Consider the following 67,500-nt stretch of genomic DNA (forward strand, 5'->3'; position numbering starts at 1 on the left):
TCTCTCTCTCCTGCAGGCCATGAGGCAGGCGGCGGAGGTGTTGGGGGGGGTTTCAGCACGCTATCAGTTCATGCTTGTGATGGGACGCACTGGGACAGCCTCAGACCATTGGTGGGAGCAAGACAAGGCTGTGGCAATTCTGCGGTGGTTTGCCACTCAGACCTGTTGCCATGTTACTATTATTGCACATCCTAAGAAGGTTGGTGTAACAACTTCACCGCTCAATGCATTCCACTTTTCCACCGTTCTATGAGGAAAACTATTTTCCAATATCCTTGACACACTGCCTCATCCTGATCTTGTTTACATGTCCTCTTGTCCTTCCATCTTCTGTCAGTCACCAGCACCAGGTCTTCCTTGTCTATTTTGTTCAATGCCATTGACTATCTTGTACATTGTTATTAGGTCCCCTCATTCTCTTCTATCTTGTAAGGTTGGCAGTCACATTTCCTTCAGCCATTCTTTGTATATTAGGTCCTTTAGTTCTGGCACCATCTTTTTAGCAATCTTCTGTATCCGTTCTAATCTTCTCATATCCTTTTCAGAACTCGTGGAGACCACACCACAGCTGCATATTCCAGCCTTGGGCGTATCATGCTTGTGATGATTTTTTTCATCATATCTTTGTCCATGAATTGAAGTGTCATTCATATATTTGTCAACATTTTACATGATAATCCAAATATCTTGCCTATGTGTTTTTTGGGTTCAGATTTCCCTGTATAATCACTCCCAGATCTTTTTCCTCTTTAGTCTTCATTATTTGTTCCTTATCCATGAGGTAGTTCCATACCGGTCTTCTCTTACTCTTTCTTAGTTCCATTACGTGACATTTCTTGGCATTAAACTCCAATTTCCACTTCCAGCTCCATTCCTAGATCTTGTATTATTACCATTCTTTATCATCAATTATTTATATTTTCTGTTATTCTCTCATTTATTTATTTATTTTCATTTATTTATTTGTTTTAGTACTTTAAGATTCGCTGTCTGTCTGTATGTCTGTCTGTCTGTCTGTCTGTATGTCTTCTTATGGCTTTCAATACAGAGATATATTTTTCAGTACATATTTGAGACTATTTATTTATTCCTGTGTGTGTCTCGGGGGGGACACAGTCTCTCTCTCTCTCTCTCTCTCTCTCTCTCTCTCTCTCTCTCTCTCTCTCTCTCTCTCTCTCTCTCATTGCTAAATTTAGGCCACAAGGTCAGCATGACTTGTACAGCCTCATTGACCATCTCCTAGACCCTACCACCCTCAGGAACACTCAAATATCCTCAGTTTGCTCCCCTATTTATTACTTATGGCGTTACCAGACAACAATGAGCAGCTCGCCACTATTACACCTCGTTCCCCACTCAAGGGATAATACTCGCTTCGGTGAGGGGCCCTGATGAGTGAGACAAAAGGTGATCTGCGGGGGGAACTTTCGAGATGGATAGAGGATAGAGGTTTGAAGATTAGTAGAAGCAAGACCGAGTACCTACCCTTTAATGCGGTAGATGGTGGAGATGATATGAGTATAGATGGGAAGCCATTAAGAGAGTTACTGCCTTCCGATATCTTCGATCGCATGTAACTATGGACGGTGAACTAGATGTAGAAATAAACCATCGGATTCAGTGTGGATGGAATTCCTGGCGAAAAATGTCTATGTGACAGAAAATTAAGTGCAAGACTGAAAGGTAAAGTTTACAAAGCAGCAGTAAGGCCTGCAATGATGTATGGAAGTGAAACTTGGGCTATGAAGAAGGTACATGAAAAGAAGGTTGATGTAGCAGATATGAGAATGTTAAGATGGATGTGCGGTGTAACAAGAAAAGATAAGATCCAGAACGAGTTGATAAGAGACACAGTGAAAGTTGCAGAGATAAGTTCAAAGATGCAAGAAAGAAGGTTAAATTGGTATGGGTATGTAATGAGAACAGATGAAAACTATGTAGGAAGAAGAGGAATGACTATGGAGGTGGAGGGAAGAAGAGGTACACCGAAGCTGAGATGGAAGGACAAGCTGAGAGAAGATATGAGTGAAAAAGGACTGCTACAAAATCAGGTGGCTGAAAAGAATATCTGGAAGAGACTAGCGAGGAACAGCGACCCCATATGAAGATGGGATATAAGCTGAGGAAGAAGAAATGTCGTGATTTGTAATGTCGATATTTTGTCACTCATCTCCCACTGTTTATCATGTTTTTTTTTTTATATAATTATGTGTTATTTTTGTTGTTTCGTATTCTTTTTTTTTTGTATTTATTTGTATATTTTTATTAGGTTTATATATATTGTGTTGTTAATGTTGAGTTTGGTAATGTCGACATTTTGAAGCTCCTCCCCACGGCTACTTGTATCTTCAAATAAATTAAAACCATAATAACACTGAATATTCCACACATAATTCCGTGATAATTTTCAAACACTGAGAATTTAACACATACAAGGACATAGTATTGGAATTTATAGCGGGCATGGAGAAGAGAGTGAATTCCTTTAGAGCCACAGCTGATGGCGTCGGTACCTCCCGCCAAGACACACGGTTGACCTCACTGGAGTGCCGTTATATTTCCAGCCTGTATAGAGGTGACAGTGCCGTGACAGAGGTGGTGGAGGTTATTAATGCACCAAGGAACAGGTGTGTAAGGTGTGGCAGTGGTGTTGATAAGGGATTAGTGTGTAAGGAAGGAAAGAAGTGTGGTGGGTCGAGTGCACGTCTGCTCATGTCAACAAATAGTGGTGATGGCCGTGTGGTGTTGCTTATACATCCCATGAACACCCCGCAACACATCCACAACATGCCCATATACACCCAAACACACAAAGTGAAGTGATGACATTCCTGACAGCACCAGCGGCGAGACAAGAGAGCAATAACTCTTCACCACGACTCTCCACAACGCCTCACCATCATTTATTTCAGGTATTTCTAAGGCCACTCTCTTATTTGTAGGTTTTCTTTGCATCTGAGAGTGAAAACAGTGCCCAAATGTTGAAAAGGTGATGGGTCTAACGAGCAGTTGTCGGTATTACCAGCTATTATTTGCTTCTTTGACTCACCGTAAGCCAAACATGTGTCAGAATGGAACCACTACGCTACCATTGCATGTTTCCTGGCCAAGTTTGCCCGATAAGGCTTAATTTGGTTGTGGTGAGATAATAAATGCAACATAAGGATTATGGAGCCCGCGCTGCAGTGTTCCCGGATGTTACCTCCTGCCCGGGCCCCGCCCCGCCACCCAACCACCACCCCTGTCCCCCCCGTGGCAACCTGCGGGTTCCAATACTTTTTTTTATATATTCTCTAAAAATAATATTACGCTTTCATGATGTGTTTTTATGGTTTCTCTAAATATTTCGTTGTGTTTGAAGTGTGTTCCGCGCCTGTGTTCGGTAAATATGTGGCGTTTAGTGGTGTTTTATAGCTTGAATATGAGCTGCCAAAACCGTCCAAATTTTCCAACTCCCGATTTCAATATTTTTATTTTGAGGTGTACTGGGCCTTTATTTGATCAAAGACTCGTCTGTACTTTTTTAAGCGTGAAATCAATCCATTGAGTGAAATATGTGGACTTTGAAGTGGTGTTTTGTCCCGTTTAACGTAATTTTTATTTTTTCGATTTTATTTGTTTACGTTTCTGTTTGACGGTCAAACTCGTTGTAGAATGCCTTAAAAGAAAGCTCAGACTCTGTAGAATGTGTTAGAATACTTGCCAAGTGAAAATAGGTGGACTTCACAAGAGTTTTTAATGAGTTTAGAGTTTAATGGTTTTGTTTTACATAAATGCTCTTTCACTCGTTCACTTCTGGTTCTAGGTCAGTGTTGGACGCCTGAGAAGAGAGTTTATATTGTCTAATATTTTTCGAAAGAAATATAAAGTCGAAATGGCTTGACGTTTTGGCAGCGTTATAAGCGGAAATGTTTATATACATTTTATATACCTAATCTAGACAGTTTTTTAAAACTAGTTAAGCAGGAGATGTTTTGATGTTTTGGATATTAATTAAAGTATCTATCAAGTCATAAAAAAGTAAGCATTCGGCCTTGGCTTCGTTTTTTCTTGAAGTCATTTTTAAAATTATTTACGTAAATCAGACGAGTCACCACTGTTCCCGCGCTCTTGATGACGTCACAGCCCAGGCCCAGGCCCGGGTCCCTCCCTCCCTACCGCCCAGTTCGTCGATATTTTGCCTAATATCTAGTGATTTCTACGTGTTTTCATGTGTTTCTTGGCTCAGGTGTGTAGATATTAGTAGCAGAAGGAAGAAGCAAGGATAAATAAAGGAGGGTGAGGAGGAAGGAAGGAGAAAGGGTGGAATAAGTGGAGGAGCAGGCAAGCCACAATAGGTACTCTCCCTCCACTTCCTCAATATTTTGCCTAATATCTCGTGTTTTCTAAGTGTTTTGATGTGTTTCTAGGCTCAGGCGTGTAGATGGGAGCAGTAGAAGAAAGAAAAAGAAAGAGGACGAAGAAGAAAGGAAAAATGGAAGTGGAAGAAGAGGAGGAGCCAAGCCACAATATTTAGGTAAGTCCCCTTTTTAATGTTACCGTTCTTTATAACGCATTTTGGTGTTTTGGGGTTAAATCTGAAGTATTTTGAGTGTGTTTGGTAGTGTTGCAGGGCGTTTTGGGTGTATTTTGTGTGTTTTCAGTGTGTGTTAGATGTTTTTAGGTATATTTTACATATCTTGAGTGTGGTGTAGAGGGGTGTTTGAATATATGGGTGTGTTCTGAGTGCGGTTAGGGTAATTTTGAGGTGTTGCATGGTGTAATGAGTGTGTTTTAGGTTAGTTTTAAGGGTTTTAAGTGGTCTGTGCGTGTGTGGGGATGATTTTGGTGTGTGCTGAGTGTTTTAAGTGGTCTGTACGTGTGTGTGGGTATGATTTTGGTGTGTGCTGAGTGTTTTAAGTGGTCTGTGCGTGTGTGTGGGTATGATTTTGGTGTGTGCTGAGTGTTTTAAGTGGTCTGTGCGTGTGTGTGGAGTGTGTGGGTATGATTTTGGTGTGTGCTGGGTGTTTGAAGTGATCTGTGCGTGTGTGTGGAGTGTGTGGGATGATTTTGGTGTGTGCTGGGTGTTTTAAGTGGTTTGTGCGTGTGTGTGGAGTGTGTGGGGATGATTTTGGTGTGTGCTGAGTTTTGTTTTAAGTGGTGTGTGAGTGTGTGTGGATATGATTTTGTTTTGTGCTGGGTGTTTGAAGTGGTCTGTGCGTGTGTGTGGAGTGTGTGGGGCTGATTTTGGTGTGTGCTGGGTGTTTTAACGGTTCTGTGCATGTGTGTGTGGGTGATTTTGGTGTGTGCTAAGTGTTTCTAGTTTAGTTATGTGTTTATTTATTAATATTTTGAAGTGTTGCGTAGTGTTTTGAGTGTGTTTTGGGTTAATGTCCTCACTTACTTTTGTTACTCTTGTATAATTTCATGGTATGATGGACGCAGCTGAGGTGGGCCTCCGGTGTGGCCAGGCAGTTCAGCCTTGCCGTCAACCCTCCATGTGATGAGTGAGTTTGGGGTGTTTAGGGATGTTTTTTGGGGGGTTTTGAGTGTGCTTTGGATGTGTTTGGGTGATGTTTTGATGTGTGCCTCATCCACATGTTCAAACTCTAGCAGCTGGTGTGACTTGATTTTTTTCTTTTTTTTCATTACTTTTCAACAATCTCAGCCTTTTTCCCAATCTAACCTAATGTAGCACCCCATAACCACTCCCTCTCTCTCCCTGGCTGCTGAAAAATTAATTTCAAAACAAAGTTATAGATTTTATGGCTTGAAATTTTGAGGATTTTGTAAGCTATTGGTTGTCTTTGAAGTATTTACCTTGTTGTATTGATATGATAATCCAAATACCTTACTTATGTGTTTTTAAGGGTTCAGATTTTCCTGTATAATAACCCCCAGATCTTTTTCCTTTTTAGTCTTCATTATTTTTTTCCTCTTCCATCAAATAGTTCCATACCGGTCTTCTCTTATTCTTTCCTAGTTCAATTACATGACATTAAACTCCAATTTCCACTTGTTGCTCCACTCATAGATCTTGTTTATATCTTTCTGTAACAGCAAACAGTCCTCTCTGGTTTTGATAACTCTTAGCAGCTTTGCATCATCACCAAACATATTAATATAATTGATTACCCTAATGTGAATGTCGTTTACATAATGGGGGCTAACATTGACCCTTGTGGCACTCTGCTGGTTACTTAACCCCAAGATGAGTATGTATCTCTGATCACAGTTCTCATTTCCCTGTCCTTCAAATAATCTCTTGTCCATTGGAGCAAGGTTCCTCACAGTCTTCCTATGTTCTCTAGTTTCTAAAGTAATCTTTCATGAGGGACTTTATCAAAAGCCTTTTTCATGTCCAGGTATACTGTGTCCACCATCCGTCTGTCTCTGCTTTCCAGTCCTTCTGTAACTCTGGAGTAGAAGCTTAATAAGTTTGATACACATGACTTCTGTGTCCTGAACACAAATTGTCTTTTCAATATGACTTGTTCTTCTTCCAGATGTTTAACCCATTTTTCTTTGATAATGATTTTACACAACTTCCCCAAAACACTTCTAAGTGACACTGGTCTGTAGGTTAGTGATTCAGTTGTCTTTCCTCTTTTAAATATCAGTATTACATTAGCTCTCTTCCATTCTAGTGAAACTTTCCTTTCATTTAGTGAACATGTAATTATTTCCCAAATTGGTGTGTGTGTGTGTGTGTGTGTGTGTGTGTGTGTGTTGTGTGTGTATTTAGGTAGTTGTAGTTTTCCAGGGCCTGGGCTTTACGCTGGTGTGGCCCCGTCTCCATATCTACACTTATCCAATTTTTCTTTCAAACTCTGCACACTCGTTGCTGACACCATTTCTTCACCCAAACTGTTCCACGTCTCAACACATCTTTGCGGGAAACTCTATTTTTTAACATCTCTCAGACATCGTCCCTTCCTGAGCTTTTTACTATGCGATCTTGTTGTTTGTATGTCATATTCTTCTCTCAGTCTAACCTAACCTTGTCATTTTATTTATTTATTGATTAATTTTTAACTAACCTAATCTAACCTAACCAAACATTTGCAGGTCCGCAGAAAACGACACGCCGATTTATTTGAAGTCAAGGACGGAGATTAAAACGGCCTTTGAAAACACCACACCCGTTTTGTCCACCGCCATCACCACCTTCTCCCAGATCAAGGACAAAGTGTATTACAGACTCACACATAAGGAAGAGGTGCATGTGAGTGTGTTTGGGTGTGTTTGGATGCATTTGGGTGTGTTTTGGGTCTGTTTGGGTGTGTTTTGAATGTGTTTGGTGTGTTTTGGGGTTCTTGGCTGCATTTGGGGTGTGTTTTGAGGTGTTTTGGATGTGTTTTGAGTGTGTTTAGATGTGTTTTGGTATGTTTGGGTATATTCAGATGTGTTTGAGTGTGTTTGGGTGTGTTTTGAGTGTGTGTTTCATGTGTTTTTGATGCATTTGAATGTGTTTTTGGATATTACAAGTGTTTGGATGCAGTTTTGGGTGTGTTTGTTTGTGTGTTTCAGCGTGTGTTATGATGCTAATGTATTTTAAGCTAACCTACCACCCAAGAGTCTTGCCTGGAGGTGTTTGTATCATTTGTGTGTCACTTGCCCTACTCCTCTCAGTGGTGGCTGGTTTTCATGAAGTGCTGTGCTGGGAGAAGTAACCTAAAATAGAGGGATGGGCTAGTCTGTATGGTAGAATAATGGGAAATGTTTGCTGCATCTCATTAAACTTAACAGATACAATACTGCTGGCTACATTTCAGTAAGTCTTCCTGTATCTCATGACATCTACATGGATTGTTAGATGAACCAAAAGAGATTCAATATTAGAAGATAACAAAAACAGTAAGAATATCACTGACCAGAGATATAATATTAAAATGGAAAATGGAAAACAGTCAGATTAAGAGAGCTAGTGAGGGTGTGTGGTGGCCAGAGACAGCCTTCACTAGCAAACTTAATGATATAACTCAATATTTCATGGTCCTAACTCGTCTCTAACTTGACAGCTCTAATCTCCAGGACGGAACATAAGTGAATTGATGCCTGCAGTTCTTAAGAGATGCTGAAGTGCAAGTTTTCTGTAAGTAAACCAAGGGATGGACAGAGGTGGTGGCCATGCCTCAGCCATTATGTGATTTATTTGTTAATTATAAGCCAGATATGTCACAGAATGGAGGCACATGCCTGGTCTTTCATGTCATCTGTTACAATACCTCCGCTTTCCCAGCTTTGTGTGTCAGGAAGGCCAAGTAAGGTGAAATAGCTGGCGGTGGCTGACTCTCCTGGGCAGCCATCTTGATGATGTCATCAGCAGGTTCAGCCTGCATCAGCCCTGCCAGTTCCAACCATACCTTCTCTCAACCAAACTAACCTTACTTTCCTTTAAACCCTCCTGCCTGACCTCCACCCAGATATAATAGCAGAACAGACCTCAATGTGCTGGGAAATCATTGGATCTCAACAGCCAGCAAAGAGCAAGGCAGGCAGGATGCAGCCAGGGGAAGTGTTCCATCTCTACTCCTCTGAGGTGCACCAAGCCATGAGTGCCTTCCCTGTCCCTGAGATCATGAGAATTCCACTGGAGCATGTTATTCTTCACTGCAAGGTGAGGTGAGGTGAGAGGCAGAAGAAGAAACATTTTACTATCCCATATATATATATATATATATATATATATATATATATATATATATATATATATATATATATATATATATATATATATATATATATCCCCATCATACCAGGCACACTGTAGTGATGAAAGCGTTTGTGGTGATTTAGTCAAGGGAATGAGTGTGCTGTCCTGCTGTCTGATCACTGCTGCTATGGCCAACCTGGAGAGGCTGGGGATGATACCACCACCACAGCAACACAGAGCACATCACAGCAATGGGCAGGAGGGTGATGCACTTCTCAACACTACTGCACTTCTGAACACCCCTGTACTTCTTTAAGGCTGGTGTTGGAGTCTGGGTTTTGGAGTGTTGAAGTATTGTGTGGTGTTGAGGCAGGAGAGTGGAGAAGATTGGTATTGTGAGAGCAGAGAACAGGGAACACAGAGGGAGAGAAGGTAGGCTATGCTGGGAAGAGAAAGGAGGGGAATGGTAGTGAATATATTAATCTTTTCTCCATGAATATTGATAAAGCTCATAATTTTTCCTCTATCAACACTTAACATTCATAAAACTAATACCTTCCCTACTAATTATTAATAAAAACTAGTAATTTTTCCCTCATAAACCTTCACAGAGCTTCAACAACACTGAACATACTGACTCTCTTCTGTTTTTCCTCCAGCAACACTAAACATTTCAATTCTTTTCTATTTTCCTCTAAGATTTAACATACAAAATTTTTCCACTTTTCCAGGTGTGTTGACCCAGTTCTGTCCATCTCGGCATCCCGGCAGCATAGACCTCTGCTCCAAGACACGAGAAGTCAAGGCAAAGGCTGACCCGACTTGTGACCTCTAGGTAATGTACAGTCTGCAGAAAGAATGGTGTTTGCATGACAATTACAGCAATAAACTTAACTTCTGCAATAATAATAATCTCAATTAGATATATGTCATGTTTAGTGAAGGTAAGTTATAAGGTAATGGATATTCTTTATACTTTTCAAGCATGTACTGTACAACTGGCTCCCTACTTGATTAGGCAGCCTTCCTATCTCTATTATCATTATTGTTATTTATTAATGTTATTCTTTATTTTGATCATCATTATTTTTATTATTATTATTATTATTATTATTTTTATTATTATTATTATTATTATTATTATTATTATTATTATCATCATCATTTTTATTATTGCTATTGTCATTATTATTATTGCTATAGTCATCATGATGTATTTGGATCAGATTTGGCATTACACAGTACTCAATTTTCCCTTTTTCTTTATTATTACAGAAAGTGAGGCAAAATTGACTGTTTGGAGAGAGAGAGAGAGAGAGAGAGAGAGAGAGAGAGAGAGAGAGAGAGATTAGAAGGCTCAAATATTTCTAACTTATAGGTGAAATATCATTGAACAAGATTAGTGTCAGAGTAGTATCATGTAGTAGTAGCATTAGTAGTAATAATAATAGTAAGAATGATAGTAAATTGTTGTCTTTAATTATTTATTTATCACATATATGAAGCCACGTTATTGGTCAGAGAGAGAGAGAGAGAGAGAGAGAGAGAGAGAGAGAGAGAGAGAGAGAGAGGTAATAAAATGGAGGAGTTGGGATTAAAACAGGAGATAGAAAGAAAAGAATGAATAATAAATAACAGGATAGACAGGAATAACAAAGGAATAACATAAAAGATAGAAAGAAAAATTGAATAATAATTAGTGGAATACGATGAAATGGGAATTAAAATATGATCATGAATTAAGAAATAGGAGGAAATGATAATAAAACAGTGGATAGAAAGGAAATGGTAATGAGGATGAAAACGAATAAGGGAATAGGAGGAAATGGTAATGAGAATATCAAGTAGGTTAGATTGCGGAAGTTGGCACGTGCCTATCCTGCTGTACTAAATAAGTGAAGCCAGTGGGTGAAGCTTATGGGACTGTGGGCAGAGCTTATGATTGCAACTTACACCCAAAACATTGTCCTCCTGTGTGAAGCAATGGGATATTGTCACTTTAATTTTCATCATTAGAGGAAAACTAAGAAAGAGCTAATAGTTTGACTTATTTAAACTACATTATAGTTTTCTAAATATGTCATGTAGACCTGTTATTAATGAGGTTAATACGAAATAGCTACAATATTGAAAGAAATACAGCAGACCGTTTCCAGGAGAAATTATGGCAAAAAGATTGCTTTTTCTTATTTATTACATGGCAAGAAGAAAAAAAAAAACTAAAGCAAGATTTCAGTGATTGGTGGTTTTTCAATGCCCAGTGATGTGAAATCACACATGATTCTAAATATGAGAGAGAGAGAGAGAGAGAGAGAGAGAGAGAGAGAGAGAGAGAGAGAGAGAGAGAGAGAGCATTTGAAATGCCTTAAATAATTGCTATACCCAGAAAAATAATCTTCAGGCCAACTTTCACCTGATATACAATTTATTTATCCTTGCTTGATGGTTGTTCCCAACATTAAGGAACCAGCCTGGTTCACCTTACCTACTTTATACCTACTTATAAATTAAATCATTACTATTACTAAGAATAGGTAGACAGATCAGAGAGAAGAAGAGGGCATATAGAGAGTTGCAGGAAAGTGGGGAAGATGTAGATTTGATTAGGTACAGACAGGTTGGATGATTTGAGTAAGGTTATAAAATAAAGTAAAAGGCAGTTAGAGATAAAACTAGCTAGAGCTGGGAGTAAAAATCCCAAAAAATTATATAGTTATTACAAGGTCAGTGATAAAAGAAATAAGGATAGGATTGGACCTCTCAGAAAAGATGGTGTAGTACTGTGGATCAAAATGAAGACATGTAGAATTATTGAATGAACAATTTTCTTCAGTATTTACTAGGGAAAGAATAGGAAATCCTGTTACAAACAGTGCGACGAGTAGTTTAAGAGCTTTAGAAAATATTGATATAAAACCGGGAATTATTAGGAAATTTATTCTTGAACTAGACAATAGGAAAGCTAGTGGTCCTGATGAGCTACATGCCAGAGTACTTAGGGAGGGTGTAGACAGTATTTCTGAAGCACTTAAGTTAATCTTTGAAAGATCACTTAGGTTTGCTGAGATAGCTCAGGACAGGAAGTTAGCTAATGTTACACCAATATTTAAAAAAAGGTAGGAAGGATGATGCGAATAATTATAGACAGATCAGTTTAACTAGTATAGTATGTAAGATACTAGAGGAAATCATTAAGGGTAGTATTTGGGAGCATTTAAATGAGAATAGATTAATTAGAGATACCCAACATGGCTTTAGATCAGGGATGTCCTGTCTTACAAATTTGCTCAATATGTTAGAATATATTACCAAGGAGTTAGATGATGGAAATAGCATAGATGTTATATATCTAGATTTTAGCAAGGCGTTTGATAAGGTACCGCATAGGAGGCTAGTGTACAAATTGAGACTACATGGGATAGGGGGTATGTTAGTTGATTGGATTAGTGAATTGGCTTTCTGATAGGAAACAGAGTAGTATTAAGTGGGGCAATGTCCGAGTGGAAGGAAGTGGTTAGTGGGGTACCCCAAGGATCAGTGCTAGGACCTCTTCTTTTCTTGGTTTACATTAACGATTTAGATATAGGAATTAGTAGCAAAGTATCAAAGTTTGCAGATGATACTAAGATAGCATGTGCATTACAGGGTGAAAAGGACAATTACAGAATACGAGACCTGGACAGGCTGATAGCATGGGCAAACAGGTGGCAGATGGAGTTTAATTTTAAAAAGTGTTAGGTTATGCAATTAGGTAAAGACAACACAAACTTTAGCTATGAGATGGAGGGATGTTGGCTAGAGGCAGTAGAGGAGGGAAAGGATTTAGGAGTAGTGATAGACAGGACTATGAAATTTTCAAAGCAATATTTAGAAGCAAGAAATAGGGCAAATAGGATCCTGGGTTTTATAAATAGAAATGTTAGTTATAAAAGTAAGGAAGTGGTACGTAGCTTATATAGTTCCCATGTTAGGCCCCATTTAGAGTATTGCATACAGGCCTAGTCACCCCATTATAGGCAGGATATCAACATGTTAGAAGCAGTTCAGAGAAGAGCAACTAGGATGATACCAGCATTAAAGCGCCTGGAGTATAGAGATAGATTAAAGGAATTAAACATGTTTTCATTTGAGAGGAGATGTATAAGAGGGGATATGATAGTTATTTAAAATGTTCTCAGATACAAACTACATAGATGCGAGATCTTTCTTTACCTTAGAGGAGGGAAGTAGGACTAGAAATCATGGCAGGAAGATTAGAAAGCAAGGCTGCAGGTTAGATATAAGAAAATATTTCTTTAGTCATAGGGTGGTAGACTTCTGGAATGCATTGCCAGAGAGGGTTGTAAATAGCACTAGTTTGACAATGTTTAAAAACAGATTAGATAAGCACTTAAATTTATTAGATTTATAATTATGTATAGTGCTGCATGATAGTTTTTATAAGAAATATACTATAGTTAAACAAGACATGATCCCCATGTATGGGGATTACATATTGTAGAGGAATTCGCTGCAGGACTTAGCCTTGTTAATGGGCCAAATATTTAGAATTAGTATATAATGTATTGTGTACTTGTAAGTGTATCTTTGTGCGACTGATACAGGATAACCTAGATGGGCCCTGGTGGCCCTTTGTTATCTTATTATTTATGTTATGTTATGTTTTATGTTAATATATGTACAGGATAAGTTGTACCTAATACCTATCTATGTAGTAGTATAAATATCATTCTGGTAGCAAACTTTCAAATAATAAGCTAGTTAATATGGTAATTGACTACGCTCATCCGGGCAACAGCGCAACCCTCGGCACTCAGCCACCCACCCTCCCTCCAGATCATTTCATTCAGTCCTTAATTCTTTCGTGACGGCAGCAGGTGGTCGGGTTAGTTGCTACTGCCACATTTAATTAAAAGCCTCTTACTTACATACCTACAGTATTAGTATTGATTGTGGCAAGTGGCAACTCTTAACTTGGTGGAACACACCCAGCATGCTCGCCTCGTAGTGGCAGCCCCGCCCCGCCCCGCCACCCACCTCTGACCAATCCCACTGTCCCACTCACAGTTTTTTTGTTATTATAGTATATATGTGTGCGGCGCCGCGATGACAGGACATGAAGCGCGGGGAGGGAAAATAGAATAGTGAAAGTAACAAAAAGAATGGCTTGTTAGTAGCCTCTCAGTAAGCAAAGATTAACTATTCATACACGGTTGAAGGCACTTAAATTAAGGCGGTGTGTGTGCTGACAAGGCGATAGCAGGTCCATCTTGCCGGGGACAGTGTCCATCTGGAAACGTAAGTAATATATTTGATGTATAACTCATCATATACATTTCACAGTGGTGTCATGTCTTAGGATAACTTTGGTAGCCCCCAGGACGAAACACCAACGAATGTACCATCACAGATCAGTAAACAAGGCAAATAGTATGTTACCAAGTATAGACCCTCACATACTCAATACTTGACTGTCACAATCATCCCCCACCCACTCCAGTCCTGCCTTGCCAACCTCCAGAACATCATATCACTGAACTAACACCTGCTGGGAATGTAGAAATCCCCCTATCCCCCACAAAAAAAAAAAAAAGTAAACAAACAAACCAGTGACCCGGTGCTTTTCTCTCGGCCATTATCTCTCATCTTTCACTTCTTATATGTCAGGCACGTCACAAAGTGGTGCCGCTGGCCTAATCTTTCATGTTGGTTGTTGAAATATATCCTTTATTGCCTAATTTGCGTGTGGTGAAGGCCTAGAGATGATAAGTGGGGACTGGGGAGCAGCGGCCACTGCGTGACGTCATCAGCCATTTTCCCGCGTGACGTCATCAGCCGGCGCCATCTTGCTTTTGCTCTCCCAGTCTTGAATTCCGGTATTATTTTATATTGGTCTCAGTTCATTTATTTTGGTTCATAAGTCACTTTTTATTGTTGCCAGACATATTTAGTCGTGTTTCAAGTGTTTTCCATGCTTCTGTTCGGTGAAATACGTAGATTTTGAAGCTTATTATGGCGTAAGTAAGTGCCAGATATCCTCTCCAAATTTTCCATCTCTGTATACTCATTTTTTTATTACAGCTTGTAATGAAGTGTGAATGGTTTCAAAAGATGGTTTATCATTGGTAAAGTGTGTTTCGCTCCTGGTGAGTGAGATGTGTCGACATTAAGAGTGATTTATAGTGTCGTTAAAAAGTGTAAAGTAACATAATTTAGAATATTTATTTTAATATTTCAGCGTGTTGCCAAGTTTTGATGTGTTCCGGAAGTGGTTAATATTTTTAAAAAGTGTTATCGATCGTGTTGAATGAGATTGGTGGGCTTTAGAGTTGTTTGTATGCATGTCGATGTTATAACACTTTAATTTACGGTATTTTTGAAATATTTCTATTATTGCTTATCTCGGCAATAATTTTATATTTTAGAAATAAGTTTTGATTGGTGACATATCGGAATTTATATAGCATTCGTGTCCAGCTGCCTTTATAAGAATCGTCATTTTCAAAATGGTTTACTTAACGTAAATATGCCATCCTTGGGGGGAGGCGGGGGGGCAACCAACTGGACCCAAACCCAGACCAAGACTTGGCCCCCCTCCCTCCCGCTTTGTGCGTGTGTGTGTGTGTGTGTGTGTGTGTGTGTGTGTGTGTGTGTGTGTGTGTTTTTTTTTTGCTGTCTTACGCGTTGTAAAGGTGGTGGTGTGTGTGTGTGTGTGTGTGTGTGTGTGTGTGTGTGTGTGTGTGTGTGTTGCTGTCTTACGCGTTTTAAAGGTGGTGGTGGTGTTGGTGGTGTGTGTGTGTGTGTGTGTGTGTGTGTGTGTGTGTGTGTGTGTGTGTGTGTGTGCTGTCTTACGCGTTGTAAAGGTGTTGTGTGTGTGTGTGTGTGTGTGTGTGTGTGTGTGTGTGTGTGTGTGTGTGTGTGTGTGTGTGTTGTCTTACGCGTTGTAAAGGTGGTGTGTGTGTGTGTGTGTGTGTGTGTGTGTGTGTGTGTGTGTGTGTGTGTGTGTGTGTGTGTGTGTGTGTGTGTGTGTGTATTTACCTAATTGTATTTACCTAATTGTAACATACGGGAAAAGAGCTATGCTCGTGTTGTCCCGTCTCCATATCTATTAATGTCCAGCTTTTTCTTAAAATCATGAATATTCCTTGCGTTGACCACTTCCACGTCTAAACTATTCCATGCTTCCACCCTTCTATGAGGTGTGTGTGTGTGTGTGTGTGTGTGTGTGTGTGTGTGTGTGTGTGTGTGTGTGTGTGTGTGTGTGTGTTGCTGTCTTATGCGTTTTAAAGTTGGTGTGTGTGTGTGTGTGTGTGTGTGTGTGTGTGTGTGTGTGTGTGTGTGTGTGCTGTCTTACGCGTTGTAAAGGTGGTATGTGTGTGTGTGTGTGTGTGTGTGTGTGTGCGTGCGTGCGTGCGTGCGTGCATGCGTGCGTGCGTGCGTGTGTGTGCGCGTGCGCGTGTGAGTGTGCGTGCGCTCAACTTGAATAATTTATATCCTGTTCAAGGTGAGAGGACTTATCAGCCTGGCAATTGCACACTGGTTGATTGATATATAGAGAGACAGGTAGATGATATCTCCATATAGGATATAATGATGAGCGAATAAGAAGAGTGAACAGTGATGGATGTGATAGGTAAATGTCCTCGTTATTGTCACAGGAAAGTGAAGGAGTGAGACAGAAAGGGTTTAATATAATACACAAAATTTATTCATGTGAGGAATTGTGTTACTGTGATATGTTAATATATTTACGTTATAATTTATGTGTATATACAGCATATAATTCTACTGTTAGTTATGATGTATGTGTGTTTGTTTGTCCTGTTTTGTGTGTGTTTCTCGTGCATAGAATAATATCAATTTTGTTAGAGGAAGGTATAGTGCATGTTGTAGTGTCTTGCTGTCCAGAGGAATGACTGTAAATACCTGTAAATATTTGTATACTTGCTAGTGTATCAATTGTTTTATAATGAAGGTTTACTCTGACAAGCTTCTGTTATTTACCGGATGAGAGAGCTGTGTCTATCCATGTTTGAAGCCAAAAATGGGACTTCAGTTATTATGTACAGGTCTCTCTCTCTCTCTCTCTCTCTCTCTCTCTCTCTCTCTCTCTCTCTCTCTCTCTCTCTCTCTCCTATGTCTTCTTTTACCCATCTTATCCTGTCTTTCATTTATACTACTACTAGGCCTACTACTACTACTACTGCTGCTGCTGCTGCTGCTGCTGCTACTACAGTTCACACTATGACAATATTGATTAGCAAACAACGAAATAGCTAACTAGCCAACCAGGTAACTAATTAAACTAGACTATAGTAAAGCAAATGACTAAATTAATATATAAACGAATTGAGTCAGTGATACTCGCGAGGCAGCGCAGCGCCTCCTGTGAGTGAGGCGTGTTCCGTATCGGCGCCACACAATAACAATGGGCGGCTCTGGGGGGAGGTGACGGACTGACGGCTGCCTGGTTCAGGTTCACGTGTGCTGCACCTGTGGCTCTCAGTAAGCAGTGAAATAGGCTGACCTGGAGTAGTGGAGTTGTTGGTAGTGTGGAGGGTGCGGTGGTGCCCGGTGAGGGACGCAGGCTGTGTTATGAGACCAGTTGAGTAGAGGTGAGTCTTGTGTTGGAGGGGAAACAAGAAACACTGAGGTGAGTGTAGGTATTTGGCTAACCGTAGTGATGGGGGTCTTTATGTATAATAAAGTGTTTATAGTTCAGAGGACAAGATTGAGAGAAAGAATAAAACACACTGGCAGTTAAATGCAAAAATTTTCTTGTCTTCTGATCACTTTCATTCCACCAAACAATAGCAGTAGAGAGATGAGCAACAACTGACATGGTGGTACAAGTCTGCCCCTTGTGGACATGTTCGTATGTGACTGGTAATGTGGCGTCCTTTGCAGACCGCCAGACATGTATCCGGCCAGTCCCAGACTAGGCCTGGCGCACCTCGGGGCCTCCACCTTCTTTGCCTCGGCTCATCCCAGTGAGTCGTGCGGTAGCAACGGCCTGCCACTCACGCCCAACTCCATCAGGATCTATGGGCAGGCCAGGGCGCTGCAGCTCATCAACCACCCACACTTGTGCTCCTATGTGGACATCCACCGCGGCAAGCATGGTGGGCACTTCACATGTTTTACTTTCCTGCTCTTCTTTCTCTGTGTGTGTTGCTGAAACGTTTGTCACACAAAACACCAAACCACATAATAAGATGAGGTGTGTGTTCCCTGGACAGAGAGGATCATGGTGATCCAGGAGTACTACTTACTGAACCTTCGGGCAGCTGCCCACAAGTACCCACAGATAAGGAGTCCCCAGGGCCTGGCCAAGCTGGCACACCAGGTGAGAGACTGTGTGTGGGTGTGTGAAGAAAGGAATGGGGAGTAAACAGAGTAGGAAAGTTAATAAAAATGCTTTTAATTTTGTTTTAAGTTAACTTCAAGTGATGTTTTTAGTATGGCAATCCCTTCTTGGTGTTTTCCTGTATCAGAGAATAATGATAATCACAGTAATACATCAATAATGAGAAAGTAAACCCTTGATAGAAAAATGCCACAGAAATTATAGTAGTACATAGTAAAAAAGATGATTAACAGGCTTGGAATGAAAGACAGAAATGATCACCATTACCATTCTAATTTCATTTAACCTTATTTTTTCTTACACTTCTAGATGTTTTATGATTCTCCTTGTTTTTGCATTTATGGTTAATCTCTTCTCTGATCTTCATTATTCCCATTTCCTCCAGATTGTATTGGTTAATAAGAGAACTGCATGTACCAAGCATCACAGCAGTTTCAATTTTTAGTCTTTTGTTTTAATATTTTTTTCTATGCAAGAGGGATTTTGAGCTAAAGCAACAAAAGGGAAGCATAAAGAAAGAAGGCATACTGAGGTGCCACTTCCCTTAAGAACCGCTGAATTTATATGGAGATGGAGAGTAACAGCCAGGTGTGTGTCCACAGGTGGTGCAAGGCCTGGTGTACCTTAACAATTTTGGCACTGTGGCGTGCACCCTCAGCCCGGAGAATATCCTGATAGACCCCCGTGGCCAGGCCAAGCTGTACAACTATGGCCTCTACTACATGACGGAAGCTGGCACATCTGTCTCCTTCCCCCTCGGGTCTGTGTTGCTCTTACTGTGTTGTTTGCTGGTGTTGGTATTTTTATTTAATATTCTTTATGTAAGAAAGTAGAGGGAAAAAAATTTAAGAAAAAGGGTTACTGAGGCACCAGTCTCCATATAGAGCAGCAGTATCTTAGCCTTATTTAATGTTGTGTTCCTCACTGTGTTGCTTCATCATTTGTACATTGTTAGGTTCATGCATATGAGGCAGAGATGGCTATATAGACAAAATTCCAAGCTTCAACTCCACTACAATGCCAGTGAATAGAGGATTAGATAAATAGTCAGATAGATAGATAGCACTCTAGACTAATTCTACCACGTAGGAAGTAAATATATTAGATAGACAGACAGTAGTAGATACAACTCCAAAGGCTAACTCTGCAACATAGAAAATAAAAAGAATACTAGCTTGATAGATGGAGAGATAGAACTGCAGACATGATCACCACTAGCACGGCTTTACACTTGTGTCACTCAACAGAACAGTGCAGTACACTGCCCCGGAGGTGTTGCTGATGCTGGCAGGGAGTCAGGAGGGTGGTGGTGGAGTGAGCGGCGCCACAGTGACGGGCAACCCTGTGTGGGACGTGTGGTCGCTGGGCATGGTGCTGGCTGAGATCCTGCTGGGCTGCACCTTCTTCTCTGGGTGAGTTTGTCTGAATGTGATAAGTTTGTGTTTTGGTGATTTTGTCTTGTGTATGAAGTGTGTCAAGAGTCTAACCTGATGATATCCTGCTTAGTTTAGTGTTGCATGTATTAAAGGATGCCTTATATTTCTTAGTTCTATACTTGCATGATTTCATTCCTTTATCTATGTCTACTGAGGTCACCTGATTGATAACTGCCACATAGATTTTCTTTTATATTCATTTTGCTTCCCTTATCTCTACTACACAATGTCTTTAAAAAAAAATAAAAGGAGTCCTGTTTTGCATGTAACTGGTCAGTTTTTCATGTTTTTTTTTGTGGGTGGAGGGATGATAAAAGATTTTGAGTAATGTGAGGCTGCCCATCTCTATATATCTAAGACCCCCACTGACTTACTCAACTTCACTCAACCTTCTTGTGTAGGGTGGATAGGGAAGGTAAGGAGTGTGTGGCAGGACATGGATGTGAGAGTAACGAATGTTTCCTTCCACAGGTGTAAGGACATGGAGGAGCTGGTGGGTGAGGTGCTGAGTCTTGCCCTTTCTCCAAATCCTCTGCAGTACCTGGCACAGTCCCACAATGCCTGCCACAGTCTTGAGGTGAGTGGTGCTCCTGCTCTGTGTGTGCTCTTCATTGTTGCTCATTAATACTCAGTGGTGTATCTTTTTTATTGCTGGTAAGACTTGTATGTTGTCTATGAGTATTGTATCTATTTATATGCTAGGCTGGAATACCATACACTCATGCAAACATAAGTCACAATTGTAGCCTGTGGGTGCCAGATAGACAAGGAAAGTCTCATTGGCTGCCCTACCACACCCCAGGAGGTTAGGCATGGCACAGCAAAACCCAATACCACACCACTGTACACCTGCCCCATCTTAATGAAACTATTCCCTGCCCCACACCTCCAGATCTGAGGCCACAGTTGATGCAGGATACCTTCTACAGACTGTCAAAGCAAGACACTAAAGAAACATATAATTTGGTGATTTATCTTAGGTTTTCTTTGAATATGTGTTATATTTCTGTAAGATGGGAGAAGATTTAACAATTTATACTTCTCATTGTCAGGTATACTAGCATTACTAGCAGATCTATTAATGTTTTGTCTTTAATATCACCAAGTTTTGTTATCTCTCTTCATTCTGCCACATCTCTTAGCTTGCTTTCTTGATTGGCTCCACACTCTCCTTCATTTACTCAGCCTTTACTCATGCACTCACTCTTCTCCTTCAGGGTCTGCCGGGGGAGCTGAAGGACTTTGTGAGCCTGTGTCTGACAGTTGGGCCGAGTGAGAGGCCCATTCCCCGCAGCCTGCTCTCCCACCGCCTCCTCCAGCCCTTTGCCCTCTCTGCTTCCCTTGTCCCTGTTCATCCTCACTTCCCTGTGGTGGACCCATCGCTGTGTCTCACTGATTTTGCCCACTTTAAGGTTGGTGTTCTCGTCCATACTTGAGATACTGGGTAAAGCATGAGTTTTTTTGAAGCTGTTTCTATTTCTGTTTTTAAGGTTAATGTTCTGTACCATGCTTGTAATGATGAGTAATGGATATCTTTCCTCTATCTGTTGCTCTGTGTCTATTTATCTATTTGTCAACCTATCTTTCTATATTTAAGTCTGCCATTCATCTCTAACGTGAATGTTAATTGAGTTGAGGCTTCACTTTCTCTTTGTAGTAATGAAAATACAAAGGAAGGCATCTCTAGTCCCTAATACTTCACCATAGAGAGATGAATCTTACTTAATTCTAATGTGTCCAGATGATTTACACCTAGCATTGGTGGTTCTAGGTAAAGTTTGGCATGATGGAGAACTCTGGGCCAACCTTGACTGACTACCCACTCCACACTGAGACTGAGGCATCCCTGGAACTCCCCAAGGATAGTACAAAGCCACGGTAAAGCCACACACACACACACACACACACACACACACACACACACACACACACACACACACACACACACACACACACACACACACACACACACACACACACACACACACCGCCACTTACCGGGACTCGAACCCGGGCCTCACGCTCGACTCACATTCGAGAGGCCCGTGTTCGAGTCCCGTTAAGCGGCGAGGCAAATGGGCAAGCCTCTTAATGTGTGGCCCCTGTTCACCTAGCAGTAAATAGGTACGGGATGTAACTCGAGGGGTTGTGGCCTCACTTTCCTGGTGTGTGTTGTGTGTTAATGTGGTCTCAGTCCTACCCAAAGATCGGTCAATGAGCTCTGAGCTCGCTTCGTAATGGGAAAGACTGGCTGGGTGACCAGCAGGCGACCAAGGTGAATTACACACACACACACACACACACACACACACACACACACACACACACACACACACACACACACACACACACACACACACACACACACACACACACACGGCCCGGTAGCTCAGTGGTCAGAGGACCAGGGTTCGATTCCCTGGCCAGGTGGAGATATTTGGGTGTGTCTCCTTTCACGTGTAGCCCCTGTTCACCTAGCAGTGAGTAGGTACGGGATGTAAATCGAGGAGTTGTGACCTTGTTGTCCTGGTGTGTGGTGTGTGCCTGGTCTCAGGCCTATCCGAAGATTGGAAATAATGAGCTCTGAGCTCGTTCTATAGGGTAACGTCTGGCTGTCTCGTCTGTCTCGTCAGAGACTGCAGCAGATCAAACAGTGAATTACACACACACACACACACACACACACACACACACACACACACACACACACACACACACACACACACACACACACACACACACACACACACACACACACACTAGTAGTTATTGTTGCTGTTGACTTATTGACCCCTAATGCTCTTGTTTCTACAGAATAATGAGGAGGAAGATAGTGATTAGGTAATGCAGTTGTCAAGTAAGGCATGCAAGGAGAGACTGCAAGGACAGGAATGAATGGAGACTAATCCTGATCTTCAAAGAGTTGCAGCAGTTGTGTGTGTCAGGTAGAGATAGATAGTTGTAATGAAACTAAGAGATGCCTTACCTTGGTTTGGTCAGGCTGAAGAGGGACCAGCTGAGTGAGAGGAGCATGAGGGAAGTGTACCACCTGTGGCAGTTGGCAGGTGGCAATGTGGAGCAGGAACTCAAGAAACAGAAGCTCATAAAGATCAAGCCATCCATCCTCACTCTGCCAAGGTGAAGGAAAGGGAAGCAATGATGTTACTGAAGAATGAAATGTGTTAGCTTAAGAACATAAGGGAAGCTACAAGAAGCCATCATACTTAAACGTGGCAGTCTGTATGAAACATATCTACCTATTTCCTCCTATCATCCTCACCCATAAATTTGTGTAATCTTTTAAAATTCTCGGGCACTAATATGATTTCTGATTCCTCGCCATTCATCTACCACTTTGAGAAAATTCCTTCCTATCTCTAAAATCTACCAGCCACTTGTAAATAATGTGATGCAATGACAATACTTCTATATGTAGCATGATGGTGGTGGAAGGAGAGGTGTTTGGTGGAGACATCAGCCGTAGCCAGCAGCTGGAGGCCACCACCATAGTCCTGCCACTGCACACCCTCCGCAGCAGACTGGCACACATCCCGCCGGAGAAGTACTACCCTCTCATAACACAAGGGTGAGGAGCAGTTTGTCATCACTTTGATCTTGAGTGGTGTTTGTCTTTGTGGCTGTCACTGGTGCTCTGACTTTTATGTGTACCTGTTGTAGTGTAGTGGAACTGATAGGAGTAACTTGGACTGAGAGTGTGAGTGATGTGTGAGTGTGTGGTGGTTTTTCTTGAACACCCATGCTGGATTGCTGGCCTGATATGTAGATAGATAGATATTTAATAGATGGAGAGAGAAATATTCATCATTATTTTGTCTCATTGTTTGTGAACAGACAAAATATGCAAAGAGATTCAGTTAATTTCTCATGTTGCAGAGAAAGTGGCATAGATGAACCTGAGACGAGGAAGCTGCCTCTTGTGATCCGGGAGCGAGATGTAGAGTACCAGTTGTACCGCCTGCTGTCCTTCCAGAGGCTGCTGCAGGTGATAGGGGCTTATTGTTGTGCATGAAAAACAAATTTCTATTGGGACTTTGGTATTGATACTGACCTTTCTTCCAACAACAATTTCCATTTAGACTTTTACCATAATACATGTAAAGAAGCTATTGTTGCTACATATACTAATTACCCATATGTAATTACATTTGCCTATATGCCATAATTCCCACACTTAGCACAGAAAACCAACCAGCACCTCTATATAGAGATTGTGCCTGTAACAGTATCACGTCACCTCCGCGTGCATGCGCGCCAGGAACCACCAGTCCAGCTGGCAAACCAACCTCAGATCCTTTCTGTGCTTAGCACGGTGTTCACGTGTGTCTCTTCTCGCTTCTTCCTGCCATTTTTTTTGTGCCCGCTTCTTTGCTGCTTCCATTTCTACTTCTCCCTGAGTTGCCATGGCCGCTTGGAGTTGTGTTGGATGCAAGAGGTGGTTGCCGGGCGAGACTTTAGACCCACATTCCTGCTGTGTGCCTTGTTGGCCCGCCATGTGTGCCACCGAAGACAGGTGTAGTGAATGTTCCTACCTCTCCCTTCTCCAGTTCCAAGCACATGTGAAGGATGCTGAGAAGCGTTCTGCTAAGGCAGTGGTTCCCAACCTAGGGGTAAATTACCCCAGTGGGGTAATGACCCCATATTTTTGGGGTAATGGATGTTTGGCATGGGATGAGGCAATCAGTTTACATTTTCATATAATTTCAATGAAGATTTCTATTAATTTTTTCTGCTTTCTATGTATGAACTAAAATTACTTCTTTTCGTATTATAGATTTGCATTATTGTGTTGCATAGTTTCTATTTTGTCTGCTTTTGAAGTATGAAATACAGTTACTTTTTTTCCTATATTACGAGTATTTGTTCATTGGGGTAATGGATAATTGTGAAATTGTATTTTTGGGTAATCGCTGCGAAAAGGTTGGGAAACACTGTGCTAAGGAGAAGAAGCGGGCCAAGTCATCTGGCGGTTCCAGTGAGAAGCGTTCTTGCCAGCAGGAGCCGGCTTCTGAGGCCCCTTGGGCCAGCAGGTTTGTCGCTGTAGAGTCTGATCTGGCTGTTATGAAGACCAGTTGTCAGCGGTCTTGTTGCCCCTTGCCTCTGGTTCCGTGTTTTCAGGGTTTGCGGACGGCAGAGAGAGTGTGTGCCTGCCCCCCATGTTGATGCCGGGTGTAAGGGGCCCCAGTCTCCCTTCGGCTCAGGCCCTTCGGTGGTGGCTGCTGGTAGTAATGGAGCAAGTCTCAGTGTCTCCTCTCTCCCTGGTTTGGCTCTGGGAGTGAATGGGGGGCAGACTCCCTCTCTTCCAAGCGCTGCCCTGGAGTTGGTGGTTGGGGGAGTGAGATTGCGTGCAGCCCCGTGCTCTGCCCCGCCGCTGGTAACGAGTGGCGTGCCTTCTCCCGCTGCTCCTGGCCCTTCCACGGAGTTTTCGGGGCTCGGTGGAGTTAGCACGTGTGTGGCCCCTTTCCCTAGTCTGGCTCTGGGAGTGAGGGTGTCCAATCTGGTACTTCTTTGGCTGCATGCCTCGACAGTGCCCAGTCTCTTGTGCTTCTGTGTTCTTGACGGTTAATGCTAGGTGGGCTCCTGCAGATGCGAGCTCTGCAGTGGTGCCTAAAGAGGCATTGGCGAGCTACTTCTGACCCAGATTGGTGGCGGGTGGCTCCAAATCGTCAGTGCTTGCAAAGACCTTGCTTGGTTCAGGATCAACTTCTGAAAGGCGTCCCATTCGTGGTGGTGCCCCTGGAACAAACTCTATTCTCAGATACTTCCCAGCTCGGGTGGGGAGCTCATCTGGGAGATTCTCTGGCTTCAGGAGTGTGGATTGTGGAGGAGCAGGAGTTCCACATAAATCATCAGGAGCTTTTGGCAGTCTTTCGGGCTCTCCAGTGTTTTCAGGAGGCCTTGTCAGGGTCGGTGGTGTCTGTGATATCCGACAACTCGACAGTGGTTGCCTATCTCAGGAAGTCTGGGGGCACTTGTTCCGAACCTCTGTTGGCCTTAGCAGGGACGGTTCTCCGATGCTGCGAGAGCCATTCCGTCTCTCTATGCCCTGTTTTCGTTCGAGGACGCTGCAATTTAATTACAGATGTGCTCAGTCGGGAGTGTGTTGTTTCAGAGTGGACCCTACATCCCGAAATTTGCAGGAAAGTCTTCCAGGTGTGGGGGTGTCCTCTGGTAGATCTGTTTGCCACGGCACTGACCCGTCGTCTGCCCCTGTATGTATCTCCTCTTCCAGATCAGGGATCCTCGTGACAGGATGCATTCTCTTTTCCATGGGACGGTCTGGATCTGTATGCCTCTCCACCGTTCACTCTGATCCACCATGTTCTGGTGAGGGTTCGCGAGTTGCAGGCTGTACGTATGACGCTAGTTGCTGCTCTTTGGCCTCAGGCAGACTGGTTTCCCGGGGACTATCCTCGTGGATAGTCCGCGGGTTCTTCCCATCTGGCGGTCTTTCCTTCGACAACCTCACCGTCCCTTCTTCCTCCGGAGAAGGTCTATCTTCACGTGGTGACTCTCCAGCATCTCTTCCGAGCACAAGGTTTTTCGCTCAGGGCTGCTAAGTTCATGTCTTGTCCAATCAGGCAGTCCTCTGCCTCAGTTTGCCAGGTGAAGTGGAGAGTCTTTTGTGGTTAGTGTGAGTCGAGGGGTTTGGATCCGTGCTCTGCCTCTGTAGTGCAGCTGGCAGACATTTTCTTTTTCCCTTTTGACGCTAAGTGCCTGTCAGTGTCAGCGATTAGGGGTTATCCTTGTGCCTTACCTCCTGTTCTGTGTCAGTCAGGCATAGACCTTTCCACTGATTCAGACCTTTCTTCTCTGTTCCACTCCTTTGTGGTCTCTTGTCCACCTCGTTCATCTCGGGTACCTGCCTGGGACATTTCTCTGGTCCTTCGGTCCTTGTTACGTCCTCCTTATGAGCCCTTGCGGACAGCCTCATTGAGAGATGTCTCGCTTAAGACCATGTTTCTTCTGGCGCTCGCTTCAGCTCATCGGGTTAGTGGGCTTCACTGCCTGTCAGCTGAGGTGCGTCACTCCAAGGGTTGGACATGTATGACCTTTCCCTTCTCCCCCGATTTCCTGGATAAGACTCAGTGTCCGGACCAGCATTCCTTCGACGAGTTCACTTTCCTGCTCTTCTTGATTTTGCCTGGGAGGACGAGGTAGACCGCCTTCTTTGTCCAGTGAGTATCTTCGCAGGACTAGGGATTGTTGGCTGGCCTTGCTTTAGGTCAGTTTCAGACCCCAGACGAGCTGTCCACCCTCATACCTTGTCTAAGTGGATTTGTCAGGTGATTCGGAGGGCCTGTGCGAGTGTCTCGGAGGAGGAGTCACGCCTTCTGAAAGTGAATGCCCATGAGATTTGGGCTACTGCAACCAGTGTTCTCTTTAGAAAACTTAAGAGTCTGGACTTGGTCCTGAAGGCTGGTACATGGAAGAGTATGACCACCTTTGCTTCCTTAGGGATGTTACTCATAGGTATTTAGATACTTTTTCCCTTGGGCCGATAGTTTCAGCGCTGAGGGTTGTTCATTGATGTTGGTTTAGTTTCATTCTGGTTTTTCCTTGTTGTCAGCAACAAGATTTCCAGGTACGTTATTTTTCTGTTTTCGGATTTTTGACAATTTTTGGAGATGGTGTCTTCCATCTTTGGGTTTCTGTTACACCCTCCCACCTATACTTGGGAATCTGGCATATGTAATACATATGGGTAATTAGTATATGTAGCAACAAAATAGTTTTTTAAAGTAAAAACTTGTTTTTGTGAATATACTTACCCATATAGAATTACATAGTAAGAGGTTCCCTTCCTCTCTCCCCTCTGTATTTCTGTCAATTTTGGCAGAAAGGATCTGAGGTTGGTTTGCCAGCTGGGCTGGTGGTTCCCGGCGCGCATGCATGCGCACGTGACGTGTTACTGTTATATGCACAATTTCTATATAGAGGTGCTGGTTGATTTTCTATGCTGAGTGTGGGAATTATGGCATAAAGGCATATGTAATTACATACGAGTAAGTATATTCACAAAAAAATTCTTTACTTTAAAAAACTATTGTTTTGTCCATTATTTTATTTCCATTGCTGTAGTTCTTTATTACTCAGGCTATGAGTGAGTGTGGCTGTGAATTGCCTTGGTCATTTGTCTTTACACAGGATTCTGATCTGGCATATTCCACCCACTACTGCTGTCAATTGTTAAACTTTACAGAATCATCTACCACTTGTCACAGTAAATTACATACACACATAATTTCACATGGGTTTGAATCCTGGCCACAGTCTGAAAGTAGGAAGGGCTTCTTGTGGTAATGGTTTTCAAACAGGCTGGGTTTCAGATAGGAGGGTACCCAAAAATACCTCTTTCAGCCCATAAATTTCTGTGAAATGGCCATATTGTACAAAAAAATGCATTCAGATCCTGTATAAATATTTGAGATGAAACTTATCATGTGTTACTGAAAGGATGTAGACTAGCAGACTGCTGGCTGGTGCTAACACTCCTTCCCATGACAGGCTTACCCATACAAAGCTGACAGCATTCTGAAGGAGGCGAGGAAGGACACACCGCCTTTTTACCGAGCCCTGGTGTGGGCAGCCTTGCTTAACGTGGATGGCGCTGTGGCTCACACCTACCAGCAGATAGACAAGGAGACGCCAACACCGACTGATAGACAGGTGGGCTGCGTGTGTGTCAGGTAATTGAAGAACTTAAGAGAATGAGAAAAATGGAACACTGAGACCTTTGTTTTCATCAGAGGCCAAAGAGCTAAGAGTATGTGGTGTTAGGGCTTTGTGTGGCATTGTTGGCCTAGTATATAGATAGATAGGTATAATAAAAAGAAATTGCAAAAGCTCTGTTGATGTACAGAAGGCAGCTCAACACAAAACTTATAGCACATCAACATTATTAGTAAATTTTGACTCATTTGTGTTATGTAACTTCTCCCATTCACTGTTACTGAGTTTTTCACAGTTATTAGTGTTTGTATTCTCACTGCATGACACAACAGAGCCCAAACATTACCCAGATTGAGATACTTTATGAGTACTTGATAAAACGAAACTCATATCTTCGTAGCAGAGACAAAACATCTCCCAGCTTGAGATGTACACTTTCATAACCAAGTTCAAACATTCCCCAGAGTGAGGTAAACACTTCACTAGACGTAACAAAGCTGTGACTACCTACAGATTGAGGTGGACATCCCGCGGTGCCACCAGTATGACGAGCTGCTGTCGTCACCACGGGGCCACGCCAAGTTTACCCGGGTGCTGAAGGCTTGGGTGGTGTCTCATCCCCACCTGGTGTACTGGCAGGGTCTTGACTCCCTCTGTGCTCCTTTCCTCTACCTCAACTTCAATAATGAGGGTAAAAATGCCTGTCACACTCTGTTGGTGCTACTTTACTTTGTTGTGGTATGTTTTGGTGTGTCTTGGCTTGTTTCCTCGGCTACAAATGGGGCAAGGATGAAAAGAGTATTGTGGAAATTGATCTATTTCTGTCTTCTCCAACTTTATATTGTGAGGAAGTGTGAGCTGTAGTGTCATTATATACTTTTGTATTTTATTTTATTTTATTTTTGTTTTATGTTTGTAGGAGGAAATGGCTTACAAAAATTTAGTGTAAGGAAATCATTCTGGTTGTGTCCATTTCAGCATAGTATCTACTTTGTTAGTGAACTTATAAATGTCTCTTTTTACTTGTTTTTAAATGCCATGGTTTGAGCTGGAAATATGTACAATGTAAAAGTAACACCAAAATGGAGGAACCCGTCTCCCTCCACACTTCACTGGCTGCTGCTTGAAGAGTAAGCAAAGAGATTAAAGACTCAAGGCTCCTCATCTTTCTCCATACTCAGTGACTACCACTAACAATGTCCACTAAAGTTCTCTTCTCATTTTCCCACAACTCTCAGCACTCGCTTATTCCTGCCTGTCTCGGTTCATTGAGAAGTACCTGCACAAATTCTTCCTGAGGGACAACAGTGCCATCATCCAGGAGTACCTCGCAAAGTTCTCCCACATGATAGCCTTCCATGACCCTCACCTGTTCAATCACCTTGACAACATTGGCTTCATCCCCGAGCTGTATGCCATCCCCTGGTTCCTCACCATGTACACACGTGCGTACTTCTTGGTCTGTCTGTGTACTGGGGCAACATTACCATTGGGTGTAGTCTTGTATTGGCTGGGAAGGTATGTCTGTTTGTTGACTACTACTAGTTTGTTGTAAAGTTATAGATAATGTAGTGTTTATTAAATGTTGGTTGACTTGTATCTATTGATTTGTTGTCATTAAGTTATCTAGCAATATCTTACCATTTTCCTTTTGATCAGTAGCTTTCAAGTCTATCTGCTTGTTTCTTTTCTCCCTCCCACTCACTTCCAGTCAGTCAACTGTATCTTTCCATTTCATTCAGCCTGTATTCTTTATATCCACATCATACACTGGTGTGAAGCCCAGCACATCTTTTCACTTTTTCATCTATCATCACAAGGAAATCTATCACTTTTTAATAGTCATATTTCTTGAGCTTTATATAGATTACATCCTCACCTTCCCTCCCCAGATGTGTTTCCACTACAGAAAATCTTCCTGTTGTGGGACACTTTGCTGCTGGGTGAGGCATCACTGCCACTGTGTGTGGGTGTGGCCTTGCTGCGGCAGCTCAAGGACAGGCTGCTGCAGTTTGGCTTCAATGAGTGTATCCTCCTCTTCTCAGACATGCCAGGTGATCACACTTGCTTGTTTGCCAAGTAAAGCTTTGCTTTTCAACTTGGATTAAAAATTCTGTTGTCAAAGTTGCTTTTTATTAGTAATATGAGTTTATTGGAACTTAGCATGAGCTATAAATCTAGTTATCATGAATGTTTGCATTACTGGCTATGTGCCCATGTTTGTATCACTGTGTGTCTTTGTGTTGGAGATTTGCATTATTGTTTGCCAGTGTTGATGAGGAGTTGTGTTATTGCTAGACATCGACATGGAGCGAGTGGTGCGGGATTCTGTCCAGGTGTTCCGCTCCACACCTCCCTCTGTCACCTTCAGACAACATGAACGCCCAAGGCCAGACCCCAACCAGGCCTCTCCTGCCCATAGTGCATCACAGGCCAGCCAGCAGGACCTTGTGAGTGTGTGTGTGTGTGTGTGTGTGTGTGTGTGTGTGTGTGTGTGTAATTCACCTCGGTCGCCTGCTGGTCACCCAGCCAGTCTTTCCCATTACAGAGCGTGTGTGTGTGTGAGTGTGTATGTGGAAAGGAAGATCTTATGAAATTCTTGGAACTACTGTGATGTATTTTGATATTATATGGGTGATAGAGGCATAAAAAAAACTAAATAATCTTCAAATTTGCATTAGTTCCCACTGAAATATTAAATATCTATAATTACTCCCAGCCAAAATTGTATATATATATATATATATATATATATATATATATATATATATATATATATATATATATATATATATATATATATATACCTCTCTGATATATATATATATATATATATATATATATATATATATATATATATATATATATATATATACTAAACACCTCTCTGAGTGATATGTACATATGCATACTGAACACTGTGGGTTGTCATACACGTTCATAACGCTTCCCTGTTTCCATGGACGCCCAACGCCAGGTGATGGACGGGGTGTCTCTGCCAGAGCTGAAGAGAGAGAAGTGTCCCCGGGTGTGTGGTGCTGACCTGCTGGACCTGCACAGCCGGGGAAAAGTGTTGGTGGTGGATGTACGCTCACCTGAAGAGTATCCTTTTGTATGTTTGTTTGTGTATCTATCATGTACAGCTGATGTCTGGTTTACATAAATGTCCTTCTCTCCCATTTTGCTGGCACATTTCCTTAATAAACTAAGATTTGCACGTGGCACCCTGGCTGACGCTATCAACATGCCGGCCGACACTTCCCTCGGTCCTGACGGCTCCTTGCTCCCAGGGCCCCAGGCGGGGGTGCTCGCCTCCTACCGTAGCAAGATCATTGCTGTCATTGGCTCCCACAACGGCTGGGACCAAGTGGTCAAGGTGAGAGAGTTAGTTTTCAGTTAATGCAAGTAACCAATGCTTACAACAGAGTTCACAGTTCAGTACAACCTTTTGTGATCATCAAAGTGCTTCTGAATTCAGTGATATGTGTCAACTTATGTTTTTGCATGTTTCGATGTTCTTTGCTTTTATTGTTTTAACTAAATGTTTTACTATACAGATCTCACAACATTAAGAATCTTAATCTTATTGCATATGTATGCAATTTAATATTAAAGTGTATGTAATCATCTTATCTGCAACACTTTTCTTCTCCAGTTTGCGGAGGCCATCCTGGTGCAGGAGTTCCCCCGGGTGTGCACTCTACACAAGGGGGTGGAGGTGTTCCGGGCCAGTGGAGCCCTCGTGGTGCCCTCCTGAGCAGCACCAAGACAAACACTATACAAGAACTCACAAGGCACAGGTGGTGAGATGAGTGACTGTACAGACTCATATTTATACCTGTTGGATATTTTTAGTTTTGTATTTTAGTAAATTGTTTTGGTCACATGTCACATTACTACATTTGACAAAGAAAAGTCACTTGAGAGATCTGAAGGAGTTACCTAATACTTTTATTGATTTTGTAATATATACTTTGCTTTAATTACTAATGAAGCACACGTCATTGTGTCACCATAAAGAAACTGCCTAAGTAAGTCTCCTTTTAACTTTTATATGGGAAACAGAAAAGTCAAGACATTTTAGGTGATATGTAGTGGCACCAGCTGAGGTGATATGTAGTGGCAACAGCTACAGGGAGTCCTTAATTATTTCAGGGTTCCAAGCCTACGGTGTGATGTAACATGATTTTCTGCTTAAAGTTGGATCTCATAAGGATCACATTTGCTGGCATATTACACACACTTCTTAAAAATTAAATTTAATAATTACTATGCATCTAATGCTGCCCTAGTACAGACACCTAAGCCTGTAAGTGCCTAGGTCTATAGGTGTGGAGTTAAACTAGTAGTACATCAAGCACAAATATTGTTGCTAATATTATTACATATAAAATTCCCTCTCTCTTTTTGTCTTAAAACTCTGGCCCTCCCTGGCATACATTTGGCAAATGTTTATTAACACATCTTTCTTCCTTGTATAGAACCCATATAGCAACCACAACATGCCATAGGTTAATAACATTGCAAATTGAGGAGCCCCTGTACTGCCAGACTGCCAGCAGGTGCACCACATGATGAGTGGATTCAAATAAAGATGACTTAGGCAGCTTGCTTTTGTGGATGACATCTTTCTGTTTCATTTTACGTTTTCTTTCTTGGAGCAGTACACAGCCAACTAACACTCAGTAGTGATGCTTGTGACGTCTTCAGTAATCGGTGCCCAGAATTTCCTAAACAAAGCCTGACCATCTTCAGTTCCTTCACAGTTTGGTCTACCTTGATCTGCAGTATTATGGGCAGTGCCTTCAAAGCACTCATAATGCTGAGGTAGAGATTTGATTCTTGGGAAGATGTAGAAGCAAGAGATTCTTATTAGGTCACAGCTGGTAGTACAAAGATTGACCAAAACAGAGTGAATGTGCCTACTCTGTTCACTCCACCTCCCTTCATTCCTGAGGCTAAAATGGAGACTGTACTGTATGATTAGTCAGGTTATTTTGTCTGATGTTGGTTGGTTGTGTCATCTCAGGCTTCATTCCACTTGTTGGCCAGAGATAGTGAGGGTTAATGTAGAATTGTGTAAATATTTAACACTTGTTTAAACTGTATGTCAGATATCTCTGAAATTCTGAGATTAAATGTGTTGATTAGAAACACAGTAAATGCACATTTTGAAAGTTTATTTATATTTATAACTTAAGTCTAATCATTAAAGCATAAATAGTCTCTTTATATTGCCTGTAAATTCTGTGAAACTGTGGAATTGTTTTGTATAATTTAAGCTACCTTCCTACATCATCATTCCCTTCTCCATCTACCACTGTCACCACTTACTCCATTGAAATAAATAAATTTTCACATGTACTAGTGTTGGTGGCCCTGGAGAGTCCCTTGCATGGTCCCTTTCCAATGCACATTAACCTTCAGAACATTAAGAGCAACACTTATCATGTAACAATGAGACTTCTTATTTTGCTATTCATGTTTCAAGGCAAAGCTTATTTTGCTATTCATGTTTCAAGGCAAAGATATTCTATATTCTGCTGCTGACTCATTGGCACAATGTAACTCAACATATGACAACACTGCTGTCTTAATACAACACCTGGATACATGATCTGAATACAATGGTGTTAGCATGGCACAGTAAACTCACCCAACTAACACATACAGGATCTTCTAGTATTGAATGTAGCAAGTTCCCATCGGTAATATTAATTTGTTGATACTGTTTTGTGCATGGCAACACTTACCCACAGGATGAAGTAAAGGTAAGCGTACTGCAATTACAACCTTTCAAACTTTAGCAATATCCTCCACCATTCGTGATCATCACACTCACTCACTTGGTCACTGCCACATTACATCAGCTAATGGCACTCCTTAATAAAATTTTTGCTTCCTTTGCCCAGCAGTTTAAAGATTCCAGACACGCAGTCCACAGTTACACAAGTTTCCTGTCTGTACCCAAACACAAATCACCTTGAGTGGTGGATGGCATCAAGACTCAGCATGAATGTTATAAGTAGTAGTGAAATGCATCACTTGCTGGACATTTGACTATAGCTGCTAACAATAACACAAGTAATCAAGGCACAACACCAACCTTATCTACCTGCAGTAACACGAGGCAGCGCACAATGGTTGTTCCTGCCGGCTCCCAGGAAGTCGTACAAAATATAGGTATGTAAATGAGTGTTTATATTTCAAACAATGAGTGAAAGAGGCAGAGGATGATGGCTGATGCATTCTACTGTATTAATGAAGGAACAAGTATCTTGGATGTAAACATTTATGCAAAAATGAGTATCTACACAAAAATAAGGTAGTAAAACTTAAACCAACACAGCTTAACACTCATAGAGACTATTAAAACCAAGAAACAAATCAAATAAATCAATCTCATTCTGTTCTAACTAAACAAAATAGTAGCATTTATTCCTTCTAACTTGAGACGACAAATCTAAGACTTAATATTACTGGTGAACAATAGAACCTGGCCTTTATGATTCCCTCCTGACACATATGGGGAAGAAAGTGAAGGCTGATGGGAGACCTATGAGGACTCAGCTGTCACGGCCGGTGGAGAGGAGGGTGAGGGCCTTCTGCAGGTTGAAGATGGCGGTCTGGGAGTCGTCATAATCCAGTGCAGACACCGCCCACTTGCAATACTTCTGGGCCTTTGTCACCATGTCGGGGGTGAGAGGCACAGACCCACCTGCAAGATAATAGTTTGAAGATCTATCCGCTGGCAAGTACAGAAGATAATGGATATGAATGAGGCAAAAGGGAAGAGACGTGCAAACATGAGACAAAGAATGGCAATAAATAGGTTAAAGATGAATATGGTTGACATGGAAGAGAACAACAGGTAAAATATGAGAATAAAAGACCAAGAAAGCAAAATGAATAGTGATAAAATGCAATAAAACACAACAGATAAGAGTGAGAGGAAAAAAGACATCAAGAAAGCAAAAAGAAAAGAGAAAAATGATGAAATGCAAGAAAAATAAAGAGATAAAAGACCAAGAAAGCAATAAAAGTGATAAAAAGCAAGAAAACAAGCACTAGATGAAAACAATACAAGAAAAGCTTCTAATATATGTACTATCACAACAATGATATTACCGCTAGGAAGAATGAGAAGGTTATAGATGAGCTACAAAGAAGAATATCTCTCAACACTCACCACTAGCATCTGGCATCTGGAAGGAGGCAGTGGGGACAGGCTGTGCTGGGGCTGAGGCAGGGCTGGGGGCTGCAGGCTGGAACAGTGAGACAGAACACTCGGGAGTAAGACATGATAAAAGGACATTCAAAGGCAAGGAGGTAAAAGCCTGTATTCTTAAAACACTTGGGCCTTTCAGAACAATTATTATGAGAAGCTATGAAATTAATTCCTTGGGTCTTTGTGATGTTTTCTCCTAACGACACAATGTTTGTAATTATCGCTAGTATAATGTAAACTTGCTTGAAAATACCAAAAATTTCCACTATGGCCAATAAAGAATACTGCAGATAAGCACATGTTTATGAATACAGAAAGTGGTCAGGAGTAACAATAGTGTGGTGGTAGTGAACATTACTGGGCAGGACATGACAGACATTGAGGCATTTGGAAGTTCACTGATTAATGTATACAGTTATTCTTTGTTCACAGTATAAACAACTCAATGATATGAATGAAAATGAAATTAGTGTTATTATAATTCTTTACTTGTCTATCTGATCTAATTTCTATCATAATTTCATTTGTCACTAAACAGGAAGAGTAACCTGTCAAGCAAGCACATTTAACCTCTTCAGTACCATGATGCAATTTCATATTCATTTTGCTATTTTTCTACAGCTTCAGAACTTGTGTGGGAATTAGAATAGTGAAGACTGGCCATTATCTTCTAACCTCCATAGATCCTTCCTAATGCAAATAAAATTGTCCCATCATATTCAAAAAAATCAAAGTAAAATTGTGTCTCAGTATTGAAGGGGTTAACATTCTCTGCAACATAATATCACATCCAATGCTATAAAGAAATGAAATAATGATAACTTTTACCACATCCCAAAACTCAACATGAGGTAACCATGGCAATACCTGCTCGGGAGGGGGGTGTGACCTGGGTAATACTGGCCGGGGGGAGGACGAAGACACAGAGGGAAGACCATCTGCTCCTGGCACTGAGGGGAGGCCACTGTCATCTGGGACGGAGGGAAGGCCTGGGTGTGGCTGTGGCTGTGACCATCCCAGGGACGCCCCACCGCCCACTGCTCCTTCCTCCCCACCCTCTGCCTCCTCCCCCAGACCCTCATCCTCTGCAGGGAAAGAGGATGATGATTACTGCAGAGTGGCTGAATGACTTCCATATCTTAGAGAATATTTGGAAGTCAGAATCAAACTTAGATTTACTTACTTTTCTACTCTTGAATTCCTAGCCTGTATATTCACTCTACAGTCAGGATAAAAGAGTAATGCCTCTAAACTCTGTGTATCATAACAAATGACAAAGAGGACCACAGGGAAAGAACTTATAACTCTTTACTTGTGGACTCTTATTCTCACAGTGAGACATAGTGTATAAACATGTGTATTTTATCTAATCTATTACTACTTCTAACTGATGATTTTGGGATTCTTGTGATTGGCAAGAAAATTACTAAAGAACTAATTAACAGATGTAAAGCCATGAACACAATAAAGTCCAGTGAAAGCCAATAAATTAATAAAAAACAACATCCACTATGAGTTGAGAAGAATGAGAAGGATAACTAGGAAAAAAAGAGAAACCACAGAGGAGCCTCACCTCCACCCATGGGGCCTGGGATGGGTGTCTCCCCATTCTTGAGGCAATTGTGGATGTATGTTGCCTTCCACTTGGCATATTTGCGCTGCTTCACCACCTCCTCCGACACCTCGCCGAACACATCACACACATCAAATAGCAGCCCCACTGTGTAGAAGACCTTCACAACATTCCTGAGTGAGGGAGAAGCCACATTCCTTAATATTCACAATGCTATCATCACCATCATCACTTGGCTTGTTTATACCAGGAGATTATAAGGTAAGGTCATAATGGCACAGTGAATAATGTAAGGACCTCATTCAAACTACTGAATATTGAACAGAAATCAAATCATGTCTATCATAGGGAAGTATGAGAATAAGATGTCATATAACAAGAAAAACATATGGTTGAAGCTGCAGAAAAAGGAAAAGGAGCAGAAAAGATGAAGGAAACAAAAAGGGAAAAACTGTCAACAAAAAATAGTAGTAAGAGAAGAAAAACAGAGGAACCAACAAAGAAAAGAAGAAAAAGGAGGAAAAACATGATTGAAGAAGGAAAAGATAAAAAATGAAGATGAAAAAGAGGGAAAAAGACTCACCAAACATCACAACAAAGAAGTAGAAGTAAAAAGGTGATACAACAGAAACCAATAAGGAAGAGAAGCAGCAGCAATAACAATAGCAGAAGAGGTGTACAAGTCCTGGCCACCCACTTATTGAATCTGGCGGCTCGGTCCTCCCCGTCTGCCCACATGAAGAGCTTGTGGGCCACGTTCTCCACCAAGGCCTGGGCTACCACATCACTTGAGACGGCCTCATTGTCCTTGTGTTCCTGCCAAGGAGATGGTGTAGTTGTATTAGTTTTTTTTTTTTTTTTTCTTCATATTATGGCCTATAGCACCTGTAGGTATACTTGAAGAGTTTGGGAAGTGCTGTCAAGCTTCCACCCATTAGCAGATGGTAGTAGTGGTTTGTTGTGATGTGTGTGCTTATCTATTTATATTTTACAGGTGTGAGTCAAGCTTTCTATTTTGTATGTGTATACATTTCTAGCAAAAGATATGTAATGTGGATTGAAATCATATATTAAACTGTGGTTATGGTTACTCGCCGCCTCCTCTCTTTCTTTCTCTCTGCATGGTGTTGAAATGTTAAAATAAAAATTCATATAATGACATGTGCACTCAAGAGAGGATACATAGTGTAGTGGTCAAGCCAAACTTTACCTTCTTGAAGTTCTCAAGGTAATCCATGAGGCCAGTGAGGAGAGCGCGGGCCTCTGGGGACTTACGGTCAATCTTGAGGGCCGTCTGCAGAGTGTACAAGCGGGCTGGAAGAGACCGTGTGGTGTAAGTACAATACAATGCATTAAATACCCTTGTTGTCCATGCATTTGTACTTAGAGGGGAGAGGAAGATCAGAGAGATATAGGAATGAAAAAATTGAGTTGCAAGAGTGTGAAGTAAAGGGATGAAAATGCTGTCATGTGGAAGACTGTTCAATTTCTAACACAAAGCACCTTATTCTGAAACACTGTGCTAAACATCCACTATTTTGAAAAGGTTCTTGTTGAAATGACACAGGTTTTTAAGGGAGTTTTTATGTTTCTGGTGACAGAGAAGATTCACAAGTTTCCTCATTAATAATAACACAAGAAACACTTTTCAGAATCCAGCTTTATCATGTCTGTGGCCTTTAGAAATGGCTATGGGGAGACAGCAAAGCATTTCTGAATATAAGCTATTTAGTAAAGGAATTTCAATTACTATTAACAGGAGAAACACTTGAGAACCCAGCAAATCATCTCTGTAACCTTTGAAAGTAATCATGGTGAGAGAGCAAAATATTTCTGAAAACAAGATACTTTAGTGCAGTCATGGCAACAGTTACCACCACTCACCCCAGTAAGAGACAACTGGCTCTCTCTTGTCATAGTCTGAGGCCAGCTTCAGGTAGTGCTGCAGCTGTTTGAGGGAGGCGGGGCAGGGAGGCAGGGAGGCCATGGTGGTGGTGCTGTTTAATGTGTCAGCTCCTGCAACACAGACATATGACACCATCAGAGTATGAGGAAACACTTCTCTGGTAATCAAAAGTATAATGTGGAATGACTTTGATTCGTGGAGGTAATTAATGAAGACTGATTAGTTCTTTGACTGCTATTTGGTAAACTTTTTTGTAATTACTAATAATTCTGAAACATCTTTATTTATTCTGCAGCAACCTCCAAGCTCTAAACTGGATCGAAATAGTAAAGTCTTTCTTTTTAATCCCTTTCTTTCTTGTAGCTAGATGCCCATAAAGATTTCCTGCATTGCTTCTTGTGCTGCTGAGTATTTTGTTTCACAGGGAAGTTTTTTTTTTTTTCTATGCAGAAGCCATCCAAGGAAAAAAAAAAAAAAAAAAATATATATATATATATATATATATATATATATATATATATATATATATATATATATATATATATATATATATATATAGTGGTACAGTGGTACTTCGACATATGAGTGACGTAGAGCATATGTTTACTCCTGCCCACAAGCAACTCTTCCTCATTGCAATGCAAAAAACCAAAAGTCTCTGGATGTTATGGTTACCAAAATATCACAGGTTGAATGAGGTAGTATCATCGGTTTACATGGCCTTGTGTCCGATCGGGTTCAGTGGTGTCTCTCTCTCTCTCTCTCTCTCTCTCTCTCTCTCTCTCTCTCTCTCTCTCTCTCCTGTCACCTGTTCTGATACCACTCTCATTCAAAAGTTGTCTCCCCGTAACATGGAGAGAAACCCAAAGTATAGAAGTAACATGCGCGGGAGAGGTGCCAGAATCAGACAACGAAATCACTGTCGATCGCTCCCACCATCCATCGTTGGTGACACAGTGATGTAGAGCACATGTTTACTCCTGATGAGTGTTGCCAGCTCACAAGCAAAGAAAACGGGAAGAAAATAACCAAAATATAGCCGTAAAAAGCCTAAACGTCTATCGACGTGCCCCGTGCCTTGCGTGATGAATGTCTATTGGTGTGTCCCTAGTTCTGCGGGTTAAGTTGTTATTTTGAGCAATATAGTTAATCTATATCATGCATACAATAAACATTGTATTTATCTTATACTAAGTCTATATTTGGTTGGTATTTAAAGCATGTTATTTTTTTTTTGGTGGGGTGTAAATTCATATCACAAGAACGAATTAATTGTATTTCCATTAATTTCTAAGGGAAAAATTGGTTTGATGTACAATTTTTTTTTTATCTACAACGATTGACACGGAACGAATTAAAATTGTATGTCGAAGTACCACTGTATAATATAAAAGGCCCACTTGAGTGCTGGTAATGATGCAAGTCACCTGTCAGATATTTGTAAACACTTATCAAGTTTCACCTGTCATCCTTCTATATTGTTAAGACGTCTAAAGTGGGTATGACACTCGCCTATGATACACGGAACACGGACCATGGTTCTTGGTATGAAACCAGGAACATTATCACACCCAAGCTGGCCATGTTCTTGCTATGCTAGACAAACATCCCACTAACCCACCAAGCCTAATCAAAACAAACCCAAACAAAACCATGCTGCTTATATCTCAACCTGTGCTTCGTTCTGGAATTGCACTTGCACTTCCTCTTATTGAGGAAAAGAAAGGAAGGGTAACTATACTAACTAGAGAGGAAATGAGACATGTGTGACGGCAACTTTCAGAGTCTGGGATGGTTACCATGACCCCAAACTATCGACACTATATATATTTCATCTTTCTAGATTGATGAAATATCATTTAAAATTCCAATATGAAAAATTTAGGCAAGTTCTTTTTAGTTTGAAGGATGGGGCTTTATTACATATCTTATGTTTATTTTTTCATTGGGATAGCATACGGGGAACTGGAATGGATACGAAGCCATCCCAACTTTGCTCTGCTAATCTTGGAAAGTTCCAGCTATCTGGAGTGGATGTTCCTCGTTCGGCGTATCATAGGCCAGTGTGATACCCCCTTGAGTCAATTTGTAACTTGAACCTTGCCTGTGTCATCAGCCAGTAATGCTGCTCTGAGTCATGGAAGCAAACTTGATCTATTGTGTTCCAGACAGTGGTTTCATTTGTATGCATAATTACAACAGGGCCCAAATGATATGGATTTTTTGTGGCTGATGCAGATTCTGATACTGAGTGATGAAAAAATCTGGCAACTGATATATGAGCCAATAAAATTTTTATATTATTCAAAATAAATAAATAAATAGAGACCTGCTTTTAATGGCTTAAATATAGCAAACTGCTCAGTTCAGTGTGCTATGAATGATGTCGGGTCTTCAGTCCTCCTCACTTCACTCTGCTGGTTAAGTTACACAAGGACATCATGACACTATAGCAAAATACAATGTTCCCTGAATTTCATTACTATAAGTATTAGTATTGGTGAACTTTTGACAGATTACAAATTATTTTTCTAATGGTTAGAATCAGCCAATTAAATTGGTTGGGCTCTTAATCATGATACTTTTCTGGCTGTGAGAAATGTAAGAGCTGGAATTAATTGACACATGACATAACCTGACTTAGGTCTCAAGATCTAAACATTGGTGTTATTTAAAAAACATCCATGTTATTCAATTGACTGTGCTATGCAAATAGTAATAATAATAATAAAACACTAATAATAATAATAATAATAATAGTAATAACAATAATAATAGTCTGCAAACTGGCTGCTGACATTGCCTCCTCTTCCTGACCCAGCCCTTGACCCTCATGCCATTACACTGCTTGGGGGAGCCTGACTGGTGACTAAACCTGGTATGTGAACTGGTGCGTATTACTGGGGCTACTGGTGCTCGTGTCACTGCCACCACCACTGCCCTGCTGGGGTGTGTCCTGCTTGGTGAGCCTAGCAGGGCGGAGGCAGCGGGACGTGTACTGGTGGGGTGCGTTACTGTCACGGGGATCAACACACCTCACACTGGGAAGCAGCGAGAGGCAGGCAAGCGGTCACCAATGGCACTAATGACAGCACACCTGGTGACCTTACTTCTCCGCGTCACGTGACGCACAAAAACAATGACACTCGGTGAGCATGCAGTCTGGATTCAGGCTAGTGTGGCTGCACTATACTCACTACTACACCGTGAGTTGTACAGCAATGACAAGAGGAAATACCACACGATAACACACACACCCTGCTGGCTGTCAGTGTTGTGGGCCGAGTGGCTCGCTGCGCCGAGTGCCACACAGGAAATTAACAAAAAGGGATACGCCTACTTCACTAGCAAGCAATTGACATCTAAGCAAATGATTGATATGAATGCTAGATGATAACTAAATAAAACACTAACTTTCACTCAGAAAGCAAGAAATAATAGTACTTTGAGAAAAAAAAAACTGCCGAACAGGTATCTGAATGCTAATGTATGCAATGTATAATTCTAATATGTGTAAATTAGTATGAAATATGTTAATTACAAGCATATATTATTATCATTCCAGATAGAAATGCAGCAGAATGAAGGTTCGTGGTTCGGGGCCGTTGGAGTGTACAAGTGACGAGTGACGACCTCAAGACGGCGGGAATATTGAAAGTGTAAATATTGCCTGGCCCGCTGGCTGGGTGAACAGTGCTGCTAAGTGCAGGGTAATTACCTTGTTTTACGGTAATTTGAGCACATAACATAACATAACATGACATAAATAATAGGATAACAAAGGGCCACCAGGGCCTATCTAGGTTATCCTGTATCGGTCGCACAGCGACCTCGTCATCAGTACAATCAGCACAATCAGGGTAACGTTATTTAATTTCAGGGTGAAATTATTTCAGCACCGTGTATATTATAAATAAATGATAATATTTCTAACATATACACACACATAAAAAATGATCTTTAAAAATAGATATTTAACAAACAGTAATTTCAAAAGCAAACAAGATAATGTTAAAGGTAAATTTAAGGTAAAGTTCGCAATTCGACCTGGCAGCACTGCGTGAATGTGGCAGCTCGAGGCGGCGTGTGGACTGCGCTGCCACAGAAGGTGGATAAGGCACCACCACTCGTCCACCATGGGCATGGAGGCAGTGTTACGTGTGAAAAGTGATGTCAGCAGTGTAAGGGAGAATGGAGTGCGTGGCTCGACGGCAGGATAGTGTTGTGCCATGAAGACCCTGCCACTCGCCTGAACCACGCCGGCAGTACACTCTACACATGGGCTGGGTGAGTCACCTATGAACTAGTTCGTTTTGCTGTGAGTGACCATTGAACTTACTTTGTCCTGTCTTGCTACACATCATATCTGTGCGTGCTATTGATAATTGGGCCTACATAGGTCCATATATATATATATATATATATATATATATATATATATATATATATATATATATATATATATATATATATATATATATATATATATATATAGTGACTGTCATTATACCGTGTAGGTGTGGCGTAGAGCAGTTGGTGGACTTCTAGGAGAAATTCTATCAGGGCCCGGCGTTTTGTTTACTCTAATATTACTGATCGCTTGCAAAATTTTGTTTTCTTCAAATGTGCACGTATTCAGAAAGATGTTATTACTTTGAATGTGAGGAGTCGGCTGTTGTTCTAAGTTAACTTCTGTGAACACGGTTGAGAAGTAGTTATTTAAGATATTTGCCATCATGGTATCGTTTTCAGTGTACTCGCCGTTTTGCATTTTTTAATGGGCCTATTTCTGATGGTAAGGTCTTTTTCTTTCTAATGTAGCTGAAAAATTCCTTGGGATTAGACTTACTGGAATTTGCAATGTGAAGCTCGAGGTTTTTCTTACTTCTCGTGATGAGTGCTTTGGTATTTCGGCGTAATCGGTCGTGTTCTATCTTATCACTGTTTATTTGAGTGAGCTTATATTTCTGAAATGCGCGTTTCTTAGCAAGGAGGCTATTTTTTATTTCCGTATTCCACCACTTCGGTTTTGAGTTAACGATCGAGCGCCTATTTCGTAGTGGAACAGATGCATCTACTGCTTTGTTAAGATTGGATGTAAATATTAGCCATGCTTCGTTAATACTTATGTTTCCCGAGAGCTCACTCCAATCGCTTTGCGCAAGAATGTTTCTAAGTTTTCTATAGTTGGCCCTTTGATAGTCAGTCTTTACTTTCCTTTATTATAGATTTATTTTCTTGAATACTGAAAGTAATCACCCGGTGGTCACTGCTACTGAACTCAGGTCCTACTTTTACATTTCCGACAATGTTTTCATTCGTAGTTAAGACAAGGTCTAAAATATTTTCTCCTCTTGTCGGCTGTTCTACTAATTGATAAAGGCTGCTTTCGAGCAAGTTCGCGTATAAACTGAGTCCTGTATGTGAGTTTAAAGGATCGCCCCATCTACGTATAGGAAGATTGAAGTCACCAAAGATTACGGTTTCGTTTTCGCAACAGATTTCAGCTATCTGTTCATAAAGTTGGTTGTCTACTGCCGTTGACTGACTTGGAGGTCTATAAATAATACCAATTACGATTTTGCGGGACTGGAGGTTAAGCTGAATGAATGACGCATTTATATTAGCTATTTTCGTGGTGGATTTTGCAATTGGGTGAAGATTAGTTTTAACGTACAGGAGCACCCGCCTCCTCTCTTTCGTTTCTTTCACAACTGAATAAACTGTACCCGGCTATTGAAAATTCGGCCAAAGAGTCTCTGTTTACTGTATTTAATCCACGATTCCGTTACGCCGATAACATCATATTCCTCCATGCAAACGATTTCTTCAAGATCCTGAAATTTATTTCTGATACTGCGAGCATTTACAAAGCAAAACTTGACAAAATTTTGAGTAGATGGGGCCGTGTCAGCATTAACATTACTATTTACGTTGTCCCTGGCCGTGCTATATAGTTGGCTCCCGTTTTTTGCCAGGTGAGCAACAACAGCGTCGTGAAATAGACGGCCGAGCCGCGCCGATCCGAGGAGGAGGAGGAGGAGGAGGAGGAGGAGGAGGAAGGACAGGAGCAAGAGGAGGGAAAGGAGGAATAGTTTGCTGTTTGATAAGTTTATTTCGCACAAGGCTGGCGTCACACTATACATACGAACAAAAACATAAGTTTACAGAACATTAGGAATGGGACAATAAGAACAAAAATAACAATAACAAGAACAAGAACAAAAACAAGTTGTTAGAACAGTAAAAAAAAAAAAAAAATAAATAAGTAACAGAATAATAAATGAGAATTAATAAATAAAGAAATAAAAAAATAAAATATAGAAAAATAAATAAATGAGAAGGAGGAGGAGGAGGTCAAGGTTTGCAATAGGCATTTGCGACTTGGAGGAACCTTGGCGCCCTTAACGTAGCATTCGATTAAAAATAGTCTATTACTGGACTCTCTTGCCCACCTCACAGGAGCCTCTTCATAATAGAAGGGCACAGGACACCAAATAGTCAGTAGTTGTAGTAGTAGTAGTAGTAGAGGTAATAGTAGAAGTAGGACACACACACACACACACACACACACACACACACACACACACACACACACACACTTGTCCACCACTTGCCGCTCACCTATGCACATATCAGCCCAGTAGTGTTTGTTATACTTTGAAACGATGATAAGAACTATTGGTATTGACGAGGAGCTAGGGTGTTACTTTGATGACGTCACCTATATATAAACACTTTTCACACCGTTACTTCATTACTACCGGTGTAAAGTTGACCCATTCTGATCTTACAGGAATAAAAACACTTAACTGCGTTCATCTTCATCAGTTATGTCTCATTCTAAGATGATAAAACAATAATTGAGACAAGGTGGCGGTTAGTCTCACCCCCGATCTCTCCCCCGCTATCCCGCTCGTCCGCTTGTTCAAACACTTTTTCCAATCTTTTCCTAAGTCCATTATTTGGTGTCTGTACTACGATTTTTGGGTTTATATAAATATTTCGTTGCTTTTGAAGTATTTTTCGCGCCTCTGTTCGGTAAATATATGGTGTTTTATGGTGTATGAGCAGCGAAAACGGTCAAAATTTACGCTTCGCCATTTGGAACATTTTTATTTCAAGCTACAGTTGGGCCTTTATGATATCAACGAATCGCCTATGCTATTTTGAATATGTCGCTGAAATGGTATTTAGTTCTGTTAAATGTAGATTTTATAACATTTTCTTTTATTTGTTCACGTTTTTAGTTCACGGTTCAGCTGGTCCTAGAATTCCTTAAAAGAGAGCGCAGACTCTGTAAAGGGTGTTAGAATACTCACCAAGTGAAAATGGCAAGACTTTACTAGAGTTTATAACATGTTTAGATTTCAATGTTTTTTTTTTTTTTTTTTTTTTACATTTATATTTTTCATGCATTCACTTTTCGTTCTAGGTAACTGATGGATGCCTAAGGAGATAGTTCATATCGTCTAGTATTTCTCTATATACATATGAAGTCGAAATGGATGGAGGTTTTGGTAGTTTTAGAAGTGAAAATGTTTTTATACTTTTACCATATCTAATTTACACATGTTTTCAATGCTATTTGTGCTGGATATGTTTTAGTATCGTAGATATTAGTTTAAGTAATTATCAAGTCAAAAAAATGTCAAGCATTCAGGTCAGGCTTAATATTTTCTACAAGTCGATTTTGAAATGAGTTTCGTTACGTACGTAAAATCACCAACGGTCACCAGCCTGCCTCGCCGCCTGCCTGCTCACGGTATGACGTCATAAAGTGGGCGAGGCCGGCTCAATTGCTAACTTACTGCTGTTTAGCTAATATTTGATACGCTATGCATTGTTTTCCTGCTACTGGTGTAACTAAATGGAGCCACATGCTTTGCTATTGGATGTTCAGATACAACTGTCATTGGCAGATTTTAGCTTGATGAAAATTTAAGTGAGGCAGAACCGTGGTGGTGGTGACGGTCTTCACCACTCACTTGATCGTCCTTGTTGTGGCGACACTGATTATCACAAGGGACAATATAATCCAAGACACCGTCTATCACAAGACAATGTGTAAACTACTCTAGCTGGACAAGAATTGTGTGGGTTAGGTCACTTACCAATATAACAATGTTGTTGGCAGTCATAAGTAGCAGCTCCTGGCCCTACCAACTAGACACCAAGCGTGCACCAGCACACACACAGGCAGCCGCTGCCTGTTTCACTGTCCTGATCAACGTAAAACCATGTTAAGAAATAATCCACCAGCCACACACCACCACCCACCGTCACTCTGTCTCAAACTGGCGCCCCCGTCTCTTACTCCCTCCTGACGCCTCAGTCCAGTTGCGCGCGCCGGACGAGGCAGGGCAACCCATAATACACTCGTTCACCTTTTAATAACATCGTACTATACATTAAAACAAAATTGAATGTAGCAAGGCATAAATATGTCAAACTAAATTATAAATGAATACCTTTATACCTGTCATTGTATCCACTTGTATGTATAAAAAAAATATTACGTAGAAGGAAGAGAGAGAAGCGGTGCAGAGAGGAAGTAATAGGAGAAATACGTTAAAGGTTAAACAATGGAGGCGGTGGAGGAGGAACAGAAGGAAGAGAAGGGACTTGTGGGAGAGAAGAAGGAGAGAGACAATTGGAAGAAATAATTTCCCAGAAACAATACGAATATAATTAATAATATCATTATAATAATCATATAATTTAACCTGCGCATTATTACTTAGCAACAATATCATTACAGAAGAGAAAGAACTAAACACAAATATTGGAAACCAATCAGTATATGCCATTTGTCAAGTGGTTTAAAGTCACCATGATACCCTGGTTCTAGGTGGTTACACTCAAGATGAGCTTCAGGGGTGATATGGGCCTTAATATGGGTACCACTAAAAATAAAATTGCCTGCGCCACTAATAGGCGGAAGCTGAACAGCGCTTCCCATACACTCTTCAAGTGTGCCTACAGGCGCTATAGACCTTAACGTTAAAAAAAAAAAAAAAAAATGAAATAGAGGATAAAAACTTGTGTTCTCAACTATCCTATCATCTAACTGCCTGCCTTCAGCGCTGATCAGAAGCTGTCTAGTTGATGTCTAACCGTAAATGTGTGTGTGTGTGTGTGTGTGTGTGTGTGTGTGTGTGTGTGTGTGTGTGTGTGTGTGTGTGTGTGTGTGTGTGTAATTCACCAGGGTCGTCAGCTGGTTACCCAGCCAGTCTTCCCCATTACGGAAGGAGCTCAGAGCTCATAGACCGATCTTCGGGTAGGACTGAGACCACAACACACTTCACACATCAGGAAAGCGAGGCCACAGCCCCTCGAGTTACATCCCGTACCTATTTACTGCTAGGTGAACAGGGGCTACACATTAAGAGGCTTGTCCATGTGCCTCGCCGCTTCCCGGAACTCAACCCGGACCCTCTCGGTTGTGAGCCGAGCGTGCTAACCACTACACTACGTGGTGTGTGTGAGTGTATTTACCTAGTTGTATTTACCTAGTTGTAGTTTTACAGGGCCTGGGCTTTATGCTCGTGTGGCCCCGTCTCCATATCTGCACTTATCCAATTCTCTTTAAAACTATGCACACTCGTTGCTGACACCACTTCCTCACTCAAACTGTTCCAAGTCTTAACACATCTTTGCGGGAAACTATATTTTTTAACATCTCTCAGACATCTTCCTTTCCTCAGTTTCTTACTATGCGATCTTGTGCTTCTAATGTCATATTCTTTCAGGATTAGTTTCTCATTATCCACTTGATCCATTCCGTTAATCAATTTATAAACTCTCTCTCTCTTTTCTGTTCCAGGGTTGGTAGATCCATAGCTTATAGTCTCTCCTCATATGTCATCCCTTTAAATTCTGGAACCGTTTTTGTAGCCATTTTTTGTAGTCTCTCCAACTTCCTTATGTGTTTCTTTTTATGAGGGCTCCACACAACTGCATATTCCAATCTAGGTCTTATTTTAGTACTTATCAATTTCTTCATCATTTCCTTGTCCATATAGTGAAATGCTAATCCAATATTCCTTAGCAAATTATATTTCTCTCTGAAAATTCTATCAATATGGCTTACTGGTTGATTGTTTTCTTCCATCGTCACTTCCAAGTCATTTTCCTTTTTACTTTTTCTAGTTCTACTCCATCTCCCATCTTATAGATTCTCACTGGTCGTCTTTCACTTTTTCCCATTTCCATGACATGGCTTTTGTCCACATTGAATTCCATCTCCCATTTTTACTCCATTTCCAGATCTTGTTTAAGTCTTCCTGCAGTATTTCACAATCCTCTTTTTGTTTAATGACTCTGCACAGTTTCGCATCGTCCGCAAACAAATTTATGTAGCTGTGTGTGTGTGTTTGTGTGTGTCTGTGTCATTCACCTCACCTCACTTCGGTTGCCTGCTGGTCACCCAGCCAGTCTTCCCCATTACGGAGCGAGCTCAGACCTCATTGACCGATCTTCGGGTAGGACTGAGACCACATCACACACAATACACAACGGGAAAGCGAGGCCACAACTCCTCGAGTTACATCCCGTACCTATTTACTGCTAGGTGAATAGGGGCCACACATTAAGAGGCTTGACCATTTACCTCGCCGCTTACCGGGACTCGAACCCGGCCCTCTCGATTGTGAGTCGAGCGTGCTAACCACTACACTACGCGGTGTGTGTGTGTGTGTGTGTGTGTGTGTGTGTGTGTGTGTGTGTGTGTGTGTGTGTATCTTTGTCTGTGTCTGTGTGTGTGTGTGTCTGTGTCTGTGTCTGTGTCTGTGTCTGTGTCTGTGTGTGTGTGTGTCTGTGTCTGTGTCTGTGTCTGTGTCTGTGTCTGTGTGTGTGTGTGTGTGTCTGTGTCTGTGTCTGTGTCTGTGTCTGTGTGTGTGTGTGTGTGTGTGTGTGTGTGTGTGTGTGTGTGTGTGTGTGTGTGTGTGTGTGTGTGTGTGTAATTCACTGTTTGATCTGCTGCAGTCTCTGACGAGACAGCCAGACGTTACCCTACGGAACGAGCTCAGAGCTCATTATTTCCGATCTTGGGATAGGTCTGAGACCAGGCACACACCACACACCGGGACAACAAGGTCACAACTCCTCGATTTACATCCCGTACCTACTCACTGCTAGGTGAACAGGGGCTACACGTGAAAGGAGACACACCCAAATATCTCCACCTGGCCGGGGAATCGAACCCCGGTCCTCTGGCTTGTGTGTGTGTGTGTCTGTGTCTGTGTGTCTGTGTCTGTGTCTGTGTGTGTGTGTGTGTCTGTGTGTCTGTGTCTGTGTCTGTGTCTGTGTGTGTGTCTGTGTCTGTGTCTCTGTCTGTGTCTGTGTCTGTGTCTCTGTCTGTGTCTGTGTCTGTGTCTGTGTCTGTGTCTGTGTGTGTGTCTGTGTCTGTGTCTGTGTCTGTGTCTGTGGCTATGTCTGTGTCTGTGTCTGTGTGTGTGTCTGTGTGTGTGTCTGTGTCTGTGTCTGTGTCTGTGTTTGTCTCTCTCTCTCTCTCTCTCTCTCTCTCTCTCTCTCTCTCTCTCTCTCTCTCTCTCTCTCGTGGCAGGGCGCCACAGGCGGCACTTTTTTGGTGTGACACTTTTGGTCCGCACAATTGTCAGTTTTGCGTCATTAGGTCTGTGCGTGCTGTTGATAATTAGGCCCAGGCATATTCTTGACACACACAGAACTAGATGCATCTTTGTTAAAAATGAATAAAATAATAATAATAGTAATAATAATAATAATAATAATAATAATAATAATAATAATATATATATATATATATATATATATATATATATATATATATATATATATATATATATATATATATATATATATATATATATATATACTTTAAGGGTTTAATGTGCGTTGTAATATTGTATTACTTTTGTGAAGGGCGGTACACTGGAAGGCTGCGGCCGGCCCGGGCGGCAAAAATACTACCTAGCCTCGCCACTGACTGGAAATTCAACATTTCAGTGTGTAGTGAGTCAGACACGAGCTATTTTATTTGAATAATTTATTGTTTACGTGGTTCTGATAAAGGAACACACGAAATAAAGAGGGGCCATGTTTCTCTTCGATGATGTACTACAACTGTTAAGTCAGACAAGTGTTTGTTTGATTTGATTTCAATCTTTTTATTTCTTATTTAAGAGGAGTTATGGCCACCGGCAAAGAAAAAAAAAAACGAGGACAAAAAAGAGTAAAGAGCATTTTGTCTTGAAAGGCATCTCAAGACGGTTCAAATTGCGTGCGGTCAGTTGCTTTGATAGGAGAGACTGACCGTGACCCACACTGTGACCGTGGCCGTGCATGGTAAGGCTCGCCGGTCTGGTCTTTTGTCATCCCCTGGCCTCCTCTGCTTCTCATCGCCACGCAGACACACGCACCGCCACTCTTGTTACTCTGCGGTGCGGTGTGTGGTGGTGCTGCCGTGGATAGGGAAAGATGATCTGGTGTGCGTCTTCGTGGTGTGTTTGGTTTGATGAAGTGTGTGTGTGTGTGTGTGTGTGTGTGTGTGTGTGTGTGTGTGTGTGTGTGTGTGTGCTACATCGCTTGGATTTGTGTTCAACTTTTGTTCGTCTTTTTTAAATTTGTTTCCTGTTTCGTGTTATCATTTTCTTTTTTCCTTTTTTCTCTCCCTAGTTTTTTCTTTCTTCTTTCATCATCATCATCATCATCATCATCATCATCATCATCATCATCATCATCATCATCATCATCATCGTCATCTTCGTCCAGCTTCACGTCCTTACCTTCCCAGCGTGGTCGGGCATCTGAGTCTCCTGTGGCTGTGGTCGTGGACAATCTCTTTGGTGTTTATTCTTCCCCCTGTGACGTCCTCTACACACGTCTCTAGGCCTTCTTTGATCTTACAAGTCTCCCTTCAACCATCCCTAATCAATGCTTATCTCAGCCCTCCTCCCTCCTGACGCGGCGGCACTACCTCACCTCAGTTACTCCCCATCACATTCATCGCGTTCTCCTCCCCACTTCTCGTTATCTTCTCGTCAGACACTCAGAAGACTCTTGCATCTCAATGTCTTACAATAATTTTTGTGTGATGGTCCTCTCTATCATGATGGTCTGGTCACATCCCAGTCTTGCCCAGCGTTTCTGGCTCCCACGCGCAGTGAATGTTCTCTCTGCTTGGAATCTTTTCGTTGACCAGCGAGTCTGTCCTATTTTTTTTCACACAACTGTCATCACTCTCACTGCAGCTTCTGGTTCAGTTTCACAAGACAATATGTCTCCCAGATAGCTGGCTAACAGACCTGATCCAGTGTTTGCAGACTTCCTCCACCTCCACACACCCTCAGTATCCCCTCTTGCTCCCATTGTTTCTGAGCCCCGACCCCCTCCCCGCTGTCACACGCCAGGCAGCCGTGCTTCTCCCCTGCTTGGCTCCCATTCATCAACCCTGAACATCTCTCGTGGCTCTGCTCCCCACATCCAACAGAGTTAGCGTCCACACCTCGGCCACACACACTACATGGGTATCCTCTGTCGCTTCTTTCGTCTCTATCACAAGGGTTGGGAAAAGCCAAGCAATATAATTTTGCAATAACCCGCGGCCTCACCCTCCTGGGCCCTGCTGGTCGTGGTGACTGACAGCTGTGCCTTGCCTCACTCCCTTGACCATGAAATGCTAAGAGGCTTCAGAACCAAATCTAACCAGATGTTATGAATTACTAATGCCTGCCATGGGAGAGTCTTTTGATGCACAACTGGGACATGGTTTTACATTATTAGTGATTTAGGTATGCGTTGTGTATCTATAAATGATTAAGAAAGTACAGTATCTTACAGAGTACTTCTTGAGTTTCGTATGGGGATGATATTTGCACGTCAGATCGCCATGGGGACGTTACCGCAGTGATGCAATAAAGCTGCTACAGAGTGTTTCCTTGCAGATGACCAGCCTGGCATCCCGTACTTGTCCTTGGAAAGAATGGGTTCAATTGCATAAAATTCTTTAATAAAGGGGGTGTTTTTTGACAGTCACACTTCACTCACTCAGGGTCTGGTATTTCACAGGAAAGAGAGGAGAACATGACCTGCACCTCCCTTCATTACGAGCCCAAAGACTGACGGATAAACAGACACTCGCCGAGCCTTCCTTCACAACACACGTGATGGATAAACCTGACACTGGATAGATACGTAGACTGATAGATAGATAACGAATGCCTCTAAAATCCTCCTAACGCACGTATGGGTAGCCAGAACAAAAATTATGAAAAGATAGATACAGAGATAGACATAGAAGCTATAGACAGACATAGAGACAGATATATGCTTCTAAAACCATCAAAACATAGATAAGTATTCACCAAGGCATTAACAGAGATAGATAAATAGACAGAGGACGCAGAGTACAGATCAATAGGGAGACAATTGATAGATAACCGAGTAGTTCGATAGATAAACAAATACTTCTGAAAGCCTCCGATAGAAATGTCAGAGGGAAGGAAGACTGCAGTGGCAACCCCGGACCGTTCTCCTCAGTAGGGTGGCAGCCGCCGCCGAGAGTGGAGGTAGAGTGTTGCTCTCTCGTCCTTAGCCACTTGTGAGTTGTAGCGAGTGGTGGTGACAGGGAAGCGAGCAGGGCGGGGTGAGTGGCGCTGGTGGTGAGGTGGTGATGTTTACGCTGTGGTGTTGTGAAGGCATCACTGAAAGGAAAACCAGGAAAAGGAAATGCAGTTTGATGGGAAAAAAAGGAAAAATTATGTGTGTGTGTGTGTGTGTATGTGTATGTGTGTTTATGTGTTTGTTTGTTTGTGTGTGTGTGTGTGTGTGTGTGTGTGTGTGTGTGTCATGCATTCAAAAGTAAACGCATTGTCCCACCATCACTATTAACAACACATACACACACACACACACACACACACACACACACACACACACACACACACACACACACACACACACACACACACACACACACACACACATCACTAATGGTATTTTCGGAACTTCGCGATTTATTAACTAATTCTGCGAAGTAATTTGTTGTTGTTTTTGTTAGTTGGGGAGCGCTCGCGTACACACACACACACACACACACACACACACACACACACCGCGTAGTGTAGTGGTTAGCACGCTCGACAGACAATCGAGAGGGCCGGGTTCGAGTCCCGGCGCGGCGAGGCAAATGGGCAAGCCTCTTAATGTGTGGGGTGTGTTCACCTAGCAGTAAATAGGTACGGGATGTAACTCGAGGAGTTGTGGCCTCGCTTTCCCGGTGTGTGTTGTGTGTGATGTGGTCTCAGTCCTACCCGAAAATCGGTCTATGAGCTCTGACGTCGCTCCGTAATGGGGAAGACTGGCTGGGTGACCAGCAGACGACTGAGGTGAATTACACACACACACACACACACACACACACACACACTCGTAATATTTTTTAAAGGCCAAATATTTTGAACTTATTTTTATGTTCACCTTTCTTCTTCTTCTTCTTCTTCTCCTCCTCCTCTATTTTGTACATGAATGTTGTCGAAATTATAGAGCAAAAAATATGATAAATGTCTTGAGAGAGAGAGAGAGAGAGAGAGAGAGAGAGAGAGAGAGAGAGAGAGAGTACCATTTTCGTCTTTTTCTCTCCCCTTCCAATTTCAAGACAGAGAGACAAGTGGTGAGAGACAGAGTGACATTTTAAAAACATTTCTCTCTCTCTCTCTCTCTCTCTCTCTCTCTCTCTCTCTCTCTCTCTCTGATAACAGGAATATTTATTGTTATTACATTCTCTCTCTCTCTCTCTCTCTCTCTCTCTCTGGTAGTAGTGATCATGGTAGTAGTAATAGTAGTAGTAGTAGTGTGCTAGTGGTGGTGGGTGAGGAGGAGGTGGTGGTGGTGGTGGTGGTCGAGGTATACATGTAAAGAGTGACTGCGTAGAGTGATGAAAGGAACACAAGTAAAGGAACGTTCATGATAGCGTGGCTGCGAAAAACACTGTTAAAGATTGATCGACTAAGCACCGCCTCTATAGTATGTTTGCGCTGCCGTGTTGAGACTGGGAAGGGAAAGAAAGGTAAATAATAATGCTAAGTAAGTACGTGAAGAGAGATAGAAGTTAATAGATAAATAGGTTAGTGAATTAATAAGGAAATAAATAAATAAAATCGTTTGGGGCTGAGAGAAAGAGAGAGAGAGAGAGAGAGAGAGAGAGAGAGAGAGAGAGAGAGAGTTTAAAAAGAATATTCTCTCTGTAATACTTAAACGTAAAAGAAAATACCTTGTTTGGAAATGATTCATGGAGCAATTCTGAAATATTAGAGTAGGCAATGTCACTCGTATGTAAAAAGAAAGACTTACAGTTTATAAATACGAGAAATGTTCAGTACACGAGAATGCGATTGGCTTATATAAAAACTAACAGTGTTGATTAAAATGTTACTATAAAATGTAAGTGCTTTCATGACTGTTGTTGTAATAGTTCGTGTTTAGTGAGAGAATGAAAAGAAAGAAATCAAGATGTAAAAAGAAATGGAAAAATCAATTGTTAGAGTGGTTTTATGACTGTTGTAATAATTCGTGTTTAGTGAGATAATGAAGAGGTAGACGAATTAAAAGAAACAAATCAAGACATAAAAAGAAATGGAAAAATCAATTGTAAGATATCGAATTGTGCAAAACTAACCCCTTGAGTATCAGGACGCGTTTCCATATTCATTCTGCTTACTATTTGGTGATTTTATACAGCTTCAGAAACTCATGTGGGGGATTAAAGTGGTGAAGACTGTGACCATTAATCTTCTGACCTCCATAGACCTTCCTAATGCCAGTAAAATCGTCTAATAATACGCAAATTCATGGTAAAAATGCGTCCAGTACTGAAGGGGTTATGGAAAAGTAAAATGGGGGTTAAAAGTGCGATAATCATGGAGTGAAAATCATACCTAGATTAGAAATAGGAATACGTTTTTGTTAACTATAAATTCCGAAAGACATGATAATTTACAACCTTGAATTTTGAAGAGTGTTTTGAAGCTCTTTGTTGTCTCACCATCACTGTTTTCCAAAGGCTCTAGTTGAAGATCTCATGTTTTCAAGAGTATTTTTTTTAGCAAGTTTTTTTTGGCAAGTTTTCCTAAGGCTTTAGTTGACGATCTCGTGTTTTTAAGAGTAGTTTATTTATTTATTTTTTTTTAGCAAGTTTTTTAGCAAGTTTTCCAAAGGCTCTAGTTGAAGATCTCGTGTTTTCAAGAGTATTTTTGTTTTTTTAGCTATTTTTTTTAGCAAGTTTTCCAAAGGCTTTTAGCAAGTTTTTTTTTTTTTTTGTTTAGCAAGTTTTTTTTAGCAAGTTTTCCAAAGGCTCTAGTTGAAGATCTTGTGTTTCCAAGAGTACTTTTTTTTTTTTTTTATCAAGTAAATTAAAAGGAAATACTGCCTTGAAGACCCTGGGTAGTCTTCTCTGTGGCCTTAGAAAATTGACGTGTTGAGAGAGCAAGGCATTTCTGAATACAGGGATATGAAGTAGTTCATGAAGTTCGTATTTATTTTGTTATTTCAAATGAAGCGTATATTTGAATAATCAGAAGTGTAGCTGTTATTAAAAGAGAATTTCATACAATAATACAACGATGGAATTTAAAAACTGTATCTATTAAGTATCAAGCGTATAGTTTTCATTTATCTCTTATGAAACGTGTCACTGGATATTTGAAAGTGTAGCTGGGAACTGAAAAATGGAAGTGTGAATAGCGAAACCGTGTGATTGTGAAATGGTGAGAGTGATGAGATTGACCGTCCTTTGCAGAGATAATGTAGCTTGCAGGAATGCTGTGAAGTGCCTTTCGCATTAACAGACGAAGAAATAAAAGGTATCTAGATGAGAGAGACTGAAATAGAACTCAGACAAAAGGAGAGACGGGAGGAAATGTAAAGAAAAAGGAAGTGAAATGAAAAAAGATAGATAAGAGAAGAATCAAAGAAAAAAAAAACAAAGACGAAAATAAAACAGTAGTTATTTATATGAGAGAGACTGAAATAGAACTTATTATTACGACTAAAGGAAAAACGGAAAAAGGAAAGATAGATGAAGAATTAAGGAAAAAAGACGAAGAAAAACATTAAGTAATTTAGAAATGCAAAAAAAGGAAATGAAAAAGGGAAGATAGATAAGAGAAGAATTAAGGAAAAAAAGACACGATCGAAAGTAAGACAAAAAATATTTAGACGAGAGAGACTAATATAGACCTCAAACAAAAAGAGAGAAGGGTGAAAATGTAAAGAAAAATAAAGTGAGATAAAGAATGAATGATAGACAAGGGAGGAAATAAGAAAAAAAAAGAGCTCAGGTTGATAAATAAAATAAAGTCAATTTAAGTAAAGAAAAAAATATGTATACAAATAATTTTAAATAAGAAAATATGAAAACGAGAAATACATTGATAAAATAAACTAGAAGGATAACAAATATACGAAGAAAACAAAGAAAGAGTGTGAAAGGAAAGAAAACTGAAGGTTAAAAGTTAAAGAAAGTTAGATAAAAAGGAGAAAGAGAGAGAGAAAGAGAAAGGCAGAGGAGAGAAAAGTGCTGGACGCGTTTCTTGATAATTTGGAAAGAAAGAAAGATGAAAAAGAAACAAAACATTATAAACCTAATAGTGTTTGTGTATTCGTGTGTTCGTGTGTGCATGTGTGAGTGAGAAAATCTAACTTTTTCCTCTCTCTCGATAAGAAAAAGAGCGACGAAATAAGAAAAACGAAAAACGAGAGAAAAACAACCGAAAGATAGAACAAAGGAAAAGAAAGATATTAGGAAAGAAGAGAGAAAGAGAGAAAAAAAGAAAGGAAAAATAGGAGATACACGAACAGAGGTGAGAAAAACACGTGACGAAAAACAGAAACACAACAAAAAGAGACAGAACAACAAAAGTGAACACAAAATAAAAATAAGATGACCAGATAAACAACAACAAAAGGGGAAACACAAAAGAAAGAGAGGAACAGAGGAATAAGAAGAAGCGGGAGACAGAAATTAACAAAGACAAGAGAAAGAAAAAATAAAAGAGAAAGGAAAGAAAGCAACAGTAGAACAGAAAAAAAGAAGAAGAAGCGTTATCTGTTTTTCTTTCTCTCTCCCTCCCCTCTTTATAATTTATCTTACCTTCATTAACTCCGTAATTTGTTCTTCCTTCTCTTATTCGCTCCTTCTCTATTATTTAACTTTTATTCGTCTTCATTTCGTCTTCTTTTTTGCTGTCCTGGTTCCTTTCCCTTGCATCTTTTTATCACTGTCTCGTGTCTGTTTGCATCCCTCCACCTCCTCCACCTCCTCCTTGGGTTAGCATGCTTCTCTACCATGTACTCTCTCGCTCACTGTGTACACGCCCCAGTCAAACACACACACACACACACACACACACACACACACACACACACACTGAATGAATCATAAGCGCCAGGCAGGTTCTAAGCACAATATTTACGTGGTTGGGTCGATGTTAACAGCTCACATTCATTACCTTGATTGAAATACTGATAAAGGTGTGAGGCTTAAAAACATTAGCTGTGTTTTACGTGTAGAAACTTGCAGGCTTTGAAGAGAGGAATAGATACTTCATACATGTAATTGAAGTGTCCTTTCGTACGTCTTTGAAATGTTGATAAAGGCTGTGAGTCTTTGATATATGACCTTGTTCTGGTAAAGCTTGTAAAAGAGGAAAGTAATGTCAGTGTAAAATCGCTTTCATGTTAGGTTCTCATTTGATTTTTCCCCGTGTTTTGCTTTATTTTTGCGTCATGTGTTAGCAGTTGCGTTCACTGTTGAAGAAATATTGACTGAAAGCTGAGTTAAAACGGAAATTAGGACGAAAAAGTTAAAAAGACACTTATTATTAATCATAACCTCAATTTTTTACCATTTCCAAACATTTCACAAGACTAAACCACAAAAAGAAAGAATCCAAGTACGAAGGAAAAATAAAAATATAAAGAAATAATGAACAAAACATCTTGAAACATTCCTTAATCCTTGATTTCCTCAAGGTGGTTAAGTAAGATTAGCAAATATGAGAGAAACATGTAATGCGACCACTGTGTGTCCGCCCCTGCATGTGTGGTGAACTGCGTGTCTTAACCTAGCGAGTGAGCCTTTCCTGCCCCCTCTGTCCCTCTCCTCCTCCCTCCCTCCCTCCCTCTCTCTCCCTTTCCATCTATCGTGTACACCAAAGCGGCTTGTCACGCACGGTACACACGCACGAACACACACGCACTCTAGGACAAGGGAACTGGCACACACAGACAAACACACATACATACATACGCACGCACGGTTGCATACTTTCACGCTAAGAATATAAGTGTTTTTTTGTGGGTTTGGTTTTAGATAAAGGGTGAAAAGTGAGTTTACTGAAAAAATAAAGGAAATTGCGCGGGATATTTTACAAAACGTGAAGTGAATTAGATTAGCTTCGTTTGTTGAGGCTGCTTACTTGTTTATGTGTTATTTGTTTACTTTCTTGATTTGGTGTTTATTTGTTTTGTTTGGTGAGTAAAAAGGTGAAGGGTTAGGCGCATATCACACACACACACACACACACACACACACACACACACACACACTCTATCTCTCTCTCTCTCTCTCTTTGATATATAGCTTTCCGAACTTCATATTAATCTTCCTTTCCTCATCCTCTATCTTCTCTTCCTCCTCTCTTCCTCCCTTTACTCCTTGTTCCTCTTCATATATCTTGCCTCCTCCTCTTCCTCTTCCTCCTCTTCCATTTGTCATGTTTATTGTTCCCTAGTTCGTCTTTGCCCTTTCCTTTCACTTCTGTTCCTCTTGTCGCTTATTCATCTTTCCCTCTTTCCTCTTTAGTTTCCTCTTGTGTCCCTTTGATCTTTCTCTTTTCACGTACTTGGCTTATTTCCTTTCTCTTTCCTCTTTTAGCTTTGCCTCTTCTTCTTCTTATCATCTTATCTCTTGTCTCTCAGTTTGTCTTATTCTATCATTCCCTCTTGATTTTCTTTAATTATTCTGTAATTCTCCTTTTAATTTATTCCAATACCCTGAAATTTGATCTAATCTCATATGCATTCTAATTAAATCCTTTTCATTTTCTCTTTCCTTCTATAAATTTTACTCCATCAAACCTTCATTAACCTTCTTAACATTTTATCTTTAATTTCTCTTATCATCTGTCTAGTTGTGTCTCATTTCCTCTTGTTCCTGGTGATTTTCCCTCGTGTTCTTCTTGATTTCCCCTTCTTCGCGAAATTCTTCCTCTTCTTGATAACGTTACTCAATTTCTTAATCTCGAAAAACTCCTTCTTGTCTCACTTGAAATGTTTCCCCATCCTGCTTTCCTTTTAGTGTCCTCTCGTTCCTCTTGAAGTTATTGTTCCCCGTGCGTGTTCCCCTGACCGCCAACATGTCTTTGAGGTTCCACGTGAGACACTTCAGCCGTGTGCCGCAGGGAGGAGAGAAGGTGGCCAAGGTTACGTTCAGAGGTGAGTGTTACTGAGTGCCTGTGTGTCTGTGTGTGTGTAAGAGTGTCACATGGAAGTTAATTCATACTTATGAGAGAATATAGTTTACAATAATCATCTGTCTCTTAGTTCGTTGTTCATCTGAAGGTTATATAGAAAAAGGGTTATGGAGAGAGGGAAATAAGTGTTTGTGTGTGTGGGGGGGGCGGTGATGACATGTGTTTATACCTTTCCTACTTCCTCTTTCGTATCTATGATTTTTTCTTCCTCTCTTTCTTCTTTCTTTCTTTTTCTATTCTAATCGTATATTTTTCTTCCTTCATTTTGCATTTTTTAGAGTGTAGCTGTGTGTGTGTGTGTGTGTGTGTGTGTGTGTGTGTGTGTGTGTGTGAACAGTATTAGCTAACCAGGGTATATGGTGTTTTTTAAAAGGGTTTCTTGAAGGCACATGGTGGGGTTCATAACCTAGCCAGTGTGTGTGTGTGTGTGTGTGTGTGTGTGTGTGTGTGTGTGTGTGTGTGTGTGTGTGTGAGTGAATGAACTGTATGTAAATATTTTTGTGAAGAAAAGAGGAAGCATTGTTCCATATAAGAAATTAATTGAAATTGATAAGGAAGGATTCAAAATTGAGATGAGAGTGTTAGAAATTGAGATGAGTGCTACAAATTGAGACGAAAGGATTACAAATTGAGATGAGTGTTACAAATTGACATGAGAGTGTTACAAATTGAGATGAAAGGATTACAAATTGAGATGAAATGATTACAAATTGAGATGAAAGGATTACAAATTGAGATGAGAGTGTTACAAATTGAGATGAAAGGATTACAAATTGATTATATTAGTACATTCTGTATATAATTTCATCTAATTATATGCTGCATCTAGCACTGATGTAACAAGTTTTATGATCGAGTAACTTTTGTTTTGTTTTTCTTTTCTGTGTTTTCTGCTTCAGTTCCATTCTTTTCCTCCTCCTCCTCCTCCTCCTCCTCCTCCTCCTCCTCCTCCTCCTCCTCCTCCTCCTCCTCCTCCCCGTCCTCCTCTTTGTCTTCCTCTTCTAATTGACCAATCACGGACAGTAAATTATTCTCTTTCTCTTTCTTTCTTTTTCTTATTCTTGTTTATTTTTCTTTTTATTTACCATAGAGAAAATTTCTTACGTGTTGTTGTTGTTGTTGTCGTCGTTGTTGTTGTTGTTGTTGTTGTTGTTGTTGTTGTTATTGTTGTTATTGTTCATCTTATTCTCGAGCGTAAACGTCTACTTATAATTATGTCGTTTAAGGTGACTCGTAGTTTTAAGTTTAAATATGAATGACTTATTAAAAGTAAAATTAATCCACCTCACTTTTTATCATTATAACACTTTAAACATTTCTTTCTTCTCTTCCTCGAATTCCTTTATTTTTTTCTTTCATCCCTGCGTCAGTTCTTAACTCAACATTATTCATTCATTTATTCATTCATTCATTCATGCATAAACTTGATAATTCGTGTTTATTTTTTTTGTTATTTTTCTTCATGTATTTCTTTTGTCATGTTCTTTCCTTCATTCTTCCTCTTCTTCCCTTATTGTGTTTACGTTTTTACTGGACAATCTTGAAGGAGAAGGAGGAGGAGGAGGAGGAGAAGGAGGAGGAGAAGAAGGAGGAGGAGGAACAAAACGAGGCGGTAAATGAAAAGGAAGAGAAGGAAGGAGGGGAGTTAAATGAGGAGAAGGAAGAGAAGGAGGAGGAGTAGAAGAAGGAACAGGAGGAGGAGGAAGTAAATGAGGAGAAGGAGGAAAAGGAGATGGAAGAGAAAGGAGAAGGAGGAGGAAGACCAAAGTGGGAGGGTGCAGGAAAGTAAATAGGCGGAAGAAGAGGAGGTGGGTTGGAAGAATGCTGGCAAATGAAGAGGAGGAGGAGGAGGAGAAGGAGTTGGAGGAGGAGGGGGAGGAGGGAGAAGAAAAAAGAGAAAGAATGCAGAAAATTGGAAGAAAAAGGAAAAACAAAACAGAACAATGCTGCCAAAACGAGGAGGAAAAAGAGGAGGAGGAATCTTAAAAGGAGGAGGGGGGGAGGAGGAGGAGGAGGAGGAGGAGGAGAAGGAGGAAGAGGAGGAGGAGTAACACAAGGAAATACAAAAGAAAAACAAACAACAACAGACCTTTCATCTAATATCTGGCTGTTTATTGACGAAGGAATCATAAACTAAGAAAAATCACTGTTTTTTTTAACGTAAGAAGGGAAAACTGGCTAAGGGAAACAAGAACTGAGACAAATTTAGGTGAATGTGACCTTTTCCCCTCTGTGTCCGGTCATTAGGGGACACGTGGGCACCTTGGTACATTTCCCGGTCCTGTGCAGCTCCTATCGTGTTGGGGAGATGGAGTGAAGGTGTGTGTTGGGAATGTGAGTTACTGCCACCAATGTTACTGAAAAATACGTGAAGTGGGGTGAGTGAAGGCAGGTTCCCGAGCCGCCTGCCTGTTTCTGACGCCTTCTCTGGTGTGGGAAAGGGATAAAGATTGGAGGGATACAGAGAGTTATGAGGAGGAGGAGGAGGAGGAGGCGGAGTTGGAGGAGGAGAGGGAGGAGGAGGTGGAGGAGGAGTGGGAGGAGGAGGAAGAGGTGGAGGAAAAGTCACAGGAAGAGGAGGGAAAAACTTGGGTAATGCTGGCAAATGTGGTAAATAAGAAAGACACTGGAACAAACAACATGGTTACTCACTCTACAAGTATTCCATCCATTCACCTCTATTTGTGAACCACTTCCTGACTTTTTCTTTTCTTTCTTTTCTTTAAACTTGCTCCTTCTCTGAACTCCCCGCAGCCTCTTTTATTGTGTAGTAGCTGATGTGTGGCTTGCCTCTACCTTCGCTAACTACAATAAACTTACTAGTATTACGTTGCGTTTACTTTTGTCTAAGTCCGTCTGTAGTGTGCGTACATCTGTATTCGTCCTAATTAACCCACCCGCCTTCGTGACGTCCACAAATTGACGTCAAGGAACTTTTTACCTGCGTCCTGCATGCATGAGGCTGAGCGTCGTGTGCTGAGTAGTGGTGTGAGTCACGGCTCACTGTGCCTGGTGCCGCGCACTGACACGCTCTCACTGACTGTCAGGGTTTAAGACACGTCCATATCCACTTCGGCCTCAGCGGGCTGGCGGAGAAAAAAAGAAAAAAAGAAAAAAGAAAGCATAGGGTAAAAAAAACAGTGTCCGAGTAGGCATGAAAAGAGCGTGGCGTTGCTGCAGGCGTCAACACATTGCACCCAGTTTTTACTGTGCCGGCGTACATTTGTTTACGTGGCTTAATTTTTGGTGGTGTGTGGGAACAGGTGGGCCGCGCGGGACACCTGGCTCACTGTGGGTTTACCTTCAGCCTAACATGGCGTCAAGCGGGCGTGCTTTGTGTTGTCTATGGCAACACAAATGAAAAGGAAAGAAAAAAAAGTGACGTATTGAAGGCTGTTTGCAGTCCACAGCCATGAAGGCCTCCAGTGCTGCCAGGTGTGGCGTGGGCCTTTGTTTGAGTAATGAGGCGTTGGTGAGGCACATTATTGTATGCATTATTGCAAGCAGTCTTTTCTGGAAGAGTAAGTAGACTTGCATAAGAGTGGCGCGGTGCTGTGGTACACGCCATGTATTTATTTCATTAAAGAAATCCAGCAGGTCTGTGATGTGAAACGTTTATATTTGAATGCGTGTTGTGAATCTTTATGATCTCGTTTGTTGTGTCCATGATCTCCGTTTTCATGTCCCTCATCAGTAACTCCATTACCTTGCCAGCTGCCGCCGTGGCGTGGCGTGGCGTGGCGCCGGGAATCATCACGGTGACTTTTTGTCTTAGTGAGTGTGGCTGTGCCGGCGTTGGCAAGCTTGCAGTCTTGATGGACTTGGATTAGTTTTGTGAGCGGCAGAAAGAGTTCGTCTCTGGATTTCTTCATTTTTGCTGGTGCATACATGTCTGGCCTCGCAGATTTGTTTGCTTCATTTTCCTGGAAAAGGGGGAGGTGAGCTGAGGAAGACGGTATTGTTTACTTTGGACTCTGGGACGTTGTTGGCGCTGCGAGTGATCGTCTTTAAGGAAAACTGACGCAAAAGTAGTTAAGTGTGTCCCCTGAGGTGATTTTGTCATCAATGTGGCTGCCATTTTGTGTTGGTGGAGATGCTGTGGCTGGTGGCAGGGTGTTTGTGAAGGAAGTAAAGAAGACTTATGGGTACACTGACCAGACTTGGCAATGTGAAGGTCTAGTGTTTCTTACTCTGCCTGATGCTTTGTGGTAACGTCCTCTGTTCCCTCGCGCCTCAGAATGTCTTTGTTGTGGCTATGTTAACCCTTTCAGTACTATGCCGCGTTTTCATAATCATTCTGGTTATCATTTAGTGATTTTTATACAGTTTCAGAAACATATGTTGCTATTAAAATAGTAAAAACTCAGACCATTAATCTTCTGACGTCCATAGACCCTTCTTGATGCAAATAAAATCGTCTAATCTTACCCAAAAATCAAGGTAAAAATGCGTCTCATTATTGAAGTGGTTAATGCTTGGATGCACTTTTTTTCCTTTTTAGCGGCTACACTGTTCTTCCTTTCTTTGTTCCACCTCTTGGGTTTATTACCGACAACTGAACATTTTATCACTTCTAATCAGCGTAGCGTGTGTCTGGTGTTAACTGTGCCGGAGGTGAATCAGCCTATCTAATGTGGCGCTAAGTTGGAAGCACTCTCAATTAAGTTGTATGAGCAGCTTGTTCGCAATGCTCATTCATGGAGTGTGTTACTGCTTGCCTGTAACTGGAACAAGAGGAGAGAGTGGAGAACGAGGAGGCAAAAGAGGAGGAGGAGGAGGAGGAGGAGGAGGAGGAGGAGGAGGAATTTTAGGACGAGGAGGAGAAGGAATTGTAGGACGAGGAGGAGGAAGAGTGTGCCAATGAATATGGAAGAGGAGAAAGAAAAATAGAGGAATCTGGGGAAATGAAGAAAACTGGAGAAATAAGATGAGGAAAAGATGAAACAATACCAGGAAACTAAATCAAGGAATAGATAGAGGAAAAGAGGAAAACCGATAGAACATTGTTGAAAGGAGGAGGAGGAAGAGGAAAAGGAGAAATAAAAATTGGAGGGTTACAGGAAAGTTATGAATAGTAGTAGGAGAAGGAGAAGGAAAAATGCTGGAGGAGGATGAGGAGAAGGAGGAGGAGGGAAAAAAGTAGACGATATTAGCGAATGGGGAAGAAAAGAAGGGAGAGAAGAATAATTGGATGAAGACTGGACAATAAAAAAAATAAAATAAGGTGGAACAACACAGTAGAAAGATGATGATGATGATGATGATGATGATGATGATGATGCGGGTGATGAAGAAAAGGAGGAAGAAAAATATGAAAAAAAGAGAAAACGAATGATAACAAGAGAAATACTAAAGAATCACAACAAAATTACAAGAAAGAGACAGTAAGGCACCACTGACACTCCCACCAGTCAGTACGTGTGGGAGGACATGATAGAACAGAAAAAGACATCTCCCAACAACCACGTCCTGTAATAGAGAGTACCATGAGTGTAAAAGAAAACGGGAACATAGTATCATAGTAGTTAGGAATGTAATTAGAAGAAGGTCATTATACTAAACTATTGTTCTGTGGCCTTGAAAGAGGAGGAGGAAGAGGAGGAGGAGGAGGAGGAGGAGGAGGAGGAGGAGGAGGAGGAAGGAAACTTGAGGTGGAGAGAAAGTGGCCTGAAGGAGAGGGAGGGAGGTATCCAGAGGGTTCCACTTTGTTCTCTCTCTCTCTCTCTCTCTCTCTCTCTCTCTCTCTCTCTCTCTCTCGGGTGTAATGCCTCAATATTATATATTTTTCATATCTTAGAGAGAGAGAGAGAGAGAGAGAGAGAGAGAGAGAGAGAGAGAGAGAGAGTGTATTTTATTTGATATTCTAAGATTGTAGGTGCTCGTGTGTGTGTGTGTGTGTGTGTGTGTGTGTGTGTGTGTGTGTGTGTGTGTGTGTGTGTGTGTGTGTGTGTGTGTGTGTGTGTGTGTGTGTGTGTGTGCAGAGATTTTACGAGCGGAAAAAGGAAGAATGGAGAGGAAGGATAAATGAAGGAAAGAGAAGAAGTTGTGAGAGAGAAGAGGTGTGTTTCCTTCAAAGGGGAAAGTTTTGAAGAAAAGAAAGTAAGACGACAGAAAAAGTAAATGATGAAATTGTTGATGGAATGATGAGAAAGAAGAAAAATGTAGGGATTGACCTGTTGTTGTTGTTGTTGTTGTTGTTGTTGTTGTTGTTGTTGTTGTTGTTGTTGTTGTTGTTGTTGTTGTTGTTGTTGTTGTTGTTGTTGTTGTTGTTGTTGTTACTATTTTTCATCATTACTACTACTACTACTACTACTACTACTACTACTACTACTACTACTACTACTACTACTACTACTACTACTACTACTACTACTACTACTACTACTACTACTACTACTACTACTACTACTACTACTACTACTTACTTTTTTGACATCTCATTCTAATATTTTCATTCTCTCTCTCTCTCTCTCTCTCTCTCTGTCAGATGACCTTCCCATCAAAACCAGACTGTTTTCTCTCCTTTTCATCCCTCTTACCTCCTTTTTCCCTCTCACACTCTCCCTCCTCCCTCCCTCCCACCCTCCCTCCCTCCCTCCCTCCCTCCCCCTCCCTCCTCCATATCTATCTACCTTCCTCCCTCCCCACCATCTCATCCAATTTCATAAGGACCATGGTAGTTTTCTCTCTCTCTCTCTCTCTCTCTCTCTCTCTCTCTCTCTCTCTCTCTCTCTCTCTGACCTTTCAATCTCTTCATGTTTTTATACACTTCACTTCCGCTTTATCACTTCCTCGTTCTCCTCTCCTCTTCTCTTCTTCTCTTCCTTCTCTCCTATCTCACGTTCCTCTTCTCTCTTCTCTTCCTCCTCCTCCTCCTCCTCCTCCTTTCATATACTTCAGTGGTTACCCTGACAACGCATGGTGGTGGTGGTGGTGGTGAGGTGGTTCTCTCTCTCTCTCTCTCTCTCTCTCTCTCTCTCTCTCTCTCTCTCTCTCTCTCTCTCTCTCTCTCTCTCTCTCTCTCTCTCTCTCTCTCTCTCTCTCTCTCTCTCTCTCTCTCTCTCTCTCTCTCTCTCTCTCTCTCTCTGTGAAGAGCGTTAAAGCAGATAGTGCTATGTTGTGACAGGAACACACGCTCTCTCTCTCTCTCTC

At 41.2% G+C, this 67,500-nt stretch overlaps 3 protein-coding genes, 1 long non-coding RNA gene and 1 other non-coding gene across 8 annotated transcripts in view; 4 read left to right on the top strand and 1 right to left on the bottom strand.

Annotated features, from left to right (window-relative positions):
• Positions 1–4,457: 4,457 nt before the first annotated feature.
• On the top strand, positions 4,458–7,107 carry LOC123507501. Its single transcript, XR_006675664.1, has 3 exons — positions 4,458–4,516; positions 5,425–5,486; positions 7,048–7,107. It is a non-coding gene; the product is annotated as an uncharacterized LOC123507501 (long non-coding RNA).
• A 586-nt stretch (positions 7,108–7,693) lies between these two features.
• Positions 7,694–33,489, top strand: LOC123507305 (TBC domain-containing protein kinase-like protein). 4 transcript variants are annotated; one of them, XM_045260061.1, is made up of 20 exons: positions 7,694–8,604; positions 9,367–9,470; positions 17,543–17,757; positions 17,875–17,981; positions 18,605–18,762; positions 19,250–19,414; positions 19,910–20,015; positions 20,656–20,850; positions 21,210–21,316; positions 22,439–22,576; positions 22,875–23,024; positions 23,333–23,441; positions 27,965–28,126; positions 28,643–28,820; positions 29,368–29,574; positions 30,022–30,183; positions 30,428–30,579; positions 31,107–31,231; positions 31,340–31,505; positions 31,785–33,489. In XM_045260061.1, exons 3-20 carry the CDS (start codon positions 17,553–17,555, stop codon positions 31,884–31,886), a joined length of 2,694 nt encoding a protein of 897 aa, XP_045115996.1. In that variant the 5' UTR covers positions 7,694–8,604; positions 9,367–9,470; positions 17,543–17,552; the 3' UTR covers positions 31,887–33,489. The 4 variants fall into 4 exon arrangements, with proteins under 4 accessions (XP_045115996.1, XP_045115995.1, XP_045115993.1 ...); XM_045260060.1 differs by lacking the exons at positions 7,694–8,604; positions 9,367–9,470 and adding an exon at positions 16,999–17,140; XM_045260058.1 differs by lacking the exons at positions 7,694–8,604; positions 9,367–9,470 and adding an exon at positions 17,046–17,288.
• LOC123507306 (vacuolar protein sorting-associated protein VTA1 homolog) lies at positions 33,293–42,023 on the bottom strand. The gene is made up of 8 exons (XM_045260062.1): positions 41,872–42,023; positions 38,815–38,946; positions 38,141–38,244; positions 37,628–37,746; positions 36,931–37,103; positions 36,225–36,442; positions 35,319–35,394; positions 33,293–34,847 (listed from the first exon to the last, which is right to left on the bottom strand). Exons 2-8 carry the CDS (start codon positions 38,915–38,917, stop codon positions 34,696–34,698), a joined length of 945 nt encoding a protein of 314 aa, XP_045115997.1. The 5' UTR covers positions 38,918–38,946; positions 41,872–42,023; the 3' UTR covers positions 33,293–34,695.
• Positions 42,024–53,351: 11,328 nt separating this feature from the next.
• LOC123507304 (otoferlin-like) overlaps positions 53,352–67,500 on the top strand; it is a 162,523-nt gene continuing 148,374 nt past the window's right edge. Inside the window, 2 exon segments of the mRNA XM_045260056.1 lie at positions 53,352–53,417; positions 56,613–60,310. Coding sequence (XP_045115991.1) covers positions 60,232–60,310 — 79 coding nt within the window. The 5' untranslated portion in view covers positions 53,352–53,417; positions 56,613–60,231.
• On the top strand, positions 53,929–54,000 carry Trnav-gac. The gene has a single exon. It is a non-coding gene; the product is annotated as a tRNA-Val (tRNA).

This window comes from Portunus trituberculatus, chromosome 22 (genome assembly GCF_017591435.1).
Source record: "Portunus trituberculatus isolate SZX2019 chromosome 22, ASM1759143v1, whole genome shotgun sequence".
NCBI lineage: Eukaryota > Metazoa > Arthropoda > Malacostraca > Decapoda > Portunidae > Portunus > Portunus trituberculatus.

Coding starts and splice junctions, on each gene's coding strand:
- LOC123507306 (XM_045260062.1), bottom strand. CDS start 38,917: ATGGCCTCCCTGCCTCCCTGCCCCGCCTCCCTCAAACAGCTGCAGCAC. Junction 37,104..37,627: donor CGAGCCGCCAGATTCAATAA/GTGGGTGGCCAG, acceptor TCCCTCACTCAG/GAATGTTGTGAAGGTCTTCT. Junction 36,443..36,930: donor CCCAGGCCCCATGGGTGGAG/GTGAGGCTCCTC, acceptor CTTTCCCTGCAG/AGGATGAGGGTCTGGGGGAG.
- LOC123507305 (XM_045260061.1), top strand. CDS start 17,553: ATGTATCCGGCCAGTCCCAGACTAGGCCTGGCGCACCTCGGGGCCTCC. Junction 19,415..19,909: donor GGCTGCACCTTCTTCTCTGG/GTGAGTTTGTCT, acceptor TTCCTTCCACAG/GTGTAAGGACATGGAGGAGC. Junction 23,442..27,964: donor CCTTCCAGAGGCTGCTGCAG/GTGATAGGGGCT, acceptor TTCCCATGACAG/GCTTACCCATACAAAGCTGA.